The sequence below is a fragment of the Podarcis erhardii genome (assembly GCF_964252035.2).
Source record: "Podarcis erhardii genome assembly, chromosome: 4".
NCBI classification, from domain to species: domain Eukaryota; kingdom Metazoa; phylum Chordata; class Lepidosauria; order Squamata; family Lacertidae; genus Podarcis; species Podarcis erhardii.
Genome location: NC_138508.1, coordinates 17,552,147 through 17,616,759, shown reverse-complemented (window position 1 = coordinate 17,616,759; position 64,613 = coordinate 17,552,147). Strand labels below are relative to the sequence as shown.

The 64,613-nt window shown below is 45.6% G+C and overlaps 1 protein-coding gene across 1 annotated transcript; it reads right to left on the bottom strand.

Annotated features, from left to right (window-relative positions):
- Window positions 1-8,678: 8,678 nt before the first annotated feature.
- Window positions 8,679-48,722, bottom strand: MTNR1B (melatonin receptor 1B). The gene is made up of 2 exons (XM_081860604.1): window positions 48,275-48,722; window positions 8,679-12,204 (listed from the first exon to the last, which is right to left on the bottom strand). Exons 1-2 carry the CDS (start codon window positions 48,555-48,557, stop codon window positions 11,336-11,338), a joined length of 1,152 nt encoding a protein of 383 aa, XP_081716730.1. The 5' UTR covers window positions 48,558-48,722; the 3' UTR covers window positions 8,679-11,335.
- Window positions 48,723-64,613: the final 15,891 nt, after the last annotated feature.

Genomic DNA, 64,613 nt, shown 5'->3' with positions numbered 1-64,613 from the left:
CAAAAATTATTGTATTTACTATTTTAAAAATAAGTATCCCACCTTGTTCTCCGAAGAGACTCAAACAATAATAAAACAATTTTGTGATTTTAGGTCGTAGCTACCCTGAGACCTGCAGGTATAGTGTGGTGCACAAATTTATTTCTTTATTTAGCAAACAGAAGAAAGCAAACATAATCCCTAAGCGACACGATAATTCACTCACATCCAAAAGTGAACAATATCTTTAACTAATCAATTTGTCTTTGATTGTCTATGCAGTAGAGGCGAGGATGTTGCCTTGTGTAAATTCCATCTCGGGGCGGATCTGCACCCATCGTTTATAACATTATAAAAACGTGTTATTAAAATGGGACACCAGGGGGTGTTGCAGATGAGTGAGCCACCGGCAATGGGAAACTGCACCAAACATTTTTAATGTTTTCAAATATAATGTTCTATGAGATCAATGGAGATCTGGCCACAGTCGGCACTGACTGGCAGAAGCCTTCTGGGATTGCAGACAAGAGACATTTCCCAGCCTTACCTGGAGACACCAGGGACTGAACCTGGGACCTTCAGCACTGAAGGCAAATACTCTACTGCTGACCTCGGGACTCAGAAGAGGCAAGTAACTCTTCATTTCCATTTCTTCTTTAACGAGGTTAACATTTCAGATCTCCTCCCTCACCCAACAGCAGATTGGCCCAGTTGCAGATGATATAACCGGCTTATACTACCACTAGCCCCAACCAATGGTCAAGCCAATGCTCAAGGATTATGAGAAATATACTTCAACCACATCTAGAGGACAGCATGGTGGATACCCTGGTGGATACCCTACAGCCCCAGCCACTTTGCACGCACTGTTGGATCCGGGCCTCTCTCTTCTCCATTCATTTCAAAGCAGGGAGAGCCTTCTCGGTGGTGGCTCCCAGGCTTTGAAACTCCCTCCCCAGAGAAACTGGACTGGCTCCCTCCTTCCTGTCCTACTTCCATTGGCCGGGGGAGACTTTCCTGTTCTTACAGGCTTTGGGAATCAACTGCTTTTAATGAAAGGGCTGGTGCCATAATGTTTGTACTGGAATTATTTAAAACAGGTTTTCTATAAGTATATAGCTTGAATTCTGCCAGTGTTTAATTGTATTTTAATGATTGGTTGTCATATTTTTTAGCGGTTCTTGTTTTTATCTGTAAGTTGCCTTAAGTCCCAACAGGGATAAAGGATGGGGTGAATATAATAATAATAATAATAATAATAATAATAATAATAATGCAGTCATACCTTGCAAGTCGAACAGAATCTGTTCCGGAAGTCCGTCTGACTTCTGAAACATTCAAAAACCAAGGCGCGGCTTCTGATTGGCTGCAGGAAGCTCCTGTAGCCAATCAAAAGCTGCTGAAGCCTTGTCGGACATTCAGCTTCCAAAAGAACATTCGAAAACCAGAACAGTCTGGTTTTTGATCGTTCGGGAGCTGAAACGTACAACTCCCAAGGCACTTGGGAGCCGAGGTGCGACACATATTGTGCTTTTTATTTTTAGGAAAAAAGGTACCACTAGTCAGCATGCCACAATTTAAACATTTGCTTGGGAAAGCAGCTGGTATTGTGTACCCTTGAGTACCCCCAGAAAAAAGCACTAATCCTCATCATCAACTGTCCACAGAGAGGAATGAGCATGTCACCCATCTCCATCCATTTAAATTAAGAAGGAAGCCAGTCTTTCAGAGGCCCCTGCGTTCATTAGGATGCATGTGTCTTGCAGAATCAGGCATATATATCACAAACACACACACACCTTGGAATCACTTACAAATGGTATTTACTAGTACAGAAGACATTGTGGTAGAAAGAAGGACAGAGTAGGCGCATTGCGTCGCAACGAGAGTGCCAGGTCTGTCGATGGTATACAGCAGTGAGGGCTATTAGCTGTGCCGTCGGGGCACTTTTTCTGTTCAAAGGCTCGTTGCCTGGCAGCTGCCTCCAGCAGCACTGAAGAATCCAGCTTTGAAGTGCTGGGAGCTGAACACGCACACCTCTAGAGTTTATAGTTGCTAACTGTACAAAACATTCCCAAAGTGTGAAAAGTCCACTTTCAGTCTGGCACTGCAGTTGACATTCCATGCTATCGGGAGCAAAGGGGTAGAGAGAGAGAGGGAGGGAGGGAACGGCAGATGATGGGGCAATTCACCCCATTTCAAATAGGTAAATGTCTTTGACGCACAGTCTTAAAACGCTGCAGTGTGGCTTGAGATTGACCCTGCATGGACAATGTTTAAGAAGGCGCCCTTCTCATGTTGGGCTTCTGTTCTCCACCTGCACACACTTCCTAGTTAACCGAGGTTCCAAGGCAAGCAGAATGGCCCTTAATTTCAGATGTCACCTTAATTTCAGATGTGGTGCATGCAGCACTGAAATCTAGTTCTTACTACATCTGCACTAAACCTGCATCGAAGGCTGTGCTCTAAACCACTGAGCCTCGGGCTTGCCAGTCAGAAGGTTGGTGGTTTGAATCCCCATGACGGGGTGAGCTCCCGTTGCTCAGTCCCTGCTCCTGCCAACCTAGCAGTTCGAAAGCACACCAGCGCAAGTAGATAACTAGGTACCGCTGTGTTTCCATGCTCTTGGCACTCATCATGGTGTCCTGTTGTGCTAGAAGTGGTTTAGTCATGCTGGCCACATGACCTGGAAAGCTGTCTGTGGACAAACGCCAGCTCCCTCGGCCTGAAAGTGAGATGAGTGCCGCAACCCCATAGTCACCTTTGACTGGACAGTTGTCCAGGGGTCCTTTACTGACTTGCTGGTAGGGGCTTGTATGATCCAATTCTCCTTCACCTAAAAAGAAATCTCAGCGCGTAGAAAACAGGGAGAAAGGTTCCTAAGCTACTCTTCTACCTGAAATATAGTTTCCTATGCCCAGGGATTTGTTTGTGTCCAGTGCTATGAGTCCCCCACTACAGTTTAAAGTAGTACAACCCAGGTAGAGATTTAGCACTCCAGCAACAAGTAGGTCTGAATACCTGAGTGCATCAGGATGGTTAAGCATCAGAGAACTTAAGTTTTCCCCAAAGCAGTATTTTGCAAAATTGTGTTCTGGGACACCCTTGGAATACCTTGCAAGGGGTTCCCCAATGAGAAGAAGAGAGACATACAAAAAGCAGCAATGGACAACCTTCAATGAACAACAGTTTGCTAACATACTATCCATCTTCCACAAAATGTGCAGATTTGTGGACGTTAGGTATACATGGTAAGCTTCATTTACAGTTCCTATGGGACGGCGGTGAGGCCTTGTTTGAACTACAGAATGTCCAAGTAAGAGAGAAGGAGGGAAATAGTGTGGAGGGAACAGTTTTAATGCCTCAGTTAAAACAGTTAGTGAGTCTGAGACTAGGGTAGAGATGTAAAATTTATGGAAATTTTGAAGCCATGAGACCCCCCCCCCCCCGTTCTTACCCAGAAAAAAAGAGAAATTTTGGAAAACTGAAAAAAAGTTCAGTGTGGAGTAGTTTTACAAAGTGCATGAAATGCAGTGTGTATGAAATGCAGGGGAAACCTGATATATATTTTTTAATTTTTCCAGATTTTTTCTAGGCCTTCCCATCTCTAGACTAGAGTAGATGGTAGATGGAATTATTGGGTTAGGAACAGGCCTGCCAGATGAGAACTCGTATTTTTTTAAGTTTCTTTGTAAAAACATACCATGAGAAACACTGTACAGTGGTACCTTGGGTTACAGACGCTTCAGGTTACAGACGCTTCAGGTTACAGACTCTGCTAACCCAGAAATAGTACCTTGGGTTAAGAACTTTGCTCCAGGATGAGAACAGAAATGGTGCGGTGGCAGCAGGAGTCCCCATTAGCTAAAGTGGTACCTCAGGTTAGGAACAGTTTCAGGTTAAGAACAGACCTCCGGAACGAATTAAGTTCTTAACCCGAGGTACCACTGTACTCACCAACAAATTAGCTCAACGTTTGTTTCTTCTTCCATTCTCTCACCATGAAGAAAAGCTTTTACATGGCTAATTCTGGTCTGTCTCTGGTGGAAATCACATTTTAAAGGTTTGACTATCCACCTCAAAGCAGGGTGTTCATGCTGAGACCACAACACTTCCACAAAGTGATAGGACATCCTGGAAGATGTCCTAAGATGCTGTGGAACATGCTGGGGTTTCCCAACACAGACATTGACACAGAAAGATCTGGCAACCACTCCCCGAAAGTGGAACGTTAAGACTTAGGGTGTACAGCAACATGGCAAATTCTCCTTCGTATTATTGTACAGATGATAATGTGGCAGAATAATATATATGGGGTGATCTAATGAAGGTGTTTGGCCAGTCCAGCCTTCCCTACCCTGGTGTTCTTCAGATGTGTTGGACCACAACTCCCACCTCCCATTGCCATTCATCATGTTGGCTTGGACTGGTGGAGCTGTAGTAGTCCAAAATATCTAGAAAGCTCAGGTTGTAGAAGGTTGGTCCAAATCGTACAATGCAGCAAATATGTATGCAAAAGTGAGGAAAGGTTGCTCATTGCTGAAGAAGGGCAGGATAGCCAATACAATGCTGCCCTCCAGATGCTGTTGAACTTCAACTCTTCTCAACTCTAGCCAGCATGCCCAATGGTCAAGGATGACAGGAGTTATGGTCCAGCAGCATTCAGGGGATGTCATGTTGGCTACCCCTAGTGTGGGACAAAGGGAACTCTTGCTTTTCTTCTTCTCCTTCCCCACTCTTCTTCTTCCTCCTTCTTGGAAAGCATGCTTTGACAACATATCAGATGGTGAATGACTCATCACCCACAACGGGTCAAATAAAACGCATTCTTTACAGAAAGTATTAATGCGTTCCAGAATAATTCTTGTTGCTGCTGGATCAGACTAAAGGTCCTACGTAGTCCAGTATTTTGTTCTCATAGTGGGCTGCTAGAACATGATGCATAGAAAGAAGGCTAAGCTAGGGGTTGGAGAAAACAAATCTGTGATACGGTCTGAGGGAATGTGATAGAGCAACCTTGCTGACACTAAGCAGATCTGGGTCTCCTCTCTGCCTGAATAAGACTTTCTTAAAACCTTATGTATGCCACCTTGAGTTACAAGCTTCAGTTACTCCACCACAATGAGAACACATGAAGGTGTTTTATACTGATTCAGATCATTGACCCTTCTAGACCAGCGTTGTCTGACAGCAGTTCTCCAGAGTTTAAAGGAGGAGTGTTACTGATCTGAGGTCTACTGCCAGTCAGTGTAGACCAGTGTAGGCCTTGCTGTAGACAATATGGAGCTGGATGGACCAATGGCATGACTCAATATGGGCAGCTTCCTGTCTTCCTAAGGTTCTTTCCTGTCACCTCCTTCCTGAGCCTTCTTTTAATGGGGGATGGCAAGAATCAAACCTAGGACCTTCTGAAACTTTCTGCAAAGTTTCCCAGCTCTGTTAGCTAAAACAATGTCTTTATTAGCCAGAACTTCCAGTGTACCTCTGTTTATTATGGTGAGGTGCCTCTCAGCTACTTTCTTTCCCCATGAGTGAAGGTTCTGTTTTTCTACCTCCTTTGCAGGAGAGTTCATAATTTCAGTGGGTATGGGGCTGAGTTAACCTTATCATAGTGTGGTGGCTGAGGGTAGTGTGGTCTGACTCAGTAGAAGGTAGCATCCTATGATGTCAGGGAACTGCCATCGGAGCCAGAGGCGGAGGGAAGGCTCCAGAGGGATGCCGGAGAGGGTCCCAGTAGGGAGAGAGGCAGCCCATCTGCTGGGGAAGGAAATCAGCGTAACACCAGGGATGAAGGGGGGCAGATGGGGGAATCGGAGAGAAGGCTCCAGGACTCTTCACCGGAAACCAGTGGGGAGAGTACGGGTCCTCCGCTGCCCACACCCTCCCTGCGCAGAAGACTTCCGCGCAGGGAGAGTAGGAGGAGACTTGGCATCAAAGAACTTCCTTGCTGGAAGAAGTTTAAGAAACGCCCACTGACGGATTCTGCCAGCGATTGAGACAGCCACGGATGGGTGGCTGTCCGGACAGAAAGGGTTCAACCAGGCAACCTAGCCAGGAGTGGCAGCAACTTACGCACGAGCAACCCCCTTAGAACCATTACATATGACTTCTATACAACAATGGACAGCTATCAGGAGAGTGAAGACAGCTTCCCTGGCTTACCAGACTTCCAGGACATCACAAGGTTTATAGGAAGTGTAAATGCAGACTTCCATAAAGATGATTCATAAAATGAAAAGAACTGATACTCATTTTTTCAAAAAAGCAACAAAAAACTGGCCATCTTGAAAGTAAGGTAAAGTGCGATGAAAACCCTGCCCCCTGTTCATGAGAATGTTACCCAAATGTTCCCTCCTGCTGGATAATTTTTGAATGCAATTTCTTTTCTCATGAATTAACAGCAAATGTTAGGGTGGGGGAGAACGCAAAGAAATATTTGGCACAGCACGAACATATCTACTCATGATATCATTTAAAATGTTCTGTGCCCTGAAATGAACTCCTTGTGGAAGCATTCCAGGCATCAGTGAGATTTCAGTCACGTCATCACGACTCAGTAAGTGCAGGAGCTTGGCGGATTCACACTTAGAAGTGGTTTTGTACAACTGCTGAAACCTCATCGTAACTCCTGAAATTTGGGTCCAGGACTTTTGCCGGGTGAAGAAACTGCAGGATCATTTGCCGGTGAGCACATAATGGAGACATAAATATTCCATGCCCTCGTTGTGTTTTACAAGCTCAGGTCAACTTGTTACTAAGCAAGAAGAAAACCATTTCGCTCTTACAGCATATTAGTGATTTCCTTTACAATGTAATTAAAAATAGCACTGGAGGTTATTTCAAGCCCATTGCAATTACAAAATATTCACAATAAAATAGACTTCAGGTCATAATGGCAGGATTTATCCATCCCTCGTCCTCCATTGCCCCAGATGTAGCTAATAGCACAGCAAAGGAGCTGGGGAGAAAAAGCCAATGCCGCATTATACAATTTGACATCAATTCCTCGCATGCTTGATAAACCTCGAGGCAACCTCTGTATTTAGTATGATAGCATTCATAGTACCAGCCAGTGAAAACAACAATTCCCAACAGATTAGGAAACAGGATTTTCCCCCAGCTCCAAGAGAAAGTCCTGCAGAAAAATGCAATATACAAGATTCACAACATATTTACAATATCTTTTATTTCTGCACAGAGAAAAGTCTCTTTAAAACTCTTCACCTCGTGCACCAATTGAAAGTAAATAAATAGAAGCACACAGACAAAAGTTAACCCTGTTTGAATTCAGACATGTCCTCAACCAATGGGAGGGGAGAGAGGTAGCAAAGCCACATTCATAGAATCATAGAATTGTAGAGTCGGAAGGGTTCCTGGGGGTCATCTAGTCCAACCCCCTGAAATGCAGGAATCTGAACAAAAGCATCCATGACATCTTGTTTGTTATGTTTGACTAGAAAATTGTCTGTCATTATGACTGGTGTGGTGCGGATGACAACAGGACAATTGAGTAGGGGGGGAGGAGAAGACTCAGCCACTGAGAATCAAGCCCTGCTCTTCATCTACATAGCGCCACTTTGGGTTCTATCTCTTGGTCATACTAGACTGTGACACAACAGTAGGATTTCAATATAGCTAGATCATCAAAGTCCATCAAAAGCTTCTGGTTGAGCATAGACCGGATCAAAATTTACAGAGCGAAACCAGTGTTAGGGACTGGACTGAACCGGCCCCTCCTTCCCCTCTGCTTCCCTTGGAGGAGGGGGGGGGACTGGCTCCCCTTTCCCCAGTAGTTTCCAGAGAAGAGGGAGAACAGTAATTATTATTATTATTATTATTATTATTATTATTATTATTAGTATTAGTATTAGTATTAGTATTAGTATTATTATTTTAATAACCCACCCATCTGGGTGGTTCCCAACAGATCACCAATAAGAATGAAACATCAAACATTAAAAGCTTCCCTAAGCAGGGCTGCCTTCAGATGTCTTCTAAAAGTCAGGTAGTTTATTTCCTTGACATCTGATGGGAGGGCGTTCCACGTGGTGGGTACCACTACCGAGAAGGCCCTCTGCCTGGTTCCCTGTAACCTCACTTCTCACAGTGAGGGAACCGCCAGAAGGCCCTCCTCGGTGCTGGACCTCAGCATCCAGGGTGAACAATGAGGGTGGAGACGCTCCTTCACGATTGTATTACAACAAAACACAGAGCTGCCAAGTTATGAGATCTTAGGGGAAGGAGGGGGAGTTGGAGAGCAGAGAAGCCCCACCCTCAGCCCGTACTTGTCGCTCACTCAGAATTCAACAGCAAAGGGCTCAATGACTTTTGACTCCTTAAGCCTCCCGTACAGCCACGGGCTGTTGCTGGGGAAGGAAGAGGCTCAGAGTGAGCAACGTCGCCATGGTGTTAAGACTGGGCCGCTTGCCTCGCTCCACAATTGCTGAATAAAAACCACAAATATGAACTCTCTTGTTTCTTCTTTGATCCTCGATGCTACCGGGGGAGGAGAGATTCCCTCGAGCCTGACACACACATTCCCTATGCCTCATATAGCATGAGGGGAGGTGTCCCAAAGGAGTTCGACAGAATCTGCCCATCTCTAAGTTAAAGGTAAAGGGACCCCTGACCATTAGGTCCAGTCGTGGCCAACTCTGGGGTTGCGGCGCTCATCTCGCTTTATTGGCCGAGGGAGCCGGCGTACAGCTTCTGGGTCATGTGGCCAGCATGACTAAGCCGCTTCTGGCGAACCAGAGTAGCGCACGGAAATGCCGTTTACCTTCCCGCCGGAGCGGTACCTATTTATCTACTTGCACTTTGACGTGCTTTTGAACTGCTAGGTTGGCAGGAGCAGGGACCGAGCAACGGGAGCTCACCCTGTTGCGGGGATTCGAACTGCCGACCTTCTGATCAGCAAGTCCTAGGCTCTGTGGTTTAACCCACAGCACCACCTGCGTCCCATCTCTAAGTTAGGGCTGAGCTAAACTGCCAAATCCATCTTGTTTCATTCTCACTGGCACTCACCTCATAGCTCTGCCTTGTCCCATTTTGCGTGGACTTCTTTTTGTCAGAATGGACACAAAGTCCCCATTTAGGCTGCCTGCATTTTGTACCCACATTTCACATAAAATATGCCGCTTTCGATGCATTTATCCTTAAGATACCATGTATGTTTTCATACACACTTTTCCCAGACCGAAACTATATTGCAAAATCTGGAGATGTGCTTAATACGGTTGGCATCAGCGTTTTTGTGTGCTAGCGAGCTCAAACTGGGTTGGTCCACTGCGAAAAGCAGCCCAAAATCAAATCCCTCCCCCATTCCTACTCCTGGCTGCTGGGCGGAATACATTTGTCTGCCCATGGCACATAAATGTCCTCCCATGCTCCTGTGTGGCTTCTGCGCCATGGGCAGAAACCATGCCATGTCTTTTGGGACTATAAGGACTTTTGTAGGCTATAGAGTTATTGCCAGTTGCACACGCCGAACAAAATGCACATCACATGTGTATCTTCTGTTGGCAATAAATACAATCCCTTCACGGAAACCCATTATTTAAGAGAAAATAAAATGCTTGAGAGAACACACCTCTCTGTTCTGAAAGCAGTAGATCTCTAAACTGTCATCATCTCCCCCTGTTCCCCCACTTTTTGCATTATGAACATTAAACTTCAGCTTTCTTTTCTTTCCCTGACATGTATAAATATATATATATTCAAATGCTGGTATTAATTCTGTAAATCTTCGAAACGGAACTGATAATTTCTTAAATATGCAAGTATACAGAGGTCTCCACACAGTTTCGGTATATCCTTCCTGAGTTTCAAAGTCGCACTAAAAACATATAACCACTGTCAAAATTAAAATAGCTTTTTCTTCTTTGCCGTATCAGATTTAATTGCCCCTTGCATTTACAGTGTCTTTACGATGGGTGGCTGCGAGAAGGAACTGAATCAATGTTAGGCAGTAAAGTGGCCCGGAAAAGGCAAAGAACATACAGTTTTTCTACAGTTGAAAAACAAAGTATTGCTCATAAAAGGGAACATTCACCAGGAATGAACAATGAGCGTGATTCAGTCCATGTCAAATACTTCTGAAGCCCAAAGAATTCTAGATACTGCAGTTTGTCACAAGTGCTGGGAATGCTAGCTCTGCGAGGGTTAAACTACAGCTCCCAGGATTCTTTGGGGGATGAGACAAGTTTGCAGTCTAAGGGGGCAACCCAAACCCCAGCTGCAAATTGCGGAGGGCAGAATGGGGCACAGAGCAACAGAGCCACCATTCCATTTACAGCCTTGTCCTGGTGGCAGGCGATGAAGGTTGGGCAAGAGGATTGTTGTATCAGCCTGCAGCTCATGCAGCCATCATGCCCAAGTAGAACAAGATGCCATCTCATGACAGCAGTGGGACAAGCTCCTGCAATGCCAAAACTGGACGATTGTTCACCATGTGCATATAGGTCAGCCATGTCAGCTCAGAGTTGGAACAGACAAATATGCAAGCATCAGTTTCTCACCACCACCCCCATGCCAAGTCTGGTTTGCCCCATTTCTGCATCATGTTGTGAACTGTATTATAAATCCACATGGAAAATTTGTACTCATTTATGTGCCTGTTTTTGTACTAATGCACACATTTTAGCAATAATTTCCCCCTAATATTTTTGAACATTTTTTTTTTTTTTACTAATATGCATGTTCCTCTCATACATGCTTTTCTTTGTATGTGTATTCTGCTTGGAAAACAGCACCATTTGGAGAAGTGTCAATTCAAATGATAGCTGTAGTTTTGGTTTGCACATAGTTCCAGAAGGTCCAGATTTCATTGATCTGCATTAAAATGAATGGATTTACCTTTCTTTGTCTGTCCCCTAAAGCTTGGGGACAATATCTCTTCTGTATTATATGTAAGACAGGGCTAGCATTCAGCTGAAGTCAGTAATTTTCTTTTCCCTAAGAGAAGGGGAAATTGTTAGAAGCCACCATCCACACCACATCCTGCCAAGGCTGTGCAAGCATTCTGCTTGCTGAGAACCATATTTTGTACAAACGTTGAAGGACCCTGGTAGACCTGCTGTCTCTACATCCAAGTCCACAGCTGGCTTCAGCCTGTTGGTTTGTTTACCTTCTTCTTCTGTATTCCAAAGCCAACTTCATATTGATACCTAGCTATCAAATATAGAAACATGTAAACAGAAGGTGCGTTGTCAAGAAGACGAGATTCCAGTCGCCACAGCACGCTCATTCGGTGGGGGAGAACACAGGACAGGGTCAGCAGGAACAAGATGTACAACTTTAAGAAAAGCATTGTTGGAATTCACAAAATGGCGCCCTTTCGCATCCACTGTCCTCTTATCTACAGGGTCTCAGTTTTGAACTGGTCATTGTTATTTAAAGCAGGAGACGGCTTGCTCTTCTGAACTTCGGTCCCTGCCTTGGATGTGTCCTGAAAAAGCAGCCTCGGCACCCACAATGACATTAAGATCCGTTTGTATTCCTTCCGGAAGTTTTGGTTCAGAAGTCCGTAGATTATTGCGTTAAGGCAACTGTTGAAGTAGGCCATGAAGTAACTCACCACAAACAACCACTCAGGGACCCTGGGCGCTATTTCAGAAGGGTTGATGGCCACAGCCAGCCCAATGAAGTTCAGCGGCGCCCAGCAGAAGGCAAAGATCACAAACACAACAAACATGGTGACGAAGTTCCTGAAGTCACTCGGCTTCAGCCTCAGCTTGACTTCTGACTTTACCCTCCTCCGCACTTGGATCACCAGGATCCAGATTCGAAGGTAGCAGAAGCTCACGATGGTGATGGGCAAGATGAAGTGGATGACGACCACAGCAATGGTATAATAGGAGCTGGCCGTCTGGGTGAAGGTGCACGAATAGATGCGCGGGTCGTACTTGAGAGAGCCGACGAAAAAATTGGGCACCGTCGCGATAACCGTCAGCACCCAAATCAAGCAGACGTACAGCATGGTGTTCCACCAACTGTACACTTTGTCGTACGCAAAACTGTGGCATATGTAGCAGTACCTGTTGATTGCGATGGCGGTGATGTTGAAGATGGAGCCAATGACGCTCAGTCCCATCACAAAGCCGCTTGCTTTACAGTGCATATCCCCCAAGGACCAGCCATTGTGGAAGATGGCCGAGAGCACTAAAGGGAAAGGGTACAAGGCCACCACTAAGTCTGCTAGGGCCAGGCTCACCACAAATGCATTACCTAGGAGAAGGAGAGAGAAAGAGAAAACACACACACAATAATAATTAATTGGACATCCCAACTCACAGGAAACTAACAAACACCTTCAAGTGACAAGTAATAAAAAGCAACAGAATACCAGAAATGCATGCCTGTTAAGACTGCGAATCCAACTCTAAAATACGGACACTCCCCAAAAACTAAATATTGTGTTCTACCAACCTATGCCCACCTGAAGAGTCCAAACACAACACTATGTCTTCACATAGTGGTCTTCAGAGGGTGAAATTGGGGGGTGGGGAGTTGGTGGCTGCCTCTCAGTAATAGTCAGGAAGATATCTGCCATTGATCTGCCAGTAAGTCTCCCTTCCAGCCCTTCAAAATGACTGAACTCCCCTCACCTTTGCTCTCATGATTTGTGATTTAAACTCAGGAGGAGGACACCTGTTGGCCCATGATGTGTTAGAAGGCAAGGATTCCCAAAGTGATATCCAACTTCAGATGTTGTTGGATGCATCATCCATCACCGTTGGCTATGCTGGCTGATGGGAGTTGGGGGGGTCCACCATCTTGGCTACCCCTGGTATAAATTTCACAACAGTATGCCTGTCAGTTCATAATCTTCTTTGACTCTGCTAACTGATCAGGTTGCTGGCAGATGGGATGACCATGCTCATTCATTTCTCAGAATTGCAAATAAAGCCCTCCATCCCACAATGGGAACAACAACAACAACAACAACAACAATTTTTATTTATACCCCGCCCTCCCCAGCCAAGACCGGGCTCAGGTATAAAAACAATTGATTAAAATACAACTTAAAACCAAGATTAAAATACAACATTAAAATGCAGCCTCATTTCAGTAGAAACTCAAATGAAAAACTTTTTTGGGGATGAAAACGTCAAATCTTCACCAAGGCCAACTATCCAGACTGGTCCTACGGGAGCCAGAAAAAAGCCAGGGAAGTCCCCAAATAGGAGTTCCATCACAGAAAGAGAAAGGAAAAAGGAAAGGGGGGGGGGAATCAAGTTGATTCCAAGCCAAAGGCCAGGTGGAACAACTCTGTCTTACAGGCCCTGCGGAAAGAAATCAGATCCTGCAGGGCCCTGTGTTGAAAAGGCCCTGGCTCTGGTTGAGGCTAATCTGACTTCCTTAGGGTCCAGGACCACTAGGGTGTCGCTATTTAAGGTCCTCCATGGGGCATACCGGGAGAGGCAGTCCCGTAGGTACGAGGGTCCTAGGCCGTGAAGGGCTTTAAAGGTCAAAACCAGCACCTTAAATCTGACCCTGTACTCCACCGGGAGCCAGTGCAGCTGGAAAAGCACTGGGTGAATATACTCCCATGGCAGAGATCCCGTGAGGAGCCTCGCTGCAGCATTCTGCACCCGCTGGAGTTTCTGGGACAGCTTTAAGGGCAGCCCCGCGTAGAGCGAATTACAGTAGTCAAGCCTGTAATTGCTTCTGGGTTTCAGGAAACCTCAGGAAGGAGAAGTGCTCTTGTGCTCAGCTGCTGCTTGCAAGCTTCCCACAGGCATGTGGTCGGCCACCGTGAGAACAGGGTGCTGGACTGGACAGCCCACTGGCCTGATCCAATAGGCTGTTCTTGTGTTTTTATGTTCCTATGGCCTTAACCAAGCCATTTGTCTCTTAAGTTTCCTGTCCCTTAAATGGGTGCAACACCGATCTCCTTTGCAGGGTTTGCTTATGAGGACGAAACTACTCTTGTTACTCCTTTTGCAAGCTAAATAAAAGGAATGATAACCAACAGCCCCTGTTATGGACTGATGGTTCATGATGCAGTCTGTTTACTGAAGCTAAGCAGGTCTGGTCTGGTTGCCGCCTGGATGGGTAGACCACTGGCTTGAGTTCCATGGAGAAAAGAGAGACAGGATTTAAAGGTATCAAATAAAGATATTCTGGAATAGTGACAATGAATCACTTGCCTCTTCTGATAAACGGCACAAATTGAACTGACCTGCAGGAATGTATTTTCCTTTGAGTGATGATGCGCTGCTTGCTTTCAACCACTGATGTTCTGCCACCAGAGAGCAATTTGGGAAGAAAGCACCTCCTCTATACCTTACTGAAATGCTGACAACAATGTTGAAAACTCAAAGCAATAAGAACCCAATGAAAAGAAACAAAAGCTTTCAAATGCTTAGAAGTCTCTGGGATCCTTGAAACGCATTCCTCCCCTCCTGGCAAAGAAATGGAAGCTCTTTGTCGATCTTTAAATGATGTTCCTTTCATCACTTTGCTCTCTCTATATAAAAAGCTATTCCTTTCTCCCTGCCTCCCAACAGCAGGATATTAAAATTGATATTTGCGGGGGGGGGGTGGAGGGAAAGGGAGCGCATTTCTCGCAACATTTCTTCTGCAGAGTTTGTGGGATGAAGGCCAAGTCAAATCTGCAGTGGCTTTCTAACTGTATTTATAATAGGAAAGCTCTTAATAGTAGGTTTTTGATAACTGGGCAGTAATGGGTATGTGGAGCTTTAACTGGATCTCTGTTTGCTTGCCTGCTTTTATGAAAATAAAATAATATACACCGCTTTGCCCCATATACCCACTTTTTTAAAATAAAGTTTTTTATTTATACAACAAGAAAGAAACACCCCCACCCCCCCCAATACCAAATTACACACAAATTACAAAAATAACCATAGACACATAATTTTCTTAGCAAACAATAAAACATCTATTGGTCTTAACACTAAAGACCCAACCTCCCATCTATTCCATATTTCAAATTCATATTACTTATTGCCAATACACATTTTTTTCATAATTAAACTTATTTTCAATAAATCTAATTTCTTATATCTACCTTGCAACTATTACTGAAGTTCCTCAAATGCTGCAACAGAATTTAAACTACTATATTTATTTTTCAGATATTCTTTGAAAACCTCCCATTTAGAAACAAATTCCTGTTTTGATTTATTCTTTATTCTTTCTGATAAACCATCTAATTCGGCATATTCTGTCAGCTTTTGGATCCAATCTTGTATAGAGGGGATTTCATTACTCTTCCATTTTGCTGCGATCAAAACTCTTGCTGCCGCCGTCGCATATAAAAAGATACCCTTCCTCTTTTGTGGAATATCCAAATCTGTTATTCCCAGGAGGTAGGCCTCTGGTTTTTTATTGAAAGAGATCTTTAGCATTTTTTGCAGTTCTGCGTGTATACCTGTATTTTCCTACATATCCACCACATATGGTAGAATGTTCCTGCCCCATATACCCACTTAACCCCTTTAATCTGTGGGCCTGGCTTTATTAGAAGTGCCTCATAATACTCAGCCTGCAGTCGTGTTGGAAATTGGTCATTTGGTGTGGTTGGCACATAAACTTTGGAACTCCCTGCCTATTTACACCAGGCAGATGCCCTTGTTACATACCAGTACTCTTTTGGGTGTCAGCTTAAACATTTTTGTTTAGGCAAGTGTACCCAGACACACAGACATCAGCATGTTTTCATCCCTTTTACTAGTAATTTTAATTAATGTTTTAAATTGTTTTAACTGTTGTTGTTTTTACTGATGATTTTAATATTTCTTGTACACCATTTGGAGATCTTACTATAATCAAGAGGTATAGAATTGTTGTTCAGTAAATAAATAATAACTTGCTTTTTATTTTTTTAATGCACTTATCCATCCATCCATCCATCTGAAATTTTTATAGAGTTGGAGAACACCTCAGAGGTCATCAACTCCAACCCACTGCTAAACACAGAGTGCAATCCCTGGTAGATAATCACACCATACTTCATAAACATATGTGGCATTTGCCCTCCTCTGTGTGTGACATCATACTGAGTTCATAGGGAAAGGGTTAACTAATTGTAAAATGACTAACCAGTGGGAACCCAAGGGGCAGAGTTAACTGTGTATAAGGTTTAAGCACAGAGGGGGTTTTTTTAGGGAGTTAGAGTGGTTGAGAAGTTAGAAGAGACCATAGCTGTCAACTTACAGATTTGAAAATAAGGGACCAGCAGCCAAAATAAGGGACCTGCAGCCTCACCTGTTCCAGGCACTCCAGTCTTCCTGTCCTCCTGCAGTCTGGTCAAACTCATGCTGGTAGCTTTGAGAACACTGTCCAACCAACTTTGTAACCAGAGGTTCAACTGAATAGAATCTGAATCACATGCACCACAAGGCCTATGCACAAGGCCTATGCCGGGGAGCCATCAACTTAAGATGGCTCCCCGGCCTGGCTTTGCACTGCAAAGTTTGCAGCAGCACGTGCAACAAAATGGCATCCAGCATTCAAAAACCCCCTCAGCTTGCATTAACTAGCCACACACAAGGCATGCAAGCTCCACCCCCCAGTCGTTCTTAGACTTCTTATTGGGTGAGCAACACAGCCAAGCAACACAGTTGGAGCCTCTCTCCTCCCTGGCCGGGAGGGAGGGAGGGAGAGGAGCTGCTTCCTTTGAAATTTAAGGGACATCTATCAATAAGGGACAGCAGTGGGACATGGCACTGGAATAAGGGACTGTCCCTTCAAATAAGGGACACTTGACAGCTATGGAAGAGACAGAGAAGAGAAGTCTGTGGGTTGGGCTAGTCTGGTGTGAGAGAGTGAGAGGATTTGTTAAGAGGAGTCAGTCAAACAGTTGAGATAATCCGTCAGAAGGTATTAGGAAGGTATAGGCCGGTAAAGAAACTAAAGTTAAGATACTGACAGGAATATTATCTGAGAAACCATGAAATTATTAATGTTTGTAAAATAAACTTTTTTTTTTTGTTCACTTTTAACAACTGTCTGGACTCAGTGTTTTACCAGAGAGTAACTGGTTGGTGGCAGCGGGGAAGCGAGCACAGTGGTGGCACAGGGATCAATAGACTGTTAAACGTCCGGGGACCCTGTGTGATCGCCACAACATCCAAGGATGAAGACTGTACCTCTTACCATTACGAAGTTCCTCCTAATGTTTATCCAAAATCTGCTGGTCCTAGTTCTTCCCTCTGGTACAACAGGAGACAAGGTTGCTTCCACATCTTTGTATTTAACACACTTTTATGCCACTTTGCCAGCCATGTTTCACCGCAAAGAATCATGGGAACTGTAGTTTGTTATGGGCACTGAGAGCAGTTAGAAGACACCCCCCCCACACACAGACATGCTGCCACAGATTTACAATCCCTAGAGTCAATTCCTTTTCCAAAGGACGTCTGGCAATGGCAGGTCTGCAAGAGATATACACTGGCTCCCTCAGCCAGTAAAGCAAGATGAGTGCCGCAACCCCAGAGCCGTCCGCGACTGGACCTAACGGTCAGGGGTCCCTTTACCTTTACCTAACAACTCCTAGTACCTCTAAGAAGCTACAGTTTCCATATTCATTTGCGGGGAGCCATGGCTGTTGAAGTGATATGAGTGTTAGAATTCCTGCTCCATGATTGCAGTCATGGGATTGTTGACTTTCACATGACGGTGTATGTTTTGACTCCACAGAGTGGGAAGTGACGGAGACAGGATGTTTGTGTTACTGTGCTCCGTGAAGTGGGACTAGTGTCCTTTGTTCTTTTCCTATTTGCTGTCTGATGCTAGAGAGAGAGGGAGCCATGTTGCAGTGCTCCGTGTGTGTTTATATGTAAATAAAGTAGATTAGCCAAAATGCTGAGTTGCTGAGGTCTGTCACATGAAATGCACAAACTCTGCGAATCCCTAAGTGTGCCGGTGTCGGTTGGCATCGGTCGTTGTGATGTTTGGGCTGAAGAAAGCTTTTGAAGCTTTTGAAGCTCCCGAATGATTGACCAGGAGGGAGAGAACATGCCAGTCGGGCATGTGTCTCTGCCAGGGTCCTACTTGAGTGTAGGTTGAACTCCTGATAATGAGAATGCCATGGTGCAGGTGTGATCCAAGTCTGCTCCATCTATTGTGGGACAGCCCCTCAGATATTTGAAGGCAGTTAAAATGTCCCCCACAACCATTGCATGAATTCTCTCCTCCAGCCTAAACACAGTCCAGAGTTTCAAATGCCTCGTCTTGCTTCCAAAACTGGAATGCTGCATTCAGAGCCTTCTGCTCACAGTTTAGGGTTGCCATATTTTGAAGAGCAAAAAAGAGGATGCTATGACAGCTCTCATTTTAAATACCCCTACTATATGTAGGCTATAGAAGCTGTGATATATTGCTGGGGGAGGGGGGCAGGAGAAGAGAAGAGGAAAGCAAGTCTTCATCTGCCAGCAGTTATGTCTATGTCTCATCCAGAAACTATAGCCAGACACATTTTGGCGAATTTTAAAGATGTCCACCCAGACAGAAATTTTACCCCTGACAAAGAGGACATGTCCTGGAAAAAGAAGACACATGGCAACCATAGCTCACTGCACCTCTGATGGTGCCTGGTTTTGCTTCTAGCCCCCCCCCATGTGGCCCTTGGAAAGTTGACTAGAAGGAAATGTGGCCTCTGGAAAGGCTGGAAAAGGCCTCGCACCTCTGCTTTATGCATCCTAACAAGAACCATTTACAGGTGGAAGGTGGAAGCATGCCCCTGATTTTTAATACAGAGGGGTGGTGAAAATGCATATTGGCTATGCTTAAAAGTATGATGTTCCCATGGTGGAAAATACTCAGTATTTCCACTATGGTGCCTCCTTGTGTGTGTGTCCTTGGTACCTTTTCCTATGCAGGGTTATGCCCCAAATAAATGTAGCCTTAATTAAACTAGTTCCCCTTTCTTTGTAGTTTGGTGAATGCATATGCAATTTCGTTTTGTTTTGAAAGATTAAAATATAGATTATGCAAAGCCAGTCCCAGTGGGGAGAAGAGACATCTTATTGCCAGCTGATGTGGAACAAAATATATGCAGAAGTAAGTTGCCATGAACAACAGCAACAATGGAAATCTGCCAGATTCATAAATGGAGAACTACAACTACAGTTGTCAGCACACCAAAGAGCGGAGAGATGCTAATATCTAGAAGTGAAACTCTGCCCTTACCATTATATCCTTCTGATCGTGAACAAAACATAACCAAGTATAGGACCAAGATGAGGACGGTGGAGCAGAGAGCAAGTCCTGACATGATAAAGGTGCTGCGGTTGAGTGGCTCCCAAGTCCAGGAATTGTGTATGGCAGCCTGTTCTAGATGGGGTTGCACCCTCCCTCAAGGAACAGGTATACAGCCTGAGTTTACTCCACATCCAACACTGTTGATGGAGAAGTAAGTAGCCTCCATTGTGAGGAGACTTACTAGCTTCTGCAGGTTCATCAGCTACGGTCATTCTGGGATGAGAATAGGATGGTCATGGTGGAAAACCCACTGGTAACTCCCAAGACAGATAACTGCAATGGGCTCTACTGGTGGTTGCCGTTGGACATGGGAACCTACACTCTTTTAGATAATGTTGGGATACAGCTTCTAAAGGTTTGCACCCATCTGTCTCAGGAGACAATGGAGTGCTCAAGAAGAACTTCCTGACTGTCAGAAGAACTTCCTGACAGTAAGAGCTGTTCGACAGTGGAATTTGCTGCCAAGGAGTGTGGTGGAGTCTCCTTCTTTGGAGGTCTTTAAGCAGAGGCTTGACAACCATATGTCAGGAGTGCTCTGATGGTGTTTCCTGCTTGGCAGGGGGTTGGACTCAATGGCCCTTGTGGTCTCTTCCAACTCTATGATTCTATGATTCTATGATTCTCATCTGAGAATGAAGTCATACCGATATGTTAGCAGGACTGAGATGACCTCTCTGGGGCGCAAGCCTGGGCAGTGTGTATGGAGGTCCTGGGCTGCTCAGGTGACAAGACCCCGTTCTTGGCCTCACTCACGTCATCTAAAGGAAAGCAGAACAGTACGTTTGGCACTAACTTGCCTGCAGGAGCTGCTGGAAGGAGGCATACAAGGTGCCACCCAACCATCTTAGGGACTCCACTCCAGATCTGTGTCGGGTTTACACCTTAGCCTTTTCTTCTCCCAAAGATAGGCAGTGGAGGTTCAGGATCAGAGTTCTCCTTCTGCTAGACAGGCCACCTTTCCAGCTAGATGAACCCCATCTGCCCCTCACTTCTCTCTACAGCACATGCAGAAACTGCCTTCTTGACTATTGGACCCACAGTTGATCTCATCTGCCAGAGCCTGTCTTTGCATGCAGGCGAAGTCTCTAAGTCACTGTGGGTTTGAGACCCATCGGTTACTCTCACCTGGTTTAGCTGGCCAGTGGAAGCCATTCCTAGGGTGAGGCCACTGTCTCATGCTGGCAGCTTCTAGGAGCCACAGGTAAGAGCTGAGTGCAAGGTGGCAGACCAAAGGTGGACAAACTACCCCAGAAGAAGCACGACCTTTCCCACACCGGAGGTACTACCTCTCCCCTAACACTCCATACATACCATACACAGTCATGTGATAGACAACAATCTCATGACTGCAAACACAGAGCAGGAATCCTAACAGGGAGCTGGAATCCAACAACGTATGGAGGACACTATGTGACACCGGAGAAATATATTTTCAGAGCCCACCCTCTTTTTTATGATTCTATTTTTTCTTGTACTGGTAAGTTTTCAAACTGTTTTTGATGTTGTATCTTAAATTGTTGCAACCTTAAATTGAAAGCGGGGGGGGGGGGCAGTAAAATATATAACTTCACCACCATCATCATGCTGACCTATTGTCCTGCTCCCACCTTCCTCTTGCACTTTGATTGTTGCCAAATACGCTAGATCTTTTCATATCCCAAATCTTGGAAGCATAATATAAACTACCCAAAGCCAAAAATATGTGCTTGATATACAGTATCCAAGAATCATAGAATTGTAGAGGAACCTTTTGCCCAAGCCCGCATTTCTGAGATTAAGAGTCTCATCCTCTACCAACTGAGTCATCTCAGTTCTGTTCTGTTTCCTGGTTAGCAAGCAACAGCATGGCCTCCAACATTTCTCTGGTGAAAATAGGAACGTCCCATTCCATCATGATAATTTTATACCCTACACATCTTACTGGGTTGCCCCAGCCACTCTGGGCGGCTTCCAACATATATAGAAACATTAAACATTAATAAAACAATAAAACATTAAACATTAAGAAAAAAACCCTTCCCTATACAGGATTGCCTTCAGATGGCTCAAGGGTTGTATAACTCCATACCCTTCAACATTTCTCCAATGAAAATAGGGACATCCTAGTGAAAAGTGGGACCAAATCAGAAACCAGGACAGCTTCTCTAAATCTGGGATGTCCCTGGAAAACAGGGACACTTGGAGGGGTCTGCAACAGGTCCACAGTGCTGCAGGTCTTTCCTCTGTTTGCATACTCTCCTAACCTACCATAGGTGGTGAAATAAACAATCCTCATCACTCCATTGTTAACTGGGGCTTTAAGCTCCCCCACACAGATAAAGCTACTTAGCTACCGCCTCCCAAAAAGATTTCATTCAGCATTAATAAAGGTGATTATAATGACTCTCTGTTGCCACCTTGTGTCTCAGGGTAATTCCGTGAAAATGTCAACCTACAGACTCATTTTTCATTTATATACAGCAGGGTTGCCAGCAGGTAGATCGCGATCTACTGGTAGATCGCGGGGTGCCTGTGGTAGATCACGGTAGATCAGGGGACCCCTTCCAATCCCCCAACAAGTTTGAGCTTCCCAAAAACTTCAACAACTTTGACTTCTCCAAAAAAAAGCTCAAAAACTTTGACTGTCCCCCAAAAGAAGCTCAGCAACTTTGATTTTGACTTTCTAAAAAAAGCCCAACAACTTTGTCAATCCAGTGGGTAGATCACAACCAGCTTTTTTATAGCAGGAGTAGATCACAGTCTCTTGGAAGTTGGACAAACCTGATATACAGTATATAGTCAACATGTTCTATATCATTTTAAAGACAAGTTCCCAAAGTTTCATTACCTGACAACAGTTTCTTTAAAATGACATTGTACACATGAGTAAAACAAGAAGAGGTGTGACATGCAAAGTGACGAAAAATTTCCTGTACTATTTTTCTACAGTCCAGTTAAAGTCATCCCTAAAATAATATAGAATCTGTTTTAAAATGGAAAATCAAATATTGAAAGATACGAACACTTACTTCCCGCCCCCCAAAAAGCTGAAAAGCCATATATTGATTGTGTTCATGTGAACGTAAGCAAAGTGTTACGTATTGCTAAAGGGTTGCCCAGAAGAGAAGATCTCTTACTACCACATTTTGAGAGGAGTTAACATGACGAGCGATGTAACATGACTGCAGGCATCTGGTTGGCTAAAGTGAGAAGAGGACGTTGGACTAGATGGGCCATTGGCCTGATTGAGCAGACTCTTCTTATGCTATTATATGCTCAAACCAGTGCACTCTTTTCCTATGCAAAGGATCTTAGTAGAGGTCTAGGAGATAGTCACATGGTGTGTTACAGGAGTCATGCAACTGCAGTTCACTGGGAATTTTCCATGATTTGCAATGACAGGTCAATATTGAATTACACTGCTATCCACAACGTAATCCAAGCCCCAGGCGGACACAGGGCATATGACACCAACACCCAGTAGAATGATTAATAACTGCCAGAATAGCAGCAATCCCAGTCTGCCCTCTTAACGGGCGCAGTCAAGTCCTGAAGATGAAGAATACCAACAGGCATGGCAAGTGATAACCCTGTTGGCATGCAACCAAGGAAACGGGGACAACTGGCAGGCCCCCAGCTGGCTCCAGCCCACCGGCCAGTGTGCAGAGCGAACTCCAGTCCCTTGGTACAGAATAATAATAATAATAATAATAATAATAATAATAATAATAATAATTTATTATTTATACCCCGCCCATCTGGCTGGGTTTCCCCAGCCACTCTGGGCGGCTTCCAACAGAACACTAAAATACAATACAGTGGTACCTCAGGTTAAGTACTTAATTCATTCCAGAGGTCCGTTCTTAACCTGAAACTGTTCTTAACCTGAAGCACCACTTTAGGTAATGTGGCCTCCTGCTGCTGCTGTGCTGCCGGAGCACGATTTCTGTTCTCATCCTGAAGCAATGTAACCTGAATATGTAACCTGAAGCGTATGTAACCTGAGGTACCACTGTAACCTATTAAACATTAAAAGCTTCCCTAAACAGGGCTGCCTTCAGATGTCTTCTAAAAGTCTGGTAGTTGTTTTTCTCTTTGACATCTGATGTCACAGGGTGGATGAATCTGCGACCTGAGCTTCAGCAGCGAGGGCACGTTACTCAGCAGAGTAAACGCTGCGCAACAGAAGTAGCAGGAGAAGTAGCAGGAGAGGCTGTGTGAGCATATTTACAAGCAGTTTATTCAGCGTACATCAGGACAAAAGGAAACATGTCTGCTCTCCTTCGTGTCCAAAGCGAACAGCAAAAGCTATACACAAACGGAAGTTCCCAGCAAGCTGTGCTGGAGTGTAAACAGTCATGTGACACACAACAATCATGCCTGTTCCTTAAGGTGGAACGGAATATCCCAACAAACCCTTGCCCTGAGGAAAAGCTTTAGCTCTGTAGCTGAGCAACTGGAATCCTGTCTATAGCTCTGGTGGCCTCACCTCACAAAGGATATTGTAGGGTTGGGAAAAGGTTCACCGAAATAATCAAGGGGGTGGAGCGATTCCCCTATAGCAGTGGTTTTCAACCAGTGTGCCATGGCACCCTGGGGTGCCTTGAATGATGGTGAGGGAGCCCACAGGCAGCACCCCTCCTCTGATGCCCTCTTGCGTCTCTGCCTCAAGGCTTGCACAGCTGTTTATTGCAGCAGCCCTGGCTGTAAGTTCTGCAGGCAAATGGTGCCTCTGGGAGGTATTTTTCTTTGGGGTGGGATGGGGGCAGCTCAGAGACCAGAGATGGCAGCAGCTACTGCCCAGAGGACTCCGGAGGAGGAGGAGGAGGAGGGGGGGGAGTTTGGATTTGATATTCCACTTTATCACTACCCGAAGGAGTCTCAAAGCAGCTAACATTCTCCTTTCCCTTCCTCCCCGACAACAAACACTCTGTGAGGTGACTGGGGCTGAGAGACTTCAGAGAAGTGTGACTAGCCCAAGGTCACCCAGCAGCTGCATGTGGAGGAGCGGAGACATGAACCCGGTTCACCAGATTACAAGTCTATTGCTCTTAACCACTACAACACACTGGCGACTGAGAGAACACTACACAAGGGAGGGTGTTGGGAAAAGGGTGAGAGGCAGCCAGCTCTTGAGGCAAGGGGTGACATAATAGGGCTCCTGAGCCCCACAGGAATGCCACAGAAAGAATGTAGTTGGTCAAGGGCCATGGACTCAAAAAAGTTGAAAACCTCTGTAAAGGGTGCAGAGTTTGGGGGACTTTTTGACTTAGCTAAAAGGAGAGTAAGAGGGGTCACAATGAAAGTTTATAAAATGATGCTAGGTGTGGAGAAAGTGGACAGATAATTTTTTTCTCCAGGGGTGGCACGCCCCAGGGGTCCCAACTTGAATAAAATATGGGGGGGCATATACATTAAATGGCAATGCGCATCAATTTGGGGGAGCAGTCCCCTCAAGTATTTTATTGGGGGTGGTTGCTCTAGTTATCTCCCGCTTGGACTACTGCAATGTGCTCTACATGGGGCTACCTTTGAAGGTGACTCGGAAACTGCAATTAATCCAGAATGTGGCAGCTAGACTGGTGACTGGGAGTGGCCGCCAAGACCATATAACACCGGTCCTGAAAGACCTACATTGGCTCCCAGTACGTTTCCAAGCACAATTCAAAGTGTTGGTGCTGACCTTTAAAGCCCTAAACAGTCTTGGTCCTGTATACCTGAAGGAGCAGCTCCATCCCCATCGTTCAGCCCGGACACTGAGGTCCAGCTCTGAGGGCCTTCTGGCAGCTCCCTTGCTGCAAGAAGTGAGGTTACAGGGAACCAGGCAGAGGGCCTTCTCGGTGGTGGCACCTGCCATGTGGAATGCCCTCCCAGCAGATGCCAAGGCAATAAACAACTATTTTACTTTTAAAAGACAACTGAAGGCGGTCCTGTTTAGGGAAGTTTTTAATGTCTGATACTGTATTGTTTTTAATATTTGGTTGGAAGCCGCCCAGAATGACGGGGGAAACCCAGCCTGATGGGCGGGGGTATAAATAATAAATTATTGTCGGTGGAGGAAGATTGGAAGAAATTTAATGACTACTTAAAGAAACATTGTAAAATTAATGAATGTTAGAAGGATGTTGGAATGAAGTTACATGGCCTTAGCAGAAATGTTATAAAGAATTAAGTATAATAGATTGTAATTGGACTAAAGGAAAAAATAATGTTAGAATTGGTTAAGTTAAATGATAGGACAGAAGTTTGAGGAAGATGGAAAGGATTTGCTGAAACAATTAATCGAAGTGGAATACAAAAAAGGGAGGTGTGAGGAGGTCGCTGAAACAAGTAAAAGAAAGTTAATAATTGAAAGTATAGGTTGTGTTTCTTTTTTCTTTTTTTCTTTTTTAATTGTTTTTGTTTTATTTTTGTTATGCATATGTAATATTTTTGTTTCTATATTGTATTGTATGGTTTTGTTATGTTTAACTTTTTTTCTTTTTCCTTTCTGTAACTTTCAAAACTTTAATAAATATTATTTAAAATAATAATAATAAATTATTATTATTATTATTATTATGAAGGGAACTTGACCCCAAGGAGTTGGCTCCTATGCTATTCCCCTGCGTTGGCTTCTGACTTGCTGGATGAGGCTATGACAACCAGCCTGCACTCAACAAGAGCTCTTAGAAAATCGAGCCCTTTCTGTGCCTCATAACTACAAAAGGCAGGCACATTACCCAGCATGTGCTTGAGGAGTCAAGTGCTGTTATGAGCCACTGCTGGTCTTAACCATCTGCTCCTTTGGGGAAAAGGGCCTCAAAAGCCATCATCTGTTAGTATGCCTCATCTTTATAACAATGCACTGCAGGTTGGTAAGGTGAGTAAAAAGTACGGGTGCAATGGAAAACTGATTCAAGCAACCTCTCTCCTAAAGCTTTGGCTGGAAAGTCTAGCAAATTCATGGAACAATAACCTCAAAGATCCCAGGCTCAAACTTGCTTGCAAAGAAAACCTTTGTCTGCCTCTCCACGAGAGTCAACATGATCCCAGGATTTGAACCAGACAAATACCTTTGCATTACGTCGCTCGTTATCTTCTCTGCCCAAGCAGAATGCAAGGGACAAAATATATGTGACTGAGCTGCAAAATAGTCTGGCCGTAATGATGAATGGGGCAGAGCACAGCTTAAGGAGGCAACACAGAGTGACATTGATTCCTTATCTATAAGACATAATGGAGGTGCTGTTTGTAAGGTGGAAAAAGAGGCCAGCTGGAAGAACGGTTTCACAGCAAGTGAAGGATGTCAACTGGACTCTAAATAAGAAACGATACGGCAATGTGAGGAAATGATGATGATCGTGTGTTCGGAACTGGAGTGGGAAACCTGATTTTAAGAGATTGAGTTAAATCTCCATCGTTTGGACACTGAGGTCCAGATCTGAGGGCCTTCTGGCAGTTCCCTCGCTGCGAGAAGCCAAGTCACAGGGAACCAGGCAGAGGGCCTTCTCGGTAGTGGCACCCACCCTGTGGAACGCCCTCCCACCAGATGTCAAAGAGAACAACAACTACCAAACTTTTAGAAGACATCTGAAGGCAGCCCTGTTTGGGGAAGCTTTTAATGTTTAACAGATCACTGTATTTTAATACTTTGTTGGAAGCTGCCCAGAGTGGCTGGGGAAACCCAGCCAGATGGGTGGGGTATAAATAAATTTTTATTTTTATTTTTATTTCTATTCTTCTTCTTCTTCTTCTTCTTCTTCTTCTTCTTCTTCTTCTTCTTCTTCTTCTTCTTCTTATTATTATGTTGTACCAGGGGACTGGAGTTCGCTTTGCACACCGGCTGGTGGGCTGGAGCCAGCTGGGGGCTTGCCAATTGCCCCCACTTGTGAACAGTCCCCAAACGGAGATATTTTTTTTAATAAAAAAAGTCAGGGCAGCCTCGTTTTCCCATAAGAAATATCTCAAAATCTATACTGGTGCAATACTAGTTTGGGGCAATGCTTTTATTAGGCCAACCAAAAATGTCATAAAATAATGTTCACCAGTCTAATCGGGGTCCCCAATGAAAGCAGGACTTGAGTGCAACAGCATTCACACGGAAGGGAAGAAGGAAGCAAGAATTTCTAGCCTGCAAACTTTATAACTTATGAATAAAAAAACCATTTGCATACCAGGAACTTGTGGGGCCTCAGTAAGAAAGTCGTTTTAAATGGAAGCACCATATAACTTAAAAAGAGAGACACTCCCCCACAAAATAAAATAGATCCTTGCACGTACAGACAGTGCATGCTTCATTCATACTTGAACAGTATTCTCCATCCCAATGACCAACACTTTTCCTTTTACCCACCCACATATTAAGGGGGGGGGGACCCTGAAGATTGTCACTGATCTCTAGTGAATTGCATCCAGCCTGCTCAACAGATGTAGGATTGCAGCCAACACCTCTTTGTGTAGCAACCAAGGATAAAATATATTCTGGCAGCCGTCCAGAGAAAGTTGTGCACAGTTAAAGCTTGCTGAAATGGATTCCAATAGGATGAAAGCGCACCCTCTGGAATGCAGCCAGGATGCGTGCAACCAAACTTCAATGCGTTATTCATACAGCTGCATTTCCATTGTATGTGGTGCTGAAACTCCCCGCTGCTAAATCTTGCTACAGCCCAACTGGGAAAAGGAAGAAGCAGATGAAAGAAGACTACATGGGCTTCAGTTGCCTTAATATTATTCTAGTGTGCCCACTTGCAGATCCCCAGAAAATAGGAAATGCATTGCTGAAAAACGAGGACACAGATTTGGGTAAAATTTGCTTGTGCTGATTTATATGGAGAGTTGCAGAATGTTGACATCTCAGCCAGGAAACAGTTGGTGGTCCCCAGAAACAGGTATTTTGAAGACATAGTCATCATGGCTAATAGCCAAGAGAATAGCTTCATCTTCTATGAAATATAACATCAAAAGTAACAGGCCAGTCTAAGAATTCAGTCCACTGACGGCCAAAGGAATGAATTGCTCACTCGAAGCATCATCGTTGCAGCTGCAAAGAAGTTTTGGGAGCAATTTTTATCATCAGTTCCACACTCCCATCTCCAAAAAGAGATAAAGATTGGACAATCTGTGCTTGTTTCTTTGAACCTTTGAGTGAAGTTTTAATTCAGCTCTATCTTGGGCAAAATTATTTCTCCTTCAGAATTAGACACAATGAAAGCACCAATTTCTCCCCGAGCCCCACTATTTCAAAAGATCAGATATTACTCCACGTCTTACAAAAGAGGTTAGATACATTTATGTAACCAGCAAAGTGCTGCTGATTCATACCAATTATTGTATGCAATGGCAAGAAAAGCTTTCAGATGTTTAAATACAACCCTCTTTGTAAATGCTTTCCTTCCTTCAACGCTACTCCATAGGCAGATTTGCAACTATAGCACAAGTTAAATAAACATATGAAGAGCTCTGCTGGATTGGACTCAAATAACCAAACCAAAAAGATAGATGAGTTACAGGCGGTCCATGTTTCTCTGGTGACAGTTAATAAAAATAAATAAATAAATAAATAAATAAATAATAAATACTAATCAACATAGAAAGTATCTTTGTTTTGTTTTGTTTCTCCGTGCCTCATACTACAGTGTTGTGTATCAGTCAAAGCCAAGTACCATACCCCTATACCCTATCAAACCATTTGCAGCCATGTGCATCTTTCCAATGCAACCCCAGTTCCACATGCACTGTCCTAAGGAGGTGATTTATCAGATTCTTACAAGGAAGAAAAGGAGGAGAACAAAGCTAAGCTTGCTTATAATAATAATAATAACAGCAACAATTTTATTATTCATACACTGCCCATTGGACTGGGTTGCCCCAGCGCTCTCAACAGAATATTAAAAGCACAATAAAACATCAAACATTAAAACTTCCCTATAGAGGGATGCCTTCAGATGTCTTCTAAAAGTTAGATAGCTCTTTATTTCCTTGACATCTGATGGGAGGGCGATTTCAGGGCGAGCGCCACTACCGAGAAGGCTCTCTGCCTGGTTCCGTTCTTGCAGTGAGGGAACTGCCAGAAGGCCGTTGGAGGAGGACCTCAGAGTCCGGGGTGAATAATGAGGGTGGAGGTGCTCCTTCATATTGCATTTCAATATCTCTGTGAAGGAGATCTTTAAGGATCAGAAAAGATTCCTGCCAAAATTTCTGTGCTTATGGTCATTCCCACTGCTTTTAATATTGTATTTATGAATTGTTGTAAGCCACCCTGGGACCTCCTATTGATTGCTGTTTCCCTCACCCCTATGTTTTTAGTTGTTTCTAAGCGATGACAAACCTAGACAGCATCTTAAAAAGCAGAGACATCACCTTGCTGACAAAGATCTGTATAGTTAAAGCTATGGTTTTCCCAGTAGTGATGTATGGAAGTGAGAGCTGGACCATAAAGAAGGCTGATCGCCAAATAATTGATGCTTTTGAATTATGGTGCTGGAGGAGACTCTTGAGAGTCCCATGGACTGCAAGAAGATCAAACCTAGCCATGCTTAAGGAAATCAGCCCTGAGTGCTCACTGGAAGGACAGATCCTGAAGCTGAGGCTCCAATACTTTGGTCATCTCATGAGAAGAGAAGACTCCCTGGAAAGGACCCTGATGTTGGGAAAGATTGAGGGCACAAGGAGAAGGGGACGACAGAGGACGAGATGGTTGGACAGTGTTCTCGAAGCTACCAGCATGAGTTTGACCAAACAGCGGGAGGCAGTGGAAGACAGGAGTGCCTGGCGTGCTCTGGTCCATGGGGTCATGAAGAGTCGGACACGACTAAACAACAACAACAATTTTAGCTGTAAGCTGCTTGGTTCTCCATCAAGGACAAAAGCAGGAAAAATGAATGAATGAATGGGTTCAAAATCCAAATAACAACAAAAAACAGATAAAATACAGCACAGGATCAATACCAAATAAAAGCCAGCTCTGGGCAAATGGAAAGGTATTCTGTTGGCACCACGAAGACCTAAAGTTCAAACCCAAGTGAGTCTCTCTGGGGAAGTCATTGCATAAAGGCGGGGCCACATACAACTCTCATCCATCTCCAGACACATGGAGCAAATAAAATAATGAGTAAAGACTTGTGTGTTTATAGGGATAACTGCCAAACATTTTTACTCTGGCTGCATTAGATGGCAGATGGTTGAAGCACTAGTCATCAGAACACATTATTTTGTCCCAACAGCATGACTACACTAGTCCAATGTTGTGCAGGGCAAGAGACGGAGAGTCTAGTAAACGGTAGTTCAAAAACTCCCAAATAGTGTGTCACAAGAGAACTGTTAGCAAGCAAAGAGAACACATTTAGGAGCGATTCCCATAAGCCAGAGTGTCTACTCCCCAAGGAGGTTCCTTGCTGCCTCTCTGCGTGATCCGCAGTGCTCTTAGAATCATAGAACTGTAGAGTTGGGTGGGACCTCAAGGGTCACCAGCCAGACCTGGAGCAGTCATCTGAAGGGATCCTTTGTGCCAACATCATTATGTATTTAGTGAAGTTTTAAACAGCCATGAGATACATAGCCTTCAGGGATTGGGGATGCACAGTACGCTCAAGACCAGCTGGTGCATCTCCGTGACCTCCTCTTACATGCTTTCCATGTATGAATGGTTGGAGCCCTGTTCACACTGAGAAATTGAACCACCTGCACCCAGACAAGACTCCCATTGCACCTCTCACAGGAATCACTGCTCCTCTGTCCAATCAGGAGGCATGCTTCATGACTGGGCCACGGCGAGGAAGTGCTTCACTGAGCGCAGGTAGTTTTGCACACCCTGAAATATTTGCGTGCCTTTTACTAGGAAGGCATGGAGGGTGGCAACACGAGAACAGGCCTCTTCAATGGTGGCTCCCCTTTTGTGTAATGCTCTTCCCAAGGTAAGGTAAAAAGGTAAAGGACCCCTGGACGGTTGAGTCCAGTCAACGGCGACTATGGGATGCGCCACTCATCTCGCTTTTCAGGCCGAGGGAGAGGGCTTTCATCCAGCCTAGAACCCACATATCTATGGGACCGCCTCTCCTGGTATGCCCCGCGGAGGACCTTAAGGTCCACAAATGACAACACCTTGGAGGTCCCAAGTCACAAGGTGGTTAGATTGGTCTCAACTAGGGCCAGGGCCTTTTCAGTACTGGCCCCGACTTGGTGGAACGCTCTGTCACAAAAGACTAGGGCCCTGCGGGACTTGACATCTTTCCACAGGGTCTGCAAGACAGAGCTGTTCCACCTGGCCTTTGGTTTGGACTCAGTCTGACCCTTATGTTTCCCTCCCCTTATGGTTTTGATCTATGGGCTACTATTAAAAAGAGGCTGCATTTTAAAGTATATTTTAACCTGTATTTTAAATTGGTTGCTTTTTTTTTAATTGTAATTTTACGGGTGTTAGGCGCCCTGAGCCCAGCTCTGGCCCGGAGAACGCAGGGTATAAATAATAATAATAATAATAATAATAATAATTATTATTATTATTATTATCCTCAGACAGCTTTCCAGGTCATGTGGACAGCATGACTAAACCCTTTCTGGCACAACGGGACACTGTGACAGAAACCAGAGTGCATGGAAATGCTATTTACCTTCCTGCTGCAGTGGTACCTATTTATCTACTTGCACTGGTGTGCTTTTGAACTGCTAGGTTGGCAGGAGCTGGGACAGAGCAACGGGAGATCACTCCATTGTGTGGATTCGAACTGCCAACCTTCTGATTGGCAAGCCCAAGAGGCTCAGTGATTTAGACCACAGCACCACCAGCGCCCTTTTCTTCATCCCAAGGAAGTTCACTTGGGTCTAGAAGGTCCCCTCCTTAGGAAAATAGTCCAGCGCTGCATCTAGCTGGTCCATCCCTTGCCCTGTTCCACTCCCACCCTCCGCAATGCCCCATATCAGGCTCTTACAAGTTCGCCAGCAGTAGCATGTGCTTCACTCTGCTTGCAACAGGTGCTCTGGAAACCTCTGCAGCTGTGGCAGAGGGACATCTCTACAGCATCCCAACCCCTCTGAGCAATGCAGACAAGGGGTCAGGATTGTTTTCTAGGTATAGATCCAGCCCTGTGTTTTTAATCATCTGTGTGAACTGCCTTCTGTTGTAGGGAGGGGAGTCTTGGTGTGGGGCTTGTCTTGAATGATGGTGAAGAAGAAGAAGAAGAAGAAGAAGAAGAAGAAGAAGAAGAGGAGGAGGAGGAGGAGGAGGAGGAGGAGGAGGAGGAGGAGGAGGAGGAGTTTGGATTTGATATTCTGCTTTATCACTACCCTAAAGGTAAAGGGACCCCTGACCATTAGGTCCAGTTGTGGCCGACTCTGGGGTTGCGTCGCTCATCTCACTTTATTGGCCAAGGGAGCCAGGATACTGCTTCTGGGTCATGTGGCCAGCATGACTAAGCCGCTTCTGGAGAACCATAGCAGTGCACAGAACGCCGTTTACCTTCCCGCCGGAGCGGTAGCTATTTATCAACTTGCACTTTGACGTGCCTTCGAACTGTTAGGTTGGCAGGAGCAGGGACCGAGCAATGGGAGCTCACCCCGTCACGGGGATTCGAACCGCCGACCTTCTGATTGGCAAGTCTTAGGCTCTGTGGTTTAACCCACAGTGCCACCCGCATCCTATAGCGCCACCTGAGTCCCCCACCAAAGAGCAAAGAGTTTTCCCAAGATCGTCTGACGTAGTTGAAATGTTTATATTATGCTGCAATTTTATTTGAAATGTTCGTTGATCATTTTTATGAATTGCTGCTCTTGCTTGCTTACCACGTAGTCTGTGCTGCCTGTATATAGTTTTCTTTGTGGGAAGATGGCAAACAAAGCCTAACCAGAGCAGTGCACAGAACGCCGTTTACCTTCCCGCCGGAGCGGTACCTATTTATCTACTTGCACTTTGACGTGCCTTCGAACTGCTAGGTTGGCAGGAGCAGGGACCAAGCAACGGGAGCTCACCCTGTCGTGGGGATCCGAACCACTGACCTTCTGATCGGCAAGTCCTAGGCTCTGTGGTTTAACCCACAGCGCCACCCGTGTCCCATCACTACCCTAAGGAGTCTCAAAGCAGCTAACAATCTCCTTTCTCTCTCCCCCCCCCCCACAACAAGCACTCTGTGAGATGAGTGAGGCTAAGAGACCTCAGTGTGACTAGCCCAAGGTCACCCAGCCGCTGCATGTGGGAATCAAACCTGGTTCACCAGATTACAAGTCCACCGCTCTTAACCACTACACCACACTGGCTCTGTGTGGCAGGCACACTGGAAATTAAATAAACACAATCCAGAATCTGGACTCCTTCCAAAAGCCAATACCTTTCTTTCCCGCCAGAGTCTGATGCCGTTTCCAGGCAGGTTTTGTCGAGAAGTTACTCAGCTTCTGAAATTATCTCGAGCTGGATGCCTTTGCATGCTCTCTCTTCTAAATTGCTCTTTCAACTCCAACGAAATTTACTTCTCTTTTACCTTCCAGCAACAGTTCTCCCTCCCCGCGCATCCTCTCCAACTTTCTTTGCTGTTTTCGAAACTGTCATTCTCTGACTCATTTCTTCCACAATACACAAATAGGCTCTAATTTTGCTCTTCAGAAATAATTTTAAAATGCCTTTCTTTGAGAACCACCTGCATTTCCCCCCCTGCACCTCCTTCTCTGCTTCCATTTCCAAAATGGCTGAACTCCCTCTGCACGCAATCTGGAGGAATTCTAAGTGCATAGCTGAGCTATTAATTCTTAGGCTGATTCATGGGAGCGATTGATGATTCACCACCTGATGACTGGCAGCTGAGGCTAAGATCCACATACGCAGCAGAAAGAGCGTGTTTTATTGTATGTAGAATGAATTGACAGGCTGGATTGTACTGCTTCAGGGCGCCTGAAAATAGGAAACCAGCAAATTGGAGAGAAAGAGAAATAAAACGAGGGCCACAATCCCTGATGAGCTAGCTTTCTTCTTGCAGGGATCAGTTGCTGCTTTGATATGGAAGAGTATTAGAAAGGAAATGCATGCATGCATTTATGTGAAGTGCAGAACTGCAACCATGGCAGGGAGGCGGTGAGGGAAAGCCAAACCGCTCCCTGAATTTCAGTTTTCACCTAAATAACTAGCTTTTTTTTTTTAAAAAAAAAAAAAAGTGGTTTACAGGGGAAAGCATGCAGAGAGTATTCTGCTATACCAAACCCCAAGAGGGCAAGCCTAGGCACAAGAAGCTGTTGTGAAGCAAGCCAGTGTAAGCTGAGTTACACGAGATCCAAACTCTGTTCAACAGCAAGACTGCTGCTCTGCCTAAACCTGCGAGAGGGAAAGCAAGCCTTCAAAACAGTGTTCAGTGCTGAGTTGCTAGGTCACATAACTAAGCTGATCCAGTCTAAGTCCCAGGGGTGCCAACTTGAATAAAATATTGGGGGAGACCCAAGTAAGCCCTGCATAATCAATCACATGAGACACCATTTGAATGGCAAAGCCCATCAACTTGGTGTGAGTGTGGCCCCCGCAAATATTTTATTGGGAGGGCCAAAGACACCTCGACCTCTAGGAGTTGGCTGCAATGGGTGCTGCCATGACCACGAACACCCCCTTTGGGGGGGGGGGACTTACACCATCCTCAGCTCAGCTGGGATGAGCAAGTTATCCTGGTATACAGTGGTCCATTCTTAACTTGAAACTGGTCTTAATGTGAGGTACCACTTTAGCTAATGGAGCCTCCTGTTGCCACCGTGCCATCGGAGCACAATTTCTGTTTTCATCCTGAAGCAAAGTTCTTAAACCGAGGTACTACAGTAGTACCTCAGGGTACAGACGCTTCAGGTTACAGACTCCGCTAACCCAGAAATAGTACCTCAGGTTAAGAACTTTGCTTCAGGGTGAGAACAGAAATCGTACGGCAGTGGCACAGTGGCAGCGGGAGGCCCCATTAGCTAAAGTGGTACCTCAGGTTAAGAACAGTTTCAGGTTTAAGAACAGACCTCTGGAACGAATTAAGTTCTTAACCCGAGGTACTATTTCTGGGTTAGCGGAGACTGTGACCTGAAGCGTCTGTAACCTGAGGTACCACTGTATCTTTGACGGAGCAAGAGTTGGAAACTTAATGCTGGTTGAGCTGGGGATCATTTGGCTGATCCAGAGATCTGCTGCACCCTAAGCCACTCATCCTTGCAGATCTTGCCAAAGGAATGCCCTCTGTGAAGTAACAAGAGTTGATTAATTTTAAGCATATTAAGTCCTTTGTATTTAGGTTCTGGCTGCCCCGCATACCTCTTTAAGCCAATGATATGATATGATGTTATTGTATGGTATGATATGATATGACATTATAGCTATGGGCCTGCTAATATGGTGCCTTCCACACCTCAGGACCAGGGTTCGAAATTAGCAGGGCACCAGGCGCATTAGACATCTAAAGATTCTCCGTTTGCGATCGCCTCAAAAAAAAGTCTGGCTGCCATTTTCTGTGCCTGGCTGACACTCAAGGATTATTGAAATGTCTGTGCTTTGATAGACAATATGTTAGGGAGTTTAACAATAAAGTGTAAGAGTGTTTTGAAAACTGCAGTACCAATATTTTTTATTGTAAACACAAAATTTAACACTTATCAACAATTTATGTTAAAAATGTGGTACAGTGGTACCTTTGGTTGCAAATGGGATCTGTTCCGGAGGCCCGTTCGCAACATGAAAAGAGCACAACCTGAAGCGCCGTATCGGCACAGGTGTGAGGCGTGATTTGGTGCTTGTGTGCATGCGCGAGTGGCGAAACCTGGAAGTAACCCTTTCCGGTACTTCCAGGTTGCCGCGGGACATAACCTGAAAGAACATAACATGAAGCAAACGTAACGTGAGGTATGACTGTGTTAACAATGTGTCACTTATGTGAATTGCGTATTAGTTCATGCTTATCAAAATAATAAATAAAAATTGTTGCTGCCCCCAATGGCAACTGGACATACTGTTTTGGCACCCACAACCCAGGTCCCAGGAGCCAGCTTTTCTATCCCAATTTCTAACACTGCTCAGGACTCTACGGCCTCATCCTGCTATCATGTGTAAACCAGGTCCCTCTTCCACTTTCCTATTTTAGCCTCACTTCTGGTCTGAACATCTGCAGCAAAGCTAGACTCAGTCACACCTCATCTCCGAGTGTTCCCCATACATAAGAAAATGATATGTTTGCATAAGGTAAAGGTAAAGGGAGCCCTGACCATTAGGTCCACACGTGGCCGACTCTGGGGTTGCGGTGCTCATCTCGCTTTATTGGCTGAGGGAGCTGGTGTACAGCTTCCAGATCATGTGGCCAGCATGACTAAGCCGCTTCTGGCAAACCAGAACAGCGCACGGAAATGCCCTTTACCTTCCCGCCGGAGCGGTACCTATTTATCTACCTGCACTTTGACGTGCTTTTGAACTGCTAGGTTGGCAGGAGCAGGGACTGAGCAACGGGAGCTCACCCCGTTGCGGGGATTCGAACCGCCTACCTTCTCATGGGCAAGCCCTAGGCTCTGTGGTTTAACCCACAGCGCTACCCGCGTAGCCTTGCCTAAAACAAAAAAAGGTTTCAATACAGAGATTTGGATAAAATTACTCTGATTTAAATAGAGATGGAATACATAGAGATGAGCTGTGTGCTTGCTCAGTCTGCTGCCCAGGTGAGAAGTGCAGATGAGCAGCTTCAGAAGCCCCTGCAGATCTTCCTCCTTGGTGGTCATCTTTAAATAAGACTCAGACCAGACAGCCCTTCAGAAAAGGAAGACCTTTCAACACAGTAATGGCCCCTGACAGCCCCTCGAGTTGAGCCAGGGTTCCCAAACTGTTGGTCTGCAGACCACCAGTGGTCCATGAGCTTCATTTGGGTGGTCCACAGCAAGTCTGTGAAGAACGACAGGAGCAGCATATATAAAAAGTGAGTGCTTCAGCTGTTGCATCATTCTAAGAATGCCAGTGGTCAGTCCACAAGGTGAGGAGGATGGACTGGGAGTGACTGGGGTGGGGTAGAAAGGCCCTCAGAAGTTGTGGAGAGGATTAGCAGTCAGAAAGAGAGAGTGAGAATAAATGAAAATCAATAAAAGAAGCAATGCAAATACAGTGGTACCTCGGGTTAAGTACTTAATTCTTTCCGGAGGTCCGTTCTTAACCTGAAACTGTTCTTAACCTGAAGCACCACTTTAGCTAATGGGGCCTCCTGCTGCTGCCGCTGCACAATTTCTGTTCTCATCCTGAAGCAAAGTTCTTGACCTGAGGTATTATTTCTGGGTTAGTGGAGTCTGTAACTTGAAGTGTATGTAACCCGAGGTACCACTGTACCATTAAAAATCACAGAATACCTGGTACATTTCATTACAGTTGCGAAAACAGGCAGAAAAATAACCAAACATTTCACCAAAACCTTCAGCAATTTTCATGGAGGGGGCAAGTTTGGAAACCTGAAATAGAGGATTTGTAAAGCTAGAGATCTCCCTGGGCCCTAGCCAATAGCGTAGCCATGGGTCCTGATTTGCAAAGACCGATCCTATACGAAGGGCTGTTATAGGGCATTACCCTGTTCAAATCTAACCAACCTTTTAAAGCAATTGCTTTCAGTCCCAAATGCATCTGATCTTAGAATCACAGTATTGTACATTTGGAAGGGACCACAAGGGCCATCTAGTCCAATGCAGGAATCTTTTTGCTCAGTGTGGGGCTCGAAGATTAACCGTCTCATGCTCTGCCAACTGCAATCAGCTCCGTCCAGATAAAAACTAAGAGGAGCTGAGAGGGCCAGTAGGAGCATGTGAGGCAACCAGTAACACATGCTTTAAGCCAGGAGCGGGAAAACTCAGGTTCAGTACAGGGACATAATAATAATAATAATAATAATAATAATAATAATAATAATATTTATTATTTATACCCCGCCCATCTGGCTGGGTTTCCCCAGCCACTCTGGGCAGCTTCCAACAGAATATTAAAATACAGTAATGCATCAAACATTAAAAGCTTCCCTAAACCAAGGCTGCCTTCAGATGTCTTCTAATAGTCTGGTAGTTGTTTTTCTCTTTGACATCCGGTGGGAGGGCATTCTACAGGGTGGGCGCCACTACCGAGAAGGCCCTCTGCCTGGTTCCCTGTAACTTGGCTTCTTGCAGTGAGGGAACCACCAGAAGGCCCTCGGAGGAGGACCTCAGTGTCCAGGCAGAATGATGGAGGTGGATACGCTCCTTCAGGTATACTGGATTGAGGCCGTTTAGGGCTTTAAAGGCCCTGCTTGCCTTTCTACTTGATCCTTGAGACCCTCCCCAGGTCACACCCCTCACTGCTCTCCACGCCAAATGTTTTCGCCAGACGGAAATACATCCTTGAGCTCAGACAATTCCTCTTGCTTTCCCAGCTGGAAGAAGGGGAGGAGAGTGTGTGTGCAAACTAGCCTACTGCGCAGGTGTGAAATTTACATAAATTGCCCCGCCCACTTTTGCCCTTGGCCCCACCCACCCCTGGCATGTGGTCCTCAGAAGGTCATCCAGAATGGGATGGAAGGCTCATCCTTGCTATATACACACTTTGAAGTCTGGTAAAAGGGAATTATGTGAAAACGGCAAAAAGAACACCATCGCTATTTTATACGTGCACAGGGCATACGGCATTGGGAAATAGCTCACAAGCTACTCAAGTTCTGTTTCATGGCTTCCTCATCACCATCTCCTCCTGCTTCAAATATCCCTATGTTACTAGGCAATTGATGACTAAACAGTCACACGGTTGTTTCCAGACACAAAATTGATTTTAGATTAAAGCAGTTTGTAACACTGGCACTTTCTCCACTCAGCTTGTATGGCATACGCTTTCCCTGCCTTCTTAACTGTCTCCAGTCCAGCATTTTCCAAAGGCCAAAAGAGGACAGGATCAAGCTGCAAACTTCCTTTAGGAAACATTGTACCACAGAGAGGGGAATCCTGTGTAAAGGTAGGTAAAGTTAAATGATCCCTGGATGGTTGAGTCCAGTCAAAAGTGTCTATGGGGTTGTGGCGCTCATCTCGCTTTCAGGCCAAGGGAGCAGGTGTTTGTCCACAGACAGCTTTCCGGGTCCTGTGGCCAGCATGACTAAACCGCTTCTGGTGCAACGGAACACTGTTGCAGAAACCGGAGCGCACGGAAATACCGTTTACCTTCCTGCCACAGTGGTACCTATTTATCTACTTGCACTGGTGTGCTTTCGAACTGCTAGCTTGGCAAGAACTGGGACAGAGCAATGGGAGCTAACTCCATTGTGGGGATTCAAACTGCTGACCTTCCGATCGGCAAGCCCAAGAGGCTCAGTGGTTTAGACCACAGCACCACCTGCATCCCTATAATAAAGTAAAGGGACCCCTGACCATTAGGTCCAGTCGTAGCCGACTCTGGGGTTGCGGCGCTCATCTCGCTTTATTGGCCAAGGGAGCCGGCGTACAGCTTCTGGGTCATGTGGCCAGCATGACTAAGCCGCTTCTGGTGAACCAGAGCAGTGCACGGAAACGCCGTTTACCTTCCCGCCAGAGCGGTACCTATTTATCTACTAGCACTTGGACGTGCTTTCGAACTGCTAGGTTGGCAGGAGCAGGGACCGAGCAATGGGAGCTCACCCCGTCACGGGGATTCGAACCGCTGACCTTCTGATTGGCAAGTCTTAGGCTCTGTGGTTTAACCCACAGTGCCACCCGCGTCCTATAGCGCCACCTGCGTCCCCCACCAAAAAGCAAAGAGTTTTCCCAAGATCCTCTGACGTAGCTGAAATGTTTATATTATGCTGCAATTTTATTTGAAATGTTCGTTGATCATTTTTATGAATTGCTGCTCTTGCTTGCTTACCACGTAGTCTCTGCTGCCTGTATACAGTTTTCTTTGTGGGAAGATGGCAAACAAAGCCTAACCTAATTTAAAATGTTTAGTAATTCATCAGCACAAATTCCATCACATGAAGGATGTGGTTTGTTTCCCCAATAATCCAAATGTTATCCAGGTTTGAACAAAACAGTTTCATGCTTGCCTCCTCTCCTGCGCATAAATATAATTGAATGCATTGTGCACTGGCCGCAGCTTAGTAGTAGAACATATGCTCTGTATGCAGAAGGTCCCATATTCAATCCTGGAATCTCCAGGGAGGACCAGAAGAGAATTCTGTATGTCCGTGTAGCTGATATTGAGCAAGTTGGCTACTGGCCTAACCTTTGCTGTGGTAAAAGGCAGGTTCTTGTGCTGTGTCTGTGAATCCAATCTCTTAATTGCAGCCAATGACCTGTATTATATGTAGTTCCTGCAGTTCATTGGTTCTGATATTAGTGCATATATGTATATAGAGAGAGTGAGCTTACTTTCTCATTTAGAGAGCTCTAGCAGTGTTGGCAGTTTCCAATACCAGTATCTGTGCAGCAGCTAACGGGAACAAGCTGCTACTTGTTTCAAAGTGTGGTTGATAGACAGATCTGTCTGTGTGATGTGGTGAAAGGGTGGTGATAGGCAGTCTACTTTGTGCTAAACGAGCATTTGGTATATACCCCGTTATGCTAGGAAGCCTATTACCCGGCACACTACTAAAATGAGGCTGCATTTTAAGGTGCATCTTAAGCCGTCTTTTAATTACTGTATTTTTCGCTCTATAAGACGCACCAGACCACAAGACGCACCTAGTTTTTGGAGGAGGAAAAGAAGAAAAAAAATATTCTGAATCTCAGAAGCCAGAACAGCAAGAGGGATCGCTGCGCAGTGAAAGCAGCAATCCCTCTTGCTGTTCTGGCTTCTGAGATAGCCGTGCAGCCTGCATTCGCTCCATAAGACGCACACACATTTCCCCTTACTTTTTAGGAGGGAAAAAGTGAGTCTTATAGAGCAAAAAATACGGTAACTGTTTTTTTTCTTTTTTTCTATTACATTTTATTGTAATTTATATTTGGTGTTAACTGCCCTGAGCCCAGCCCTGGTCAGGGAGGGTGAGGTATAATAATAATACTAATAATACTAATAATACTAATAATACTAATAATACTAATAATACTAATAATACTAATAATTTATTATTTATACCCCGCCCATCTGGCTACGGATAGCTACTAGACAACACTCTGCTTTGCCTCCATGGTCAGAGGCAGTCATGCATCTGAACAGTAGTTGTTGGAAACTACAGGAGGGGAGAGAGCTCTTCTTTCTGCATTGTGAGTTTCCCACAGGCATCTGGGTGGCCACTGTGAGAACAGGATGCTGTACCCAATGAGCCATTGGCCTGATTCAGCAGGCTCTTCTTAAGTTCTCACTATCTACTATTAGCATCCAACTAAGCTTTATTCAAGGGACGCGGGTGGTGCTGTGGCTTAAACCACAGAGCCTAGGACTTGCCGATCAGAAGGTCAGCGGTTTGAATCCCTGCGACGGGTTGGCTCCCGTTGCTCAGTCCCTGCTCCTGCCAACCTAGCAGTTCGAAAGCACGTCAAAGTGCAAGTAGATAAATAGGTAACCCTCTGGTGGGAAGGTAAATGGCATTTCCGTGCACTGCTCTGGTTCACCAGAAGCGGCTTAGTCATGTTGGCCACATGACCTGAAAGCTGTCTGCGGACAAAGGCCGGCTCCCTCGGCCTATACAGCGAGATGAGTGTGCAACCCCAGAGTCGTCCACAACTGGACCTAATGGTCAGGGGTACCTTTAGCTTTACCTTTTTACACCAGTCCTGGTCTAATGGCACTGGCTACCAACTAGCTTCCAGGCCCAATTCAAAGTGCTGGTTTTGATCTATAAAGCCTTAAAGAGCTCAGGACCGCAATACCTCAAGGACCGCCTCTTTTCAGATGAACCTATCCGGACCCTGAGATCATCTTTTGAGGTCCTTCTTCATGTGCCCCCTCCTTGAGAGGTCCAGAGGGTGAACGGCCCTTCTCTGCAGTGGCTCCCTATCTGTAGAATGCTCTCCCCAAGGAAGTTTCCCTGGTGCCCTCATTATACACCTTTAGGTGCCAGGCAAAAGCATTCCTTTTTAACCAGGCCTTTGGTTGATTTGATTGACATCCTATGCCCTTTTAAGATGTGGGTTTTTTTGGAGGGGGTTATTGTTTTTATTTTGATTATATATTTTGTAGTTTTATATATTGATTTTGTTCAGTGAATCGCCCTGAGACCTCTGGGTATAGGGCGGTATATAAATTCAATATATAAAATAATAATAATAACCCCCTGCAATGCATTCTGGACAATCCATTCCAAATCCCATTCTCCACGGCTTCCTGTTCTCCTCCGCCATCCATATTAATTCGCATTCTATGCCCACTGAGCATGCTCAGTTCCCATTGGATGATTTCAGGTGTTTTTTGCGGAGAAGGGGGCACAAGTGGTGCTCAGTCATAGAATCATAGAATTGTAGAGTTGGAAGGGACCCTAAAGGTCATCCAGTCCAACCCCTTCAATTCAGGAGTCTTGCCCACAACCATCCCTTGGTGGGCTCAAACCACCAACCTTCTGGTTAACAGCCAGATTAACTGACCCACTGTGCCACCTTTAGGAACAGCGAGCTACATTAAAACCTTTGATTTCACCATTGATTTCTGCAGAGAACTCTCACCTCCATCCTTGGGATGTTTAAAAATAAACCTTCTCGAGGGTGGACCAGAAAATGACCTCTCCAAGATAAAGAGATGGTTGTCTCATACCTTTTTTTTTAATAGCAATGTGCCTCTCCTTCCACGCTTATTCTCCAGTCACACCATTCAATTTCCTCTCCTACCCAGGGCTCAGATTTTCTCCCTTGCAACACTCAGTCAGTATTCCAGGGGAGCTCAGCAGGTTAAGTCCCCACGGTGCTGTTTTATGCGGTCTCCATGGAAAAATGTAGCTCAGTGGTAAAGGGCCCCTGGACGGTTAAGTCCAGTCAAAGGTGACTAGGCAGCTGCGGCGCTCATCTCGCTTTCAGGCTCAGGGAGCCAGCGTTTGTCCACAGACAGCTTTCGGGTCCTGTGACCAGCATGACTAAACTGCTTCTGGTGCAATGGAACACCGTGACAGAAACCAGAGTGCACAGAAACGCTGTTTACCTTCCCGCCAGAGCGGTACCTATTTATCGACTTGCACTGGTGTGCTTTCGAACTGCTGGGTTGGCAGGAGCTGGGACCAAGCAATGGGAGCTTACCCCCATCATGGGGATTCGAACTGCCAACCTTTTGATTGGCAAGCCCAAGAGGCTCAGTGGTTTAGACCACAGTGCCACCTGCATCCCACTAGCTCAATGGTAGTGATCTGCTTCATAAGAAGAAGGTCCCAGGTACATCCCTAGTAGGTTCCAGGTACAGCTGGGAGAAACTCCTATCTGAAACCTCATCGAACTGCTGCAAGTCTTTGTAGACAATGGGCTTATCCAAACACCCTCTTGTTCTTCTACTGCTTTCACCTTGACGAAAACTGCTCTTCAGAGCTCGGCTGGAGCAAATGGCAGTTGGGTTTCCTGTGGATCACTGTCTTTATTATTGAATTTATTTATTAAATTTGTACACCGCCCTTTGTCAGCTTCTCAGCATAAAAACACAAAGTAGAGTGGTACCTCGGGTTAAGTACTTAATTCGTTCCGGAGGTCCGTACTTAACCTGAAACTGTTCTTAACCTGAAGCACCACTTTAGCTAATGGGGCCTCCTGCTGCTGCCGCGCCGCTGAAGCATGATTTCTGTGCACATCCTAAAGCAAAGTTCTTAACCTGAAGCACTATTTCTGGGTTAGCAGCGTCTGTAACCTGAAGTGTATGTAACCTGAGGTTCCACTGTAAAGTGGTACCTCTGGATGCGAACGGGATCCATTCCAGACCCCGTTTGCATCCTGAACAGAACGCAACCCTCATCTGAGCGCGTCACAATTCGCCGCTTCTGCGCATGCACGTGATGTATTTTGAGCGTCTGCGCATGCACAAGCGGCGAAACCTGGAAGTAACCTGTTCCGTTACTTCCAGGTCGCCACGGAACGCAACCTGAAAACGCTCAACCTGAAGCTACTTTAACCCAAGGTATGACTGTACTTAATAAAAACGAGAACAAGAACCAACTGACTAATCCCCCCTCCCACAAACACAGCCCCCACTGGCAAGATCACATATGAGGCATTAAGGGATGGGGTCACAGCAGGCCATGACAGCCACCAAGTGAGCTTCTTAATGTGCTACTGCTGCACTACCTCTCAAAATCTTTTGGAAAATGTGCCAGTCCAAATTATTAAAGATGCCCCCCCCCCCCATTTTTTTGCCCCCAGCAGGGTGATGAATTGGTGGGGGATATTGTCAGTTCATTGATAGTAACTTCAGCATGGCTGGTTCTTTACAGATAACAACAGGAGTAGTTTTCTGCCCGCAAATAGCTTACAATCTAAAATTCTACGTGGGGAAAAAAACAGAGGAAGATGAATTCAAGGTAAATTGGAGAAGAATATGTGTTTATTTCAATGATGGAGGAAACTGGTTGTCTGGGTATTCAAATATATATGTTGTCTCAATCCTCTGGAAGGCAAGGATGGGACTGTGGTCAGTCCTGATCTGTTGCTGGACTTGACACCCATCAGCTCCAATCCATAGACCAGATGGTCAGAGATGAACTATTGTTAAGCAATGTGTAGATGGACAAAGGTTACTCCCATTTTGGCTGCAAGATAAGCCAGTTCTGTTAGGGACCAAGTTATAGACTTCACATTACATTTCAGTTCAATGATTCAAATGCCAAGATCCTTCATGTTCTTTAGGTACACTCTCTTCATGGGAAATATTTTGCACAAGAAGTGGATGGAGGCCCCCACCCACTGCCTCCCTTTGCCATCCCCTAATATCACCCAAGATCCTTCATTGTAAAACAAACCTTACAGGCACCCAGTTTAGTTCAAGCTAGCAACATTTGCTGAACTGGAGAGTCCACACCACTTCAAAGAGAGTGACTTCTCCCCAAGACTTCGTTATTCACTTGGCAGTGTTTAAGATATGGCACACTATTTCTAGAGAAAGAGATTCTTCTGGGACTCTGATCTCCCTCAAAATGCCATCCTCTTCAGACTTCAATTCTAGTCCCTGATACGTGGAGGGACGTTATACAGTTATTCACCACTGAGTGCGCAACAGGGACTCAGGAAATGCTGTCATCTACTCTACATCTCTACAGTGGTACCTCGGGTTAAGAACTTAATTCGTTCCAGAGGTCTGTTCTTAACCTGAAACTGTTCTTAACGTGAAGCACCACTTTAGCTAATGGGGCCTCCTGCTGCTGCCGCGCTGCCGGAGCATGATTTCTGTTCTTATCCTGAAGCAAAGTTTTTAACCCGAGGTAATATTTCTGGGTTACCGGAGTCTGTAACCTGAAGCGTATGTAACCCAAGGTGCCACTGTATAGCTATAACAAATAAGCAAAAGCTAACTTGTCCCTGGCCCTGGCATCTTCTTCCATTGCCTGGAACCAACCCCATAACATATGATGAAAGAGAAGATGAGAGTGTCCCAGAGCATATGCTGAGTGCCTGTTGCCCACCCAATGTTTTTATCCCATCCTTCTTCCAATGAGCTCAGAAAGTGCACACAATCTGTGTGCCCCCTCCATTTTTGCGACACTTTGAGGGAGGTTTGGCTGAGGGATGTGCTCTGACCCACTGTTACTTAATCAACTCTGTAAGAGAATGTAGATTTGAACCCAGATTCACCCAGACTAAGTCCAGCACTCCACCCACTACACCACACTGCTGTCAGCACTCTCTTACTACCCATCAACAGAGCAAGCATCCCACTGACCCCACAGACAAGAGAAAGTCTTTGGACCCCTTACAGCCTAGCAGATACATTGCGGCAAGAGCAATGCCCCAACAATATATTAAATCTGTTGGTCGTGTGGCATCCCAGAGATTCCTTCTGTGTTTGCTGCAATAGACTAAGCACAGAAGTTTAGGATTGTAGAGCTGGAAAGGACCATAGAGGCCATTTAGACGAACCCCTTGTTCAATGCAGAATCTGCAATGGAGGATCCAGTAACATCACTGACAGATGGCTGGCCAGCCTCTGCTTAAATAACTCCAGAAAAAGAGAGCTTACCACCTCCCGAGGAAGACTGTTCCATAGCCAAATGGCTCTTATCATTAGGAAGCTTCTCCTAATGTTTAATTCAAATCTGCTTCCTTACATTGTTTCTAGTCCAGCCCTCCGGAGCAACGAAAGAGCAATACAGCTCCGTCATCTTCCGAGTGACAGCTCTGTGGATATTTGAAGAGAGCTCCTCTCTGAGATTTATTGACACCAACAAAGTAAAAGTGAAGCCATTTCGTCTCCTTTAAGGATGAAATGGAGACTCCCACCACCTATCTAACCTACTTTTACAAAGCTCTCCTAAAACGGGGGGGGGGGGGTCATCCCCATCTTCAGCTCCTTCACGCTCCCCATTCAATATGGGTGAGGTCACAAGTGCTGGAGCTGTCCAGTCCATCTACCACGGAGTGCTGAAAAGCTCACAGATTTCCATTCATTCCGACAGCCTGCAGTTAAGAAGAACTCCCCACAGGGGGAGAGTTTTGCAAACACTGCAGGAAATGAATTGCTGTCAGTTTCCCACGGGATCTAAGCGCTAAACTACGGAGAGCTCCCCTGCTTTAATCCCACCATTCATAAAATGGCCAAGTCTATTGAAAAATACAAGACAAAATTGGCAACCACTGGGCACAATCCGGCCCAGCCTAAGCATGTTTAAGATCCACTGCGTTTAATGGGAGAGTTCAACATTGTGTTTAACTCTATCCTCCTGAAGCCAACAGGATTTCAAAGCAGCTTAACTCTGTTTGCTATCACAGATGGTAGGTGAGCACAGTGTGAACTTGACAACCAGATATATAAGCTTGGCTGCTATGTGCCATTGAGAGCAATGGGGCTTACTTCCTGGTAAACAGTTTTAGGGTTGCTTCAGGAGACTGCAACAAGGATGGAATGATAACTCACACAAAAGGAAATAAAACTGTTTATAGCCAGTAGAACTTATTTCTAAGTAGATCTGGTAAGAATTGTGTGACAGCAATCCACTCCCCCGGTCTCTTTTGCCCCCACCCCCTCCATGTGTGAACTCGATAAGATTTGTATCTAGAGCATGTATTGATCTTCAGGCAGGTATATTGGAAGGGACTGCAACTGTCTCTTTATACACAAGGCTGAACATGTCCAACACAGCTTGATTATGTGCAAACTGGGACCAGGGTAGAGAGAGGATGGTCCCTCATTTCAATGCGTTGCGTAGGTATAAAGATCAACAGAAGGTCTCGAATAGTGTTGAGGTTCGTATCATAGCAATGCTGGACGCAGCATAGTTGTGGCACAACAGTTCAGTCAAGTTCATTGCAAAGTTGCAGAATCACAGTGTGCGCCCTGTAGCTTTTAGGGCTGACAAAGTACAACACGGAATGAAGCTGGACTGTTTGCAAGTTAAGGTCGAATGACAGTGGATGGATCTATCAATAGTTATTCGCTATGGAACTTAAATGGAGACTCTATGAGAGTAGACCACTGACCAGACATTGCCAGGGAGCAAGGAAAGGGGGGTCTACAGCCTTTAAGCTTTGCTAGTGAGCTTCTTTTAGGAATCTAGTTGGCCACTCTTGGAAAAAGGATTCTGGACTAACTAGACCTTTTGGTCTGATCCAGCAGGGCTTATCGTACGAACCAGATAGAGGCTTGTGGGACTTGGAGGGAGGTTTGACTCTTGGGACTTCAGAAAGTAAAAACGGAGAGCACGGTGGAATCTAGTATTCCTTTAGAAGTATGGGATTGTATTAGGATGAGATCCGAGATGGAGAGTCAGGTTCTATTTGGGCGGTTAGCAGTGTGCAATGTATCTTAAATAAACAAGCGAGCAAACTTTTGGCAGGCTCCGGTGGTTCTGCATACTTTCTCCCTCTGTGTTCCAGAAGAGAAATAAGAAGGGATCGATCCCTGGAGGCAAATCGCCACCCGCACAACTGCTCTCTCAGCCTGTCAAAAGCAGCCAGAACCTCGCATCCCCAAAATAAGGCTGCACAACGCCATGCGCAAACCCTCTCCCCGTCCCATCGCTGCTGGGACGCGCGCAAAGGGCTCAAGCCCTGCCCCGCACGCGCTCACTTTACGCACCCGCGCGCGTCCTCCTGTTACCTGAATTCCTGAGCTTGCGGTTCTTGAACACCGAGATAATGACCAGCAGGCTGCCCGCGATATCCACCACGGTGGTGAAGATCAGCACGCTGGACAGCGCCGCGACTACCCAGCCCGGCCGGGGGTCTGCTGCCCCAGCAGCCGCCCCTACGGCTGCTTCTCCTCCGGCCGCCTCCGCTTCTGCATCCGCCGCCGCCGCCTCGGCCTCCCCTCGCTGGGAGAAGCCGAAGCCCCCTCGGCCGCCCAGCCCGCAGCAGTTCCTTAAGGAGCCATTCTCCAGCATCGCGGACCCCTGCGCCCCCAGCCCGGCCCTCGCTGCGCTCCCTCTGCTCGCATCGGAAAGAGGCGCCTCCGGGACTTCCCCTCCTCTCCTTGCCCCGTCCCAGGTGCGCAGCCTCCGGTGACTGGCCGGCTCCCGCCAGCGCCAATGGTTTTAATAGACGGCTTCCCACTCGCCAGGCTCCGCCCCTCGCACTTGGCTCTTTTGTTAAAAAAAGGAAAGGAGGCGGGGCTTCAGCCCAATCTCCGCCCCCTCTCGGTTCGACTCCTGTAAGGGAAAAGGGGACCGAGGGGAGTGGGAGGAGGGGTCAAGGCGCAAGGCCCCGCCCACTGGCGCCCTGGCCCCGCCCCCGCCCCCACGTAGGCGGGGCCTGCCAGGCTGCGAGGGAACTTTTTCTTCGCTGCCTTTCAGTTCGCCGGCAGCTTCGGAAGAGGTAAGGCGCGCGGGTGGGAAGGTGTCCCTCGTTCCTTGCACGCCGACACGGAGTGACACACGCCAATTACTCACCGGATTAGCTGTGTGGAAACGCGGACGGAGGAGGAGGAGGAGGAGGAGAACAGCACGCGTTTTGGTGCGCGGAAGGGGAGAAGTGTCCAGGAGGACTGGGAGGGGAGCAACTGCAGGACTGAAAATCGCAATTGTTCTCATTGTTGGCAGATGCGCGCTATTTTGGAAAACGCTGCAAAGAAATAGGAGAGAAATAGGTGGCGGCTGCACGTGTTCCAAGCGCACGCCGCTCCCCAAGAATCCCGGGAGCTGCATTTTATCCCTTACAGAGCTATGTTTCCCAGCACCCTTAGCAAACTAGAGTTCCCAGGATTCTTGGGGCGTGTGGGTGCTTCAAATGCATGCTTGTGTATGCAGCCACAGGCGCAGGTTAGAAACAGGTCGTTTGCAAACAGTTTGAATAGTCACATTTTAACAAAAGTTAAACAGGCAGAGGGGGTTCCAAAGTGTGTGTTTGTGATGTACATTGGATGGGTCAATAAAAGAATCTTCTGTGTCTCGTATTACAATATTCCCAAACATAGCTGCATAAGATGAGCCCAGATGGATCAGGTTGAAGTTCCACGTTGTGCAGCATCCTGTTGTCTAGCAGTGTCCGGTCAGATGCTTCTGCGAGGTCCACAACCTAGGCATTAATGCAACACACACACATGTTCCCTGTATCTCCCTCACATTTGGAATTCAAAAAGTCCTGCCTCGAAACTACTGGAGAACAGCTGTCGGCAGACATGCCATGGTTGCTCAAGTTGAGATTCCTGCATTGCAGGGGGTTAAACAAAGACCCTTGACGTCCCTTCAAACACTTCCTGTTCTGTGATTCTATGTTTCCATTGTCAAACAACTCCTCCAGAAATTTCATAGTCCCCTCTGAACTGGCGTCTCTCACTCGTGAGTGAGAGTCTTTGCATTGCACACCAACATACTTCTAAGGTTCCAATCTTATGCACGCTTACCTTGGGGAAAGGTCCCACCAAATTCAGTGGGATTTGCTCCTGAATGGGCAGGTATGCGATTGTGCTGTAAAGCTGAAATCTCAAACATGCTTACTAGGGCAGAACCTGTATGCACCTCCAGATATCGCTGCTCACCAACTCCCATCAGCCAGAGCCAGCACAGCCAATAGCAGTTAATAACTGGTGTTGTAGCCCCCCAAAAATATCTGGAGGAGACCAGATTGGTGAAGCACGGCATACACCTATGACAGGGTGGGCAATCCATGACCTCCTAAAGTGGTTGGGCTCCAACTCCCATAAGCCCCCACCAGCCTGGTCAATGGTCAGGGATGGTGGAACTGGGGACCCAGTTTTCCAGTGGTGATCACACAGGGTCCCTGGACGTTTCACCGTCTATTGATCCCTGTGCCACCACTTTATTTCTCGCTGCCACCACCCAGGCCCTACCTGCTACAATACTGAGTCCAGTCAGGGTTAAATCGGAACACAAACTTCTGTTTATTTATTGCAGTTTAACAAGCGTGTGGTTTCATAAACGGTATCGGTCAATTACAATCATGGGGTGCCTATCCAGACCTATAACTTCTGCTACCTGCTCTCACTCACTAAACCCCGATATTTACTTGTCTTCCTAGCCCCTAACTGTTCCTGACTCAGCTTATTTCACTGCACTAACTCAACCTACCTACAGACTCTATCCCAATTCATTCACTCCCACTCACTCACTCCAACCAACCAACCAACCAACCAACTAACTCCCAACGGATTACTCCCTTGCCCCTCCCTTCGCTGGTTTTACAGTCCCTCTGACTCCACCCCCGGGTTCTGATTGGGTAACCTGTTTAACTATTTCACCTCCAGCACTCCCATATGTTAATGTCACACCTTGTACTAAGGAATATACACCACTGGATATTCTGCAAGTGAGTGTGCCCTATTGAGCACAGCAATAGTTATTCCAAAGCTCAATTTCACGGCAGCTCTGTATTTCATATGTCTCACCTGATCGTAAACACATTTACTTAGAGGCAGGCCCTTTCTTCCTTCACCTGGGATTGCATCCTTCTAAAAGCTTCAGCCTTTCATGGAGATAAAGAACTGCACTTTCCCCATTAGTTTAGTGTATGCCTTTGTCCAACCAAGTACCATTTGGAATCCTGGTTTCTCTGGCCCTGGGTCTTTGACTTTAACAACATGGTAACGCCAAGGTTGCACGTTCAGTCCCCATAAGGGACAGCTGCATATTCCTGTATTGTCGAGGGTTGGACCAGATGGTCCTCAGGGATCATCTTCCAACTCTCTGATTCTTCCTCTATTGCAACATCCTGATGTCTAGAGCTACAGCCAGCGATGTTCTTGTTCACACAAATATTAAGTTGCATAAGTCAGAGCTCCTGTTCCCTCCACTTTGTCAACACTCCCGACCATGGTAAATGCGTATATTCGTCAAAACTGCACACAAAAACGTTTGTTAGAGGAAATTGGCCGTAAAACGCTGGTGGATTTTCACGAGAAATTTGCAGAGCACTGCAGAAATGCAGAGAGTTGAATTTAAGATTGGAAAAATGAGAGAATTTCCCTTATTCTGAAACCATGCTTGTGAGTATGCAGCCTCTATGCTACTCCTTCTCCCCCGCCTCCCAACAACCACATGTTTAATTAGGGGTTTAAACCCCAATTAAAAACTGTGTCCAGTCCAGATCCTGTTTGGGTCAACCATTGGATCCTTCCAGGTCAGGCTACTCCTTTTATCAGATCGGAGCTGCTCCAAAGCATCACATTAGGACCCAAATCAAATTGGGGTGTGTGTGTGTGTGTGTGTGTGTATGTGTGTGTGCACATTCCAAACATAAAATCCAACTCTTTCATCACCCGTTGTTTCTCATCCACAACAGACGCCCCAGGGAGGATGCCAAATTATTAAAGCTATTTTTGGAATACACATTCAATTTCTTATGGCAATACGCCCTAGTATATTTGGCAACAGCTAAGATGATCTAAAGCTGCTTCTCATGATACAGCTCCTGGCGGGCGGGGTGGGGTGGGGGCTGTTGCTAGAAATTGTTTCTGTGTGGAGGTTGATCCCTCCAACAAGATATTTTATTTGTATTTCCTATCTTAGTACGCTGTCCTAAATATATGTGGCATAGATGCAAATTGGTGAGGTGCAGAAAAAGGGCAGCCAAAATGATCAAGGGGCTAGAGCAGGCATAGGCAAACTCGGCCCTCCAGCTGTTTGGGGACTACAGTTCCCATCATCCCTGACCTGTTAGCTAGGGCTGATGGGAGTTGTAGTCCCAAAACATCTGGAGGGCCAAGTTTGCCTATGCCTGGGCTAGAGGAACTCCCTAAGAGGAAAGGTTACAGCTCTGGGGTTTTTTTTAGTTCAGCAAAGCAGGACATGATAGAGGTATAAAGGTTGGACGACCGTCTGTCATGGATGATTTAGCTGAGATTCCTGCACTGCATGGGGGTGGACTAGATGAACCTTGGGGTCCCTTCCAACTCTACAATTCTATGATTATGCAGGTAAAAAGGTAAAGGTAAAGGACCCCTGGATGGTTAAGTCCAGTCAAAGGTGACTAGTCGAACCGCCAACCTTCTGATCGGCAAGCCCAAGAAGCTCAGTGGTTTAGACCACAGCGCCACCCGCGTCCCTATCAGTGTCTATCAGTGTAGCTGCTACTGATGGTGAGAGGCTGTACAGCCCTGAAAGCTATCCAGCTCACATCCTGCCTGTGGGGTTCCCATGGGCATCTGATTGGCCACCAAAAACAGAATGTCATTTTATTTTATTTTATTTGTTCAAAATCATTGATATGCGGCCTTTCATTAAACAGCAATGGTTTCCAATAAATAGTAAGAATAAAAATTAAAAATGCAATAAAATATATGCTCATTGGGGTTTGTTAAAGCTGGAAACAAAGGCCAAGGAATGTCTGGGCAAATGGTGGGAACAACCCTATAGCAAGATGCTATAGCAAGATGCTGGAATGGGTGGGTTAGGATCCACTGGTTCCCTGGCTGAGCTGGGAGGTTCCTTGAGCTGGGAGGATCCCTGGCTGAGCTGTGCAATTGAACCGCCTGCACCACTCTAAATCCAGGACCACACACACACACTCCTTTCATCCGCAGTGCTACTATCATGCAGAAGAATAACCAGCACTGAGTGTCCTCTGCTTGAAAATATAAAGTGTAGGAATAACGGAGACAACGAGAGGTTGGATGCAGGTGAGCTGTGCAGAAGCACGCTGGCAAGCATGCTCCAAGCAAGCTGCCGGCTAGCTCTGCCAAGGCTCCTTTTATTAGCAGAAGTCAACAATTGGAAACAGTAGTGAAACCACCTTGAACTTAAAGTATTTCCATCTACTGTAAGCACATTCCCAGCGTTAGCAAATACAGTGGTACCTAGACTCCGCTAACCCAGAAATAGTACCTCGGGTTAAGAACTTTGCTTCAGGATGAGAACAGAAATCGTGCTCTGGTGGTGCGGCGGCAGCAGGAGGCCCCATTAGCTAAAGTGGTGCTTCAGGTTAAGAACAGTTTCAGGTTAAGAACGGACCTCCGAAACGAGTACTTAAGTACTTAACCCGAGGTACCACTGTACACGTGTCAGCAGGTGTTTCCCTCAAAGTTTTCCCCAATACTTGATTACGTCTGGGTCCCAGGTCATGTTCCAGCCAAGTGAATGTCTAACAAATTGTGAGAGGACAAAAGGTCAGGGAGAAAACCCTGTTTTTTAGCCAAGAAGGTGAAAGGTCGGGGAAAGCAGGAGCAATGCTCCTTGACATACTGTTGCATGTCTGGTGCAAGGTGTGCCTTCGCAAAGCGGAGCGTTACCTCCACAAAGAAGTCCAAACTGTGCACTGAGATGAACTTGATCCTGTGGGCTCAATAAACAATGCATATTAAGCAAGTGAGCCTAATATCTAGTCTTTTATATATATATATAAATCTGATTAAATTTCTGCTAATCTGACAGAAAAGCTAAGAGCTGTATATGGCACGGAATCGCTGTCTCTGATGACTGGAAACCATTCTTAGCAGCTGCTTTGGTTTCTTGAGAGTCCACGGGGAAATAGCCAGTAACTAGATCTTGGCAGCTAGATCTTGCCAACAAAGGTCCGTATAGTTAAAGCTATGGTTTTCCCAGAAGTGATGTATGGAAGTCAGAGCTGGACCATAAAGAAGGCTGATCGCCAAAGAATGGATGCTTTTGAATTATGGTGCTGGAGGAGACTCTTGAGAGTCCCATGGACTGCAAGAAGATCAAACCTCTCCATTCTGAAGGAAATCAGCCCTGAGTGCTCACTGGAAGGACAGATCCTGAAGCTGAGGCTCCAATACTTTGGCCACCTCATGAAAAGAGAAGACTCCCTGGAAAGGACCCTGATGTTGGGAAAGATGGAGGGCACAAGGAGAAGGGGACGACAGAGGACGAGATGGTTGGACAGTGTTCTCGAAGCTACCAGCATGAGTTTGACCAAACTGCGGGAGGCAGTAGAAGACAGGAGTGCCTGGTGTGCTCTGGTCCATGGGGTCATGAAGAGTCGGACCCGATTAAACGACTAAACAACAACAGATCTTGGTAACCACGGGGGGAAGCAGTGCTGTTTAACAAGGAGGACACCAGGAACTTGACATTCTGCGGAAATGGAATTCTATCCTCAGTGTCACATTTTGTGGGGGGCGTTTCTGTCGTTGTGCAGAATTGCAACATATCGTTGTGGGTTGAGGGTTGAGGTTAGGCTGCATGCCTGTGTCCCTTCCACTTCTTGGATCCAGCAAAGGTTCCACTGCTGGAATAGCCACTTGAGCTTCTTCTTCTTTTTTTTTTCAAATTTTTTCTTCATTTTATAACACAAATAAAGATCACAAACAGAAAAACAAACAATACAAACAAATTCTTGTCCAATCCTTATTTTTCTAAACATTGTAAAGTGGGCTTCCCCAAGTCCCACCTATCTGATTTTCATTTTACTTCATCTTTAGCAGTTTACATATATCATAATTTCTAACCATCTTCACACTTAAAATAACTTCGCATTTTATCACTTACAAATAATACTATTTTAAAATACACTATCTTCTACTTCTAACCCTACAGCCTATATCCACTTCCAAAGCTATTCTAAGATTTAAATATTAACATATTTTTTCAAATATTCCTTAAACTTCTTCCAGTCTTCTTCCACCGTCTCTTCTTTCTGGTCTCGGAGTCTCCCGGTTGCTTTGGCAAGTTCCATATAGTCCGCCACTCGAGCTTCTTGTTGAGGTAATGGCTCCCTAAGGACGGGTTGTTAAGGGAACAAAGGAAGTAGCTCCTCACCAGAGGGCAAGTGGGTAGATCTACCTCCTTCTCCCTTAACTGGCTGGTAGCAAGAGAGCTAGAAGCCTGTGAGGGAGAGACGTGCTTGATTTCTGCTGGAACCAAGGCTGTGGCTATGGGGAAAGCAAGACCTTTTGGGGGATTTTGAGCCCCTCCATCATAGGCCCAGGTTGTACAAATGTGTAAATAAACCTTATATCCTAAAGACACCACAGTCTCTGCTGACTCTCATTCTAATAAAATAAATAAATAAATAAATAAATAAATAAATAAATAAATAAATATTTATATCCCGCCCTCCCCAGCCGAAGCCGGGCTCAGAGCAGCTAACAACAATAAAAGTAACACAGCATTCTAAAATAAATTCATTTTAAAATCAATTCAAAATCAAATTAATGGCAACCATTGGGCTAGAGTTTTGTGAAGATTACCAAAGGAGGGGGTCAGACTGTGCCTTGGCCAAAGGCCTGGTGGAACAGCTCTGTCTTGCAGGCCCTGTGGAAAGATGTCAAGTTCTGCAGGGCCCTAGTCTCTTGTGACAGCGTTCCACCAGATCGGGGCCACAGCCGAAAAAGCCCTGGCTCTGGTTGAGGCCAGCCTAACCTCCCTGTGGCCCAAGGAAAGTAAACTCTGAGTAAGTGTTGAGTAAGTCTGTGGAACCTCATATCGCTTGGAGATTGGGGTGGCATGCAAGCATATATTCGGCCCTGACTGCAACTGCAACTCCTCTTGCTGGGAGTTCATATGGAGTTGTAGTCCGGCAACATATGGACGGCATTATGCTGGACACAAGTGCTCTCGCCACAACACACACTGGCAGTGCTATTCTACCATCAATGGCTGTTGAGAAGTGTCTTCATCTCTCAGTGTCTGTCTCTGTGCTGATTCACAGAGGCACCAATTGGCCTTTTATCACCTGACGGTTTGAAGTTGAGCATGAGAGTGGCCTTGACATAGAAGTAGGGTGGAGTTTTTTTGAGAAACCATGAAAGATCAGTGTGCAGTCTGTAATGCTGCCTCCAGACATTCGGACCATCCCTTGATTTTGGAGCCATTCACACATGCGCGAATGCCGTGACATCAAGGTGCAGGAGAAGATGGCGCATTGGAATGAGCTACATGATGCTGAGATATCGCGGTTGGCTCAAGAACACACAGCGAGCTTCATGGATGAGCTCACTAACCCAGATATCTCACTCTGTCCAATGCTTGAAACATATGAGAAGGTAAAAAGAGCCCTGCAGGATCACAGCAGGCCTATCTAGGTCATCATCATCTTCTCGCGGTGGTCAACTAAAGCAGAGCACGAGAACACTACTGCTTGTGGTATCCTGCAAATAGCATTCAGAGGCAAGCTGCCATTGATATTGGTGGTAATATATAGCCATCATCACCAGCGGCTGTTGATAGCCACGTTCCCCCCATGAGTTTGCCCAATTGCCTTCTCAAGTTCTCCAAGCTTGTGGTCATCGCTACGTCCACAGATTAAATATGCACCGTGTGAAGGGTGTAGTAGTTAAACAGTCCTGATTCTCTCATTAGATGGCTCTGGATTCTACTACAGTGGTGCCCCGCAAGACGAACGCCTCGCAAGACGGAAAACCCGCTAGACGAAAGGGTTTTCCGTTTTGGAGGCGCTTCGCTAAACGAATTTCTCTATGGGGTTGCTTCGCAAGACGAAAAAATCTTGCGAGTTCCTGCGGGTTTTTTTCGCTCCCCCCCCTTTCCTAAGCCGCTAAGCCGCTTATCAGCTGTTCCACTGATAAGCCGCCTCTCAGCTGATCACTAAAAGCCGCTAGACCGCTAATAGCGCTAATCCGCTAATCCGTCAATGGGCTTGCTTCGCAAGACGAAAAAACCGCTAGACGAAGAGAATCGCGGAACGGATTAATTTCGTCTTGCGAGGCACCACTGTATTTTGAGAGAAGGAGAAAGACTTCTGCTGATTCCCTTTCTCCACACTAAACCACTGAGCCTCTTGGGCTTGCCGATCAGAAGGTGGGTGGTTCGAATCCCCATGACGGGGTGAGCTCCCATTGCTCTGTCCCAGCTCCTGCCAACCTAGCAGTTTGAAAGCACACCAATGCAAGTAGATAATTACATACTGCTGCGGCAGGAAGGCAAATGGCGTTTCTGTGCCCTCTGGCTTCCGTCATGGTGTTCCATTGCGCCAGAAGCAGTTTAGTCATGCTGGTCACATGATCCTTTACCTTTACCTTTAGTGTTATCCTTCTTAGGTGAAAGGGCATTCGCACTGATCCGCTGAAAATTCTCTTGTGTTCAGGTCCGGCTTGGAGCTTTCTCATAGGTGATCTTTTTAGGTCCTTTAGAGGTCCAAAGGCTGTTCCAGCAGACTGTTGGTAGAGGGGACCTTCTGTCATTCATTAATTCCTTGTGCGGCCTGAAAATCCAAGATAAGGTAATCAAGCACTGGAAACATCTGCGTAATCCTCCTTTATCTCCTTCATTGAACAGGGTAGAGAGCATTGGTTTTTTAGTTCATGCCTTAATTAAGGAGCCCATGTAATCTGCCTCTTATCTTAACTGTCTCTCCACAGCCTTGGGAGTTTCAGAATCTGGTGAGGATAGGCTGCTGTTAACCAGGAACTCTTAGGCAGCCTTTGGGAAGAGCCCAAGATGGACCTGGAATCCAGAGGTGCACATTAGGAAGAAGGAAAATTCTTCTTACCCACCTGGCAAGAGAATGTGTATGCTGTTCAGACTCCCTTAGTGGGAAAATGTTTTGCAAAAAAAATCAGATAAGCAACCATCAGCTGAGAAATCCTTTGGTCAGCTAGCACTTTCCTGTTTCCTGGTATGTTATTCTTCTGTAGTTCATTGATTCCAAGCGTTTCTTGGAGCAGTAATTCATCAATAGCAATAAATATATTCATTCACTCCCATGTCACATAATAAAGCTGTCTTCCGTGCACAGCTTCAGCCCCCCCCCCCCCGTTGCCGTTCAGAAGTCAATTTATGGAGTTTCTTTTCTCCTGCCTAGAGCTGCTTAATTGATTGACTCTCTGCAGTTCATTTTCATGCAACCTCACTGATTTCCCACTCTCCATACCTGAAATAAAGGGAGTATTTTTTGTGCTATAATCCTTTACTTCTCTCTCTGTGTCGCGGGAGAAAGGTTGCGTGAAACACACACACACACACACACAGACAGACACACACACACACATATTCTGCTTTCCACTACAGTGGTACCTCAGGTTAAGTACTTAATTCGTTCTGGAGGTCTGTTCTTAACCTGAAACTGTTCTTAAACTGAAGCACCACTTTAGCTAATAGGGCCTCCTGCTGCTGCCGTGCCACCGGAGCACAATTTCTGTTTTCATCCTGAAGCAAAGTTATTAACCTGAAGCACTATTTCTGGATTAGCAGAGTCTGTAACCTGAAGCGTATGTAACCTGAAGCGTCTGTAACCCGAGGTACCACTGTATCTAGTTCTTAAAGCAATGTTAAATTACTGGCATTTAAAAATATATGCAAAATTTAAAACATAAATTATGGGGGCAAAGCTACGACAAAATCATCTCAGATAAGCAACTGAGAATGCAGCAGGTCTCCCTCTCAGCTGCACTCACCTACATGAATTCCCCAACCCCAGCTCAGCCAAAGATCTGCCAATGTGTAACTTGCTCCATTGTAAGTCCCCCCCCCCCAAAGTGTGCTCTAGGCTTGTGGCCGGGGTGGGACCAGAGAAGGGAGATCCTACGCTTGTTCTGCTTGGTCATGTGACCTGGGAACCCAAATTAGAGTGCTGTTTTAAAGGCTCGTTTCCCCTCTGCCTGGTTTAAGCAGAGCAGCAGCTGTAGCCCCTGTAGACTTGGATCTTGTGTTACTTTATACCTTCCAACATTTCTCAGATGAAAATAGGGATGTCCTATTCAACAACAAGCGATGCGGGTGGCGCTGTGGGTTAAACCACAGAGCCTAGAATTTGCCGACCAGAAGGTCAGTAGTTCGAATGCCCACAACGGGGTGAGCTCCCGTTGCTCAGTCCCTGCTCCTGCCAACCTAGCAGTTCGAAAGCACGTCAAAGTGCAAGTAGATAAGTAGGTACCACTCCAGCAGGAAGGTAAACGGTGTTTCCGTGCGCTGCTCTGGTTCACCAGAAGCGGCTTAGTCATGCTGGCCACATGACCCGGAAGCTGTACACTGGCTCCCTCGGCCAATAAAGCAAAATGAGCGCTGCAACCCCAGAGTCATCCACGACTGGACCTAATGGTCAGGGGTCCCTTTACCTTTTTATTCAACAACAATAACAGCATTTATACCCTGACTGGGTTGCTCCAGCCACTCTGGCTGACTTCCAACATATTGTTATAAGAAAAAACTCCTCCTTTTCCCTTACAGAGCCCGTACAGAGTCCTTACGTGGGTTCCCTATCATCAGGAGAAAATAACAGAGGTCAACCAGAGTATATTGAGAAGCAAAGTGGCTAGTAAGCCTGATCTTTATTCATTGATGCAACAGGGTCCCCACTCACCACACACAGGAGGGAGGAGGGAATCCTGAAGAATGGTGCACAAGCTCTTATATAGACTTTTGAAATTGCCCACCCTGTAGCCCACGACCACCCCCCTGAAACATCATGCATACATCACAGAAGAAGATACCAAGAACTGACTTAGTTGGTCTTTAAGGTGCTACTGGAAGGAATTTGTTTTGTTTTATCACAGAAGAAGTTACAGGTAGGTAGCCATGTTGGTCTGCCGTAGTCGAAAGAAAATAAAAAAAATTCCTTCCAGTAGCACCTTAGAGACCAACTAAGTTTGTTATTGGTATGAGCTTTTATTTATTATTATCAAAATTTATTATTATTTTGATTTTAATTCATTTTAATCCATTTTTATAATGTTTTATAATGTTGTACTGTTTTAGTGTTGTTAGCCGCCCTGAGCCCGGCTTCGGCTGGGGAGGGCGGGATATAAATAAAATTTATTATTATTATTATTATTATTATTTTATGAGCTTTTGAAAAACACATATCTGAAGAAGTGTGCATGCACACGAAAGCTCATACCAATAACAAACTTAGTTGGTCTCTAAGGTGCTTCTGGAAGGAATTTTTTTTATCACAGAAGGAGGCAGTCTACAGCAAAGGAGGCGGTCTACAGTAGAAATCCTGTTTGCCAGGATACCTGATAATGGTCACTGATTGCATTACCTGGGGAGTCTGGCCATTCTTTTGTGATGATTAATACTTTACTTCCTGAATGCAGGTCACAGGCTCACCCTATTCATACACAAATATGCCCTTAAGACAGGACTTGTGAGCAAAAGACAATGGGGAGGATTTCCCATTTCCTTGTTCCTTGCAGAGGAATATATTGAGGTCCATTTGGAAGAGTCAAAATGGCTTCAGGATTGCTCTCCTGTACTATTTCAGACATGTGGTTTATATACTTATGTATGTGTTTGCCTTGTACATTTATGAACATTTAATTTATATTTGAGACCATAGGATTCTCATAACAATATATAAAAACATAAGAAAACATTCAACATTTATATATATATAAAAACAACACCTTCCCCTTACAGAGCTGCCTTCAGATGGCTTGGGGATCAGATACACTGGCTTAAATTATGTTATCTTGCTTCACACCAGTTTCCTGCACATAAGATTGCTCCCTAAACCTCAAACATTTGGAAACTTCAGAAATTTAAAGCACCAGTTCTTTTTTTATTTATTTTTAAACCATCAGAGAAGTATTCATGATGAAGAAGCCTTCTGGGGGAAAGCATGGTTATGAACCAAGCATCTGAAACTAAGCAGGGGCACTGAATGAATCACTGCTAGTATACGGGAGTTTCTGCAGAATTTGGCCTAGTTTATCTTTTTTTTTTAAAAAAAAAAAATGCACCTCAAAAGTAATTTTCAAAGCAATTTCACTCACCGCAACAGACAAATGCAGAAGCCACAAATCAAGTCTAACCCTACCATTTGAGACGTAGGAGGGGTATTTCTTGGCTATGCTACCATTTTGTGTGTTTCCTGTCCCAACAGTTTAGCAGTCCTGAGAAGACATTTCAGGGAAATTAATAGCCAAGGACAACCCGATGCTTGAAAAATCAATGTGTGTTGTATTCAAAGGGTGTCTAGTACAGTCAATTCCTGTTCTTGGATGCCTCACAAATATTATTATTGTGTTCAAGACGGCTGAGAGCCAGTTTTACTGGAGAAAGAAGTGTGCTTTGTTGAAAGAAAAGAAAAGAAAAGAAAAGAGAACAATTTGTCCTGTTCTGGCCAAACATATTGATCTGCTGTGCAATGCTTGAATTAAAGAGCCCTGCTGGATTCCATCAGTAGCCCATCTTCTCCAGAATCTTCTTCTTCTTGTGGTCTACCTAGCAGATGCCTTTGAGAAGTCCACAAGAAGGAGGATCTGAGCACAACTGTACTCTCACTCCTTGTAATTCTCAGCAGCTGGTATTCAGAGTCTGCCTCTTGAGAGTGGAGGTAAAAAGCTAAAGGGACCCCTGAACATTAGGTCCAGTTGTGGCCGACTCTGGGGTTGTGGCGCTCATCTCGCTTTATTGGCCATGGGAGTCGGCGTACAGCTTCCAGGTTATGTGGCCAGCACGACTAAGCCGCTTCTGGAGAACCAGAGCAGCGCATGGCAACACCGTTTACCTTCCCGCCGGAGCGGTACCTATTTATCTACTTGCACTTCGATGTGCTTTCAAACTGTTTGGTTGGCAGGAGCAGGGACCAAGCAACGGGAGCTCACCCCGTCATGGGGATTCGAAACGCCGACCTTCTGATCGGCAAGTCCTAGGCTCTGTGGCTTAACCCACAGCGCCACCCGCGTCCCCTGAGAGTGGAGGTAGAACATGGCAATTGGCTATTGACAGCTTCTTCCTCCATGAATTTGTCCAGTCCTCTTTTAAAGCCATCCAAGTTGCTGGGAGCGAATTCGATAGTTTTAAGTATATGCTTTGTGAGGAAGTATTTTCTTCTGTCTGTCCAGAATCTTCCAGTACCTAGCTTCTTTGGATGATCCTAGCTTCTACTATTATAAGAGAGGGAGGGAGGGAGGGAAATTACATAATTTTAACTATAGAATGAAGGAAGGGGGGCGTTTATTTCTTCCATGGCACAGATTTTTTAAAAGTGTTTCAATTTTTTATTTTTTATTTACCAACAACCGAAACACAAACAGTGAAATTCCCCAGGCGGCTGATACATTGGGTATACATAATCAATAACAACATATTCAAATCAACCATATGTACATTTTTATATACGTTAACACTCCTCCATCCACAAGGTTTATTTAACTTTTAACATTTTAATTGCCCCAAATTGTTCAAACCTACCCAAACAATTCAATATCTTCTCAAACCAATCCTCCTCTTTCTCACTGACCTTAAACCCTTTCATTCTGTGTGTCTTCACCAGCGGCGTAGCGTGGGTTATCAGCACCCGGGGCAAGGCAAGTAATTTGCGCCCCCCAACCCGGGGCAAGGCAAATAATTTGCGCCCCCTAACCCGGGGCAAGGCAAGTACAGTAATTTACTCTCCCAAGCAGCAGCAGCAGCGAGGCTTCTCTCCTTAATTGATTCCCCCTCCACACCGCGTCGTTTCCTGGCTGCTCCCCCCCCTTCCCCTCTCTCTCCTCCTCGCTCTGCTTGCCTTGCCCTGCCCTGCCTGAGGGCACCCTGAGGAGACTCCGCTCTCCTTTTTGACCAGGCGAGGTGGGAAAAAGGGGGGAAAGTCTCTTCCCGCCCCCTCGCCAGACTCCCTGCTCCGCTCGGCTCACTACCCAGGCGGCCAGTGGAAAGAGAGACGCAATTACCTCTCCCTCCGCTTCGCCAAGCTGTCAAAGCCCGGCAGCAGCGGCAACGGCAGCAGCAGGCGCAGCCAGACCCCCGCGAGCCAGCCAGCCCGCCCGCCCGCCCGGCTTCCTCTCCTTTTTTTGCCAGCGGCAGAAGGCTTTGCTCTCCCCCTTCTGCGACCTCCTCGCCAAGCCGAGCGAGCGCGGGCTCCCTAACCAGTGGATTTTAGTAGGGGCAGAGAGCTGCTAGTGCGAGTGCGCCCCTGCCCAAGTTGCGCCCGGTGCGGCCGGCACCCCTGGCACCCCCCACGCTACGCCACTGGTCTTCACAGTTAGATATTCTAAAATTATAGTATTATTCAGTTTTTTCCTTCATTGGTTCAGCCCTAGCTCTTCTGCATTTTTCCAGTTACTTGCTATAACCTGTCTGGCTGCAGTTACCATCAATTTTACCCATTTACATTCCTCTTTTGTTTTTAACTCGGTGCTACTCAGACTAATAAGAACCATTAATATAGATATTCCCACCTTCCTACCCACAATTCCTGATATTTCTACCATGGCACAGATAAAAACCTCTTGCTGGAGAAAAATCTGTGGGGCTGTTATGCTCGGGCTGCTTTCAATATGTACATGATGAGCCACCAAAAATTAACATTTTCGTGTTGGAAAATAAATGTCTCAGTGGCATCACCAGTTGTCTGAAATATCCAAGGGCTGAGACGCAACAGCATCTGTCTCTTCATGGTTCAAATGGGAAAAGCAAACAAATAAATAATGACTATGTTCTAAAATGACAGGTGCACATTGTGGTGCCCTTGTCAATAGCGTTAATAGTGATGATGATACATATTTCAGCCTGCTCTTCTGCTGTACCCAGATCAGAATAATCATCAGAATAAAAAAAAGATATAAGATACAAATAAATAATTTACATCAGGCTGAAGCAGAGGGGGAAACAGAAGGGATGTCGGGTCGCTCCTTCAGCACAGCTGAGGGACTGGCAACGTTTGGTACCTCCTCTCCTTGAACTTTCCTGTCCATTAGAAAATATTGTAACTATGAACTTGAACCTGAGTTTGCTCATTTCCTCTTTCCTCCCAGTCTGTTTTTCTTTCATGCCATGTACTTTTAGACAGTCAGTGTGAGGGACTATATTTTCGTGTACATGGACTTTATGCTGCTCTGGGAACAGTGGTTTTTAAAAAAAAAAAATCAAAAGAAAGAAATACAACAACAACAATGCCACATGTGAATATGAGCAATGGAATCAATCTGTAGCGGGTACAAAGGGAACAAATCAGATGGGTATGTTCGTGGAGAATTAAGAGGAGTCAAATGGGATACAATGGATTGTGGGTGGGTGCTGCACCAAAGATGCTAAAAGGACTCCTCTCTGCATCCCAGAATAATTGACTTCATCTTTTGCCCCCATCAAAAGGAAAAGAGTTGCATACTCTGCCACAGGGGTAGACAA

Excerpts from the sequence above, each read along its gene's own strand:
- MTNR1B (XM_081860604.1), bottom strand. The coding sequence starts at position 48,557 with ATGCTGGAGAATGGCTCCTTAAGGAACTGCTGCGGGCTGGGCGGCCGA. Across the intron at positions 12,205-48,274 it reads CCGCAAGCTCAGGAATTCAG|GTAATGCATTTGTGGTGAGC; the intron begins GTAACAGGAGGA and ends TCCTTCTCCTAG.